The following is a 50,602-nucleotide window of genomic DNA, read 5'->3' as shown; positions in this document are numbered from 1 at the left end:
GGTTTACAGTATTTATTGCCTCAGAATATTTAATTGCCTGTATGTATTGCACTTATATTTATGCCTTCATTATTTATGACCACCCCTATTTATTGAATCATTAAGACAGTATTTATTTGACCTGCACTATTTAAAAAGCTTTGTATATTGTGATTGTGTATTTATTTATCTAATCAGCAACTAAGAGAAAAAGAAGATAAAGAAAGATATTTTCATAATTTTTACGGTGTAGAGTCGTTTTTGGAACGGATGCACGCATGGTTATTGTATGGGTATGACGTATGCTTAGCACGGTGCCTGATTCCTGACCACTCGAGCCAAGCTACCACTGTATGTCCTGGAAAGACCCCGTTACCACCAACCTCTTCCGGTGTGGGAGTGGAGAATTTCCAACACAGATAATTTACTGTTCCATTGGGAATTGTTGGGAGAGCAAGATTGTTATAATGCAAATAATTGATTCATTTTGCCTGGGAGACCAGACAAGGTCAGTACTTTAGCAAGTGAAAGTCGGCTAAATAGTGCTCAAACTAAGACAGGTCCAATAAAAGGCAGAAAGATGCAGGCAAAATCAGAGTCCATTAACAGATCCTTGGAGCACTAGAAGAAAAAGCCCCCTGCAAAAACAGTTGTGGAACAGAGGCAACAGCTTTGCAAAGCCAAAAAGTGACACGAGCCAAAATCAGGAAAAATATGCAGCACCACAGAAAGCCATGACAGAATGAGAAGATCAGTGACCATGCCCTGACTACACAAAATGCACAATTGACTGCCCGATTTCTCTTCCAAAAATTCGAAAAAAGAAGTGATGATCTATTTTTTTTAAAGTTACAAAACACGTTGGCTAGCCTCTGAAGGGGGGAAAAAAAACAATATTTATGCATTATTTTCTTGACCTCATCTAGTCTTATCTGTTGTATCAATTTGCATCATAAAGGGTCAGACACTGCCCATAAGGTGAACTTTCGGCCAGTCGGTCAACAATGTTTTCGTTAATTTATTCTAACCAATTTTCTGGTTTCTTTATTCATGCCTTCTATTTACTTTTATTTAGTTTTTACTGAACGATTTTTTTTGGGACGGGAGGGTTGGAGGGGCAGTTAGTAAACTGAAACATGAGCCATGGTTCATATTTGTGACGGAGCCCCGATTCTTAAAATAAAACCAATTAGTGAATGTGTGAACCAAGCAGAGACAGTTCTAGGAAAGATGAGAAGGGACATTTTCCACTACATAACGAACCATATAAGTAAATAAACAAAGTTACACCAAACTCTGCCGTTGGAGTCAAGGCTATTAAAATTTAATAGTCAGTTCATACAATACAAACAACGCATAAAATGGCACCATGTTTTTTTTTTTTATACAATGATTTCATTAACATAAGCCAGTCTTTAAAAGCAAACCTGCTATCTATCCTTGATAAAACCGCCTACCACAAGTAGCTACTTATTACGATAATCAATCCATACTCTGATGCATGCACCAATCTACCTACTCTCTCTAGCTACTAGTGCGGCTGTACTCACTTACCAGAGTCCTCCTGGAGAAGCCATACATACCCAATCCAACAATTTGTTTTGGTCTTCATTGCACAGCAATTTACTTTTCTATGCCAAGGAGGTGCCCTAGGCAATCAGAATGTGTGTTCTTGATGAAGAAACAAGTAAAGAAAGGTTCTGATCCAAAATGGCCAGGCTCCTTTCACGGTATAGTTACCCAGCAGACCATAGGACCTGTGATTTGTCTCCATTCCCACCTGCATAACACTGATTACCAATAAACAGGCCAAACTACATAAAACAAATCCTCAGTCCATAAGAGCAGGCCACATTATCCAAGGTAAAGCGGAAAGTGAACCAGGGGACTAGTCAGCATGTAGACTGATGGGGTTAGTTTAGTCACAGGCCGAGCAGCATGGTTACCACAGGAACACGTAATACAAGGCCCTGATGAAGGAGTAGCAAACCATATCATGTAGATATGGGTCACTCTGCAGGTCTACCTAAAGTGAGTGTAAGCTAACCAAGTAATACCAGGAAGAAGAATCTTTGGGAAGTAGTTCTCTGGGCTGAATCCCATGCAGAATAAAAACATTCAAATTACAAGTTTAAAACAGGTTTCCAACCTGAGTAGTAAGGCAACAAAACATTCTTGATCCCAGATTACATGATATAAATAAACTTATGATCCTTCTAGATCATTTGCCAACATTTACTTAAATATGTACAGCTAAAATAAGGAAAGTTGAATCCTTGCAATCAAGGAACCTTACCAAAAGGAAAAAAAAGAAAAAATACACCGCCTCTAAAAGGTTTGTGCTTTTCTCAAAATAAATATTTTCTTATCAAATGTGAAATGGAGTCGTGCTGAAATATTGAACAACCATACCCTGTTACCAACAGTAATGTGTTAATCCATTCAATTCAAATGCCCTAAAGTGTAAAAATATATTTTAACTAAGCAGCTTAGAAGGGTAGACCAGTCAAAACACTCATCTGATATTGCTGCTATATGTGGCTACAAAAGAAAAAAAAAATTATATAAAAAAAACTGAAAATAATTAAAAAAAACTCCAAAATTGGCATCTAGAGGCATTACTACAGTCTAACCTAAAATATTTAATTATAAACCCTCTGATGAGGGCATCAATCGTGAAACCCTTTCAGCGTCACTGGTGCCTGGAACCAAACATAGTCGTCATCAGATGATCGGGAGGTCTGATGTGGGGACAGAGTAATGTCAGATACCTTCTCCATGCAGGAAAGATTGACCAGCAGCTTCAGCCCACGGTTTGGTACTTTAAAATTGAGTTTGGGCCTGAACCACTCTGTGCCACAGTCTCGGTGCCCTTGCACCATGAGCACAGCCCCCATTATAGGCGAAGACTTGAAGTCACTAAAGGCATCCGTGACAAAGAGTGAATGAAAGAGCTTCCGAAGGCAAGGTCTCGTTTTCAGACTCTGTTCAGCACTTCCTGCCAAGACACCCTCCATATTTATCTCATACATCTCCTTAGGGCATGTGGTGCTGCCCCCCAGCAAGATTAGCACACGAGGCACAATGGTCAAGGTAAAAAGGTTTTCCAGGTTGCAAATTATCTCGTCCAGATCAGCCAGCACTCGCTGGCATTTTTTCCTGTCAGCTAGGTCTTTACTCCTGGACTTCTTGCACACTTCATCCTGCTTGGGGGAAAAAGATGACAATTAGAGCAGAACTCAAAAGGGAACAGTAGCAGAAGAAATGCTCACCACATAGAAATTAATGAACTGCATGACACTAGCAATGTCTCTAAAACAGAAAACTTTGAACAGTTCCTAATAGCCATTCTACTATAAACCTATTGCTTTATAGTGGAGTTGGTGCTGTTAAATCCAATGGTTATTCAGAGGAAGAGTTAAGTGGATTGTAACTTGCTTGTATACTTCCTAAATAGTTTGTCTGACAAATGACAAACACATTCTTCAGCTCATGTTTTTCAAAAGTATAATTAAACTTATTTGCCCCCCCCCCCACCACCTGAAAAAATAAGCAAGTAAACACAACAGAAATAGCTCCGTCACATGTGAAATAAAATCACACACCGGATTTTAGGACCCATTGCTGGAGAAGAAAACTTGTGGTATGGTGGTAATAAGAACGCAATTCGAAATAGTCAATAGGCATAAATATACTGAATATTCAAGTATCACGTCAGCTCTGAGCCCATCACCGGTCAAGAACAACGCAACGGATACAGTGCTATTATAGAAGTACATGTGTACACTGCTTGCATCTGGTTTAGATACAAGAAAATGGCTGGTTCAAACTTGGTTCCAATTTAAGAGAAACATTTGGTTAAATGTATCAAAAGTGCGTCTGTTCAATCAGGGGTAGGGTGTGCGCGCGCTTGTAACTGTGTCCCATGATCTCATCAGCATGAATGCTGAGAGCAGTGATAAGAGCATGGAGACGACCTGACACGCTCTCCCACTACCTCCTAAGCAAGCCATTATTCAGCTATTTTGCCACCTTCAAAATTACAACTGTAAAGACACCTCGTAAAATACAATGTCCACTAAATGCATAGCAAATGTAGACTGGAACCGGAAAGGTTAAACAATTATCGCATGCTGCTAAACTGACCAAGTACCTGAGCCTGAAGGCAGAATCCATGGACACCTCCTGAATTCACTCCTGTTACTTAGTGGCTGATTCAACAAAAGCAGACAAACAGTCAAGCCACCTTCAAGGTGATGCAACTGAGTCAGGACGCAAAGTGTGAGACTGCAGAACTGCCCGGATCCCCACAGAGCATTTGCAGGATTCAAGAAAATTCTATTAAAGGACACTTCCCATAACCAGCAAATATTTCTATGATAGATGGCCACATATATACTATCAAAAAAAATGTCAGCTCATCAGGCGTAGATCACCCTTGAAAGAATCGAACAGTGTGCATTCTGCCCAAATGTGAATAATGCTGGGTAACCATTCAAACACAAAGTCCTACTTGGTTTACACCGACGTCCCGGTCTATGGGCAAGTAGATGGAAGGCTGTATGCTGGCCCAATACACCAGACTTCAATCAAACAGGACCTGTGAAGGGCAGCTAATCGCCCATGAGGGTATTTAGGCAACAAGAACCCTGCTGTTAGGGAGCAAACAGCCAGGTCTAGAGTCCTTTTTAGGTCTCGGCTAGCGAAGGCTGCGCTTGCACAGTCTCACTCGCGAGATTTAATGACTTGGAGAAGAGGGGCTTGAACCCCCACCTCTTCTCTCCTCTTCTCCATTGGCTGGCCTCTTAAATGCAGGCCAGCCATTGGAGAAGAGGTTCGTCTCGCAAAACAGGCCCCGTCCTTTTCGGATTCGGGGGCGTGTTTTTTCGCTACTTTTCGCTGGGCCAATGGCAAGAGGAGAGAAAAAGAAAAACACGCCCCCGAATCCGAAACCGCCGCTGCGTTTCTCTGAGGCATTTCTGCTTCACCTCAGAGAAAGGCGGCGGCGCAGGGACTGATTTCTTTAGGTTTTAATTTTTTTCTTCAAACAGGTGTCCCCTCTCCTCGCTGCTTCCGTCCCTGGCCGGTCTCTGCCTCCTGGCCGCCCTCTCTGCCTCGGAGCCAGTCAGCCCGCAGAGGAGCCTGGTGTGGGGACATCGTCATGCCCGTCAGGTACTGCTTCATCCAGGCCGTGAGCCCCGAGGGACGGAACCTGCCGAGCTCGCCCTCAGGTACCGATGCACGCGCATGCCCCTTTGTGACGCTGCTTGTCTTATAGCGCTGGTGGGACGCTGCTTGTTTGGTCATTCCAGCTGGTTAACTTTAAATTGAGCGCGGCGGTGTTTCACTGACACCGCGCTCAGATTATTTATAAATTTCTTAACTTTAGCACTGAGCGCAGTGCCTGCTTCACGGTCACCGAGCTCAGTGTGAAAGTTAGAAATATAAAGAAAGAGCACGGTGTCTGTGAAGCGGCGCCGCGCTCAGTTCTAAACTTAAGCATTTGCAATGCAATCGGACCGATAACATTGCAAATGCTTGTTCCTTCTCTTTCCAAATGGCTTGCGGGCGCTTTCTCTCTCCTCTCCTCCCCCGGTTTCTCGCCCATGGCCACATTGCAAATGGTTGTTCCTTCTCTTTACCAAATGGCTTGTGCGTGCTCTCTCCCCCTCCCCTCCTCACGAGTTTCTCGCCCATGGCCACGCACCATTTTCAGAGAAGGCGGAGGCATTCTATTTTTGGCACGCTGGGTCAGTCAAGTGATGGGGAGTGACGTCACCGAATGTTCTTGTCGGTACAGGGTGCGGGGGGTACAGTGGGAGTTGAGGCGATTGAGGAGCGGCGGCGGCCCGGGCAGCGCTGAAAGCAGGGAGGCATGGCCAGGAGAACGGTCCCCGGAGCTCGCTACAGCAGGTGAAGAAGGGACGACAACCCGCCTTGGGAGGATGTTGGAAGGTTAGGGTAGAGTACGGAAGGAATTTAGAGCTTGGAAGGTGCAAAGGTACAGGGTATGTATGGGGAAGGCTAATTGTTCTCCTCTGGGGTAGAGGAGGAAGGTAGTGGGGACGGCTGTAAGAGGAGAGGGGCTGGTCGGAGTGGCTGGGAGAGGACAGGTAGTGGGGAGGAAAGCGGAGGTAGAAGTGAGGGCTGTTCAGGACATAGGCATGGACCAGGTGGGACGATGGAGAGCTGGTGTCAGGGTGTGTGTACAGCTACAAAGATGGGGCGAGGAAGCTTATGAGGAGTGGTAATGGACCAGAGATGCACTGAGTCGGGCAGAGAGTGGCAGGATTACTTAGGACAGTGAATATGAAGAGAACAGTGTGAGAGAGGGTCATGGGGAGGAGTGCGAGAGTTATTTGGAAAGGGCAGAGAGCAATATGGGTGCAAGTGGAGGGTCTGACAAACGGGAAGGCAGGTATCTGGGAAAGAGACAGTGACTGATAAGGAGCGCGACTTGGACCAGAGAGAGAGCAACAAAGTAACAGTGATAGGAAGAAACTGGAGCGCCGATTTGTGGAGGAGAGTGACTAGGGCAAGACCTACAAGGGTGGCGTCTGAATAGAGTGACGGGACAAACGACGAGAGAGGGGCAAACGTGCTGCAGGGGCTGTGAATGGTGAAGAAAATATTGAAGGCCAGAGGGTGAACGAGGAACCATGTTACGCGAGATGGGCAAATGATGGGACATGGCACTTAAGAAGGACCATAGCACTTAGTGATCGGGAGAGTCAGGTTGGTCAGAGACTGAGGAAAGAATGGGAAAGTGACGGACATTAGAAATGACTGGTAGGGACCACAGAGGAGAACCTAGATGAGAAGAGTGGCTCAGTAATTGTCAGGCCATGGAAGGATCAGCGGAGTTAGGAGGATGGAGAGTAACCAATATAATATTGCAAATAAATAGTGTACACCACAAATAGAATTGTCTCTTGGTACCTAAATGATACATGTAAATGGACAGTGGAGTGCATGGAAGGAAATACTAGCGTGGCATGCATTGAAAAGAGGTAAAGGTGCCACTCGGAGACTGATCAGGGCAAGAACATGAAGTAGAACAAGGGGTTGGAGCTTGTCTAATCGGGAATTGTAGAGACCATGATGAAGACAGATAAATGTAGGACTACTGCCGAGTTTGTTCGACAGACGCATCTCTCCCAAATACTTTCATCAATAGCTAATCACTATCATTTTACTTAATCACCAAAACACATCTGCTTTGTAAAGGGTTATTATGTCTTCTACTTTATTGACATATCATTACGCCTTTGGTTTTAAAGCACATGCAATTAAAAAAATAAATGTTATTTCGATTTACACAGTTTTATCAGAAGAGCATGTACTACAAATGAACATGTCTTTTCCCCCATACTTGTCGATCGTAAAACAGTTCTTAAAGATTCTCCCATATTCTTTTCACGCGGTTCCTTGACTTACTGATACTATATGATCATTACAGTTTTCAGGTGGCTTCTTCTGTTTATTTCGGTTTGTAGGTGCTTTGGGGTATTTACATTTTATATGGTGCAACACTGCAAACTTAATTTGAGTTCAGGTAAGGCTCCCCCATCAAAAAGAGAACTTTTAAGTGACATGGCAGTTGGTGAAAGAGATGGCAATTGATGAAAAACGGCCAATGACATACAAATGCCTGGTTGATGAGAAAAATAGCATATAAGGGAGGGAAGGAACCATTGACCTAGGAGAAATAGGACAGGGCCTGGAAAGTTATGTTGGAAGTGGAGATGGATGGAAGGTTGCATAAAATGGAAAAATGAGCTAATGTCTTTTTTTGTCTCAGGGATCATTCTCTGTCTTGTTAAATTCAGATCGGGAAGAAATGGTATGTGTGTCACTTTTCAGATTTGGTCCCAAATTGTGCGGGATCCTGGGGAGTGTCCCTGCCCGAAGTCCTTCACACATTAATTGAAGGACTTTTTTTTTTTTTTGTTGTAAGACATTTATTATGAACAAATGAAATAGATGATGCACACTGCGTCACGCCAACAACCCGGAGGCCGGCCGCTATCAGGTAGGTTATACAAAGATTACATAAAAATATCTCAGAGGCCATCATCCGGCCGGGTTGATCATTCAGAGGTAAACTTAAGATACAATAAAATCTTCAGTGTTTACAGTGCATCTCTAGCGAGTAAACGGTCTTACTTTTCTTTCAGTGCTGCTGACAATTGAAAGATAGCGAAAATCAATGAAGCCGCCCCCGAGTAAGCAGCAGTCAACCACCCGCTGCAGCAGCCTATAAAAAGGATGTGTCTGTCAGCACCATGTTTCTCCCAACAGGACCCCCCAACAAGCTAAACCAGAAACGTCAAACATAGGTGCAAGTACTTGGAAACAGCATCCATACCACACTCCAGTTCACAAAGGGGTCGCGCGGGCCCGCCACAGGTTGTCCAGATAGAGGGCCAGCCATGTTCAGGGCGGGCACGGAAAGGCATCTTGGCTGTGTACGAATTAGCGAAGGACGTATGGGGTGGGGGTGGGGGGTGGGGGGTGGGGGGGGGGGGGGGGGGGCAGTGAATTGTCCACAGGAGGACCAGTAGGACGGGGGGGGGGCAGGGGACTCCATCCGGGTCAGTGGAGGCAGTAAACGCAAAACTTACGTCTGGGCAGTTCCTGTCAGTGTAAGCGCGTGACAGCGGGACCCCTATCATTAACCTACGCAGCGCGTACCTTTAGCCCATGTCGTCTGAAATACTCGTAGCACGTGAGGTACCGGTGGAGTCAGGGGCCGTGCGTTCTGTAGTCCACTGTACAAACGGGCCCCATATGTCAGTGGGTCTGGAAGCGGTGGGCATGGTCTCCCAATAGTGCGTCAGTTGTGTGTGGCCGTAAGTCACATCCCTGATCCAGCTCTCAAGCGTGGGGAGGGCCGGCCTGCCCCAGTGTATAGCGATCTGTCGTTTGGCATATAACAGGAGTAATGCATGTAGTTTCCTGTCGCAGGGCTCAGTGTGCTTAACATACCCCAGCAATCCCAGCAGTGGAGACGGTGAGTCACACATTTGTGTGATTTGATTGATGGCATTGAAGATCCCTGACCAGTATGCCCTCAGCTTGGGGCAGCTCCAAGCCACATGAATAAAGGTGGCATCGTCACCCCCACATTTCCAGCAAGAGGCATCCTCACGGATACCCATACGGCGTAGTAGTGTCGGAGTGCGGTAGTATCTGTGTAGGAATTTGAAGTGGATAAGCCGCAGTCGGTAACTAGGGGATAGAGCTGTGAGTTGCGCGCAGCAATACTCCCATGCGTCATCCGGCAGCTGGTCCCCCAGGTCCTCAGCCCAAGCGGTCTCGGCCGTGGCTACTGTCACCGGGGCTTGTTCCTGCATGCAGTTATATAATCTGGACACCAGCTTCTTAGGGGAAGGTCGTGAGAGCAAGTTTTGGAGGGCGGCTAGTGCGCAAGGCTCTTCCGGGAAGCACGGTCCTATCTTCTTGCAAGATTCCCTAAGGGAATGATATAGTAATTTGTTAGCAAACGTGCAGGGCTGGTCATCCCCATCCGCAGGCATCTCGAAAAATGAGCCATCTGGATATAGGTCAGCGAAGGTGAGAAGTCGATTCCCACGGATAGTGAGGACGTCACCTCTTGCCGTCAAACAAGGCAGCATCGGGTTGCCCCTCAGAGGAACCGCCAGCGCATAAAGCAGGGAGAGACCAGCTCGTTTCCGAAGTTCACGCCAGGACCAGCGGACCATTTCCACTGTGTCTACACCACGCGACGGGCACGTAACCTCTCCATATAGTGCCACTCGTAATGGCAAGGGGGCGACCACTGCCAGTTCCACCGCCACATGCGGCTGGTAGGGGGTGGGGTAGGCCCAGAAATGCAGGAACTGAGCTTGTGCACAGAGTGAATAGAGCTTCAAGTCCGGGGCCCCCAGGCCTCCCTGTCGGAGCGGAAGCGTGAGTAGGTCCCAGGAGACTCTGGCTTGGCCGCCGGCCCACACCAGTTTCAGCAGTAGTGAGCGGACCCGGGTGTGGAAGTGCGTTGTCATAGGTAGTGGTACGTTGACGAACAAGTACAAGAATTTGGGAAGGACCACCATTTTGGCCAGTGCAATTCTAGCGAATTGAAGGACTTTTATTGTGAAATCTATGTCGGAAAAGAGGATAACGTTTTGCTTACTTTAAAATTCAAAACTACACGGTATTTCCTAATATCTCTGGCTATGCGATGATGTTATTTTTTCCCTTTGCTTTTTTTATTTAACCTTAGAATGTTTATCAGTTTACAGCGAGGGTGCTCAGGGCTCCATTCAGACCAACGCTGTAATTGTAGACTCTGGTGCTGACTGGGCTCTGAGGAAAAATTCTCAGAACAGATATTAAAAGTGACCCTCCCTAGCTCACAGCCAGGGTCGGCTCCCCCCTCCCTCTCAGCGGCAGCAGGTTTAGTTAAATTGGTATGTTGACATCGGGGGTTTACATTGGCTCAACATCCTGTGATTCTGGGCAAATCACTTAATCTCCCAGTTCCTACAAAAAAAACAAGCATTAACAATGCAATAGGTCTCACCTTTCATTAAGTTAAAGCCATTTGCTTTGCTATACAATACCATTAGCAAAGCAAATGGCTTTAACTTAATCAAAGGCGAGACCTATTGCATTTTCAATGCATGTTTGAATTCCAACAGAGATGATGTCTGGAGGTTAAAGTGTGTGCGGGGTCGTTCCAGACCAACGCAGTGAGGTAGGAGGAGTGTCCTCCACTGTTGCTTCGGTGGATGCGTAGTGTGAGCTAGAAGGTGGAGTGCTGACATAGGGTTGGTGGAAGTTCAGGCGGTGGTTGATATATGCTGGTCATTGGTTGTGTGGGGCTTGGTAGGTGTGGATCAACTAGGGTGACCAACCGTCCGTAAATTTCATGGACAGTCCGTAATTTCGACCATCTGTCCGCTGTCCGTGAAGGATTCTTTAACGGACACAATTTGTCCGTAATTTTAACCGGCACCGGTCGCACCACCCTAAAGCTGACAGCTTCCACCCACCTCCGTTCTTGACTCCGATGCTGTTGAGGTCGGGTGTAACAGACTCGGATGCAGTACCAAAACTCAGATACCCAGCAGCATTGGAGAGGCACAGCGGGTTGGCAACCCTCACCTTCCGCCCTTGATGAGCTGTTAAGAGGTTCTTGAAGGTGACTGACAGGGAGGGGCTGCAGCTTCAGCAGCAGGGGCATCTATTCAGATGCAAACAGCCCTGAATGCGTCATGTCTCTGCAATTTAGAAGGGCCTCACACATTCCCTTTCTGCCCAGTGTCCAAAACATCCTAGAACCGGCCCTGATTACCCCGAGGCAGCATGTGGTTCTCTTCACAGAGCTTAATTACTGTCACTAAATTGTAAGCAAACCTCGGTTCTGCAAACATGCAGTCTATAATATAATAAAATAAAGAAATGGCACAATCGCACCCACACTGATTAACAAAGTATGGAGGACAATCCGTTCTCTTGGAGTATATGCTTTAAGTACTGGACATCACAGTGGGGATGGCAAAACTAACATCTTCTCGTTGTCTTGTCCAGGAGGGGGTGAGGAGCCCTACCCCACCCTGGAGGGGCCATAACGATACTTGAATACTGCATGCCCACCCTGGTGGATGCGGTTCCCCCTCTTGTGATGGCTCCTGCCCCCTCCCAGTGATGGCTCCTGTCCCCCCCATATGTGGTGGCTCCTGTCCCGTCCCCCCCCCCCCCCATGTGGTGGCTCCTGTCCCCCCAAGTGGTGGATCCTGTCTCTGCCCTGGGTGGCTTCTGTCCCAGTCCTGGAATGGCTCCTGCAGCAAGGGTGAAGTTCTTGATGGGCCTCTCCTCAAAAAGGCTCAGCTCAAAATTAATATGAAAAGGTGGGCGAGTGAGTAAGTGAAGGGATGGGTGGATGGCTGGGTGAAAGGGTGACTGGATGAATGAAAGATTGAATAGATGGATATACTGGCAAGTGACCTTGAACACCGTCCCTTCAATTTTCAGGTCCTCTCCATCTTCAATCCACCTTCGGATTCCAGCGGGCACCTCACCAGTCGTCACAAGCAGCAAGTCTTCATTGGTCTCCATTGAAAACAGCATCGCGACCCGACACCAAAAGACACCTATGCACCCGGCTTCCCTGGGTGAGGTAACTCGTGCACTCCGGTGCCCAAGTGTGTGTTGGCCCTCGACATACTTACCTTGTAAGTGGCTTGCTTGTTGACTTCTTCGAAGTGCCCTAAAACTTTAAAATACAAGCCGCGACTTGCTCCATTGTAGCCAATAGGAAACCCGCTGCTGTGTTTAGACACTGCACGCGTCTCACGTGGGCTTGTTACTTACCTGCTAACACTGCAGTAGTGAAGCCCCAGCGATTCCCAAGGCCCTAGGCTGTCATATTGCAAGTCGACTTTGTTAACCCATTTGTTTAGTATATGGTCTGGTACGCCCCTAGGGCTCCAGCCATATTTGTGCTCAATTTATTGAGAACTGTTGACATTTGAATGTGTATCTGGGTTCTAATCTCATAAAGAGATTAGTAGAGTGTGTCTAGAAATAAATACACATATATATACATACACATATATACATATACATACACATATATACATATACACATACACATACATATACACATACATACATATACACATACATATACATATATACACACACATATATACACACACACATATATACACACACACACACACACATATATATACACATATACATGTATACATATACACATACATATATATATATATATATATATATATATTACCTACTGGCGGTCGCCAGTAGGTAGTTATAGTTAGGACCACGTTTCCATAGGAAATCCGCAACATTCTATTTTGAATAACTTTGGCGCCGGTCGACGAATCCTCGCGTATTTTTCAAAATAGGTGGGGCGCTACGCTCCGCTCCTACCCTGAAAGTCTCGGGGGGATTCGTCAAGCGGGGGCTGAGATAAAAGGGGGGTCCCAAAACGCGTTTTTCCCATGCATTTTTCCATAGGACCTTTAGACAGGGCTACAGCCCGAACGGCTGAACAGAATTACTTGAAATTTGGCAGAGAGGTAGTCCCTAGGTCAAGGAAGTGCCTTTTGTAGGTTTGGTGTAAATCTGTTCAGTAGAATCTGAGAAAATAGCCTTTTAATCAATATATATATATCTGTGGCAGCTTACCGTGCGCTTACGGTACGCGTACGGTGGCGTGCGCGAGCACGATTCTGATTGGCTCTTAGATCTTAGTAAACATTCGAATCGGTGATTGAAAAGGGGGCAAGGTGGAGAGTTACAGATCCCCCAACATTTGTAAGGGGGTCAAAGAAGGACAGAAAAGTTCAAAGAAAACATTTATTATTTTTTTTTAAAAATCGCGGGGTACGCGTACGGTAAGCTTACCGTACACGTACGGTAGAAAAAATAAATAAAAAGAGAAATAAAATTCAGATTTAAGTGTTTAGATATTAGGGGGCTCTAAAAAGAGCCGTTGTGTTTATGAAGTGATTTTTTAGTGGTACCTACAAGTAAGTACCGATGCAGAGTCTAAGGTTCAAGAGGAAGACTCTGTTCCCTTCATCATTGAAGTGCACACCATCTCCTCTATAAATGTCTTGCATGTCGTAACGCAAGTTGTTGTGGTAAATGGAACCCATACCATAGTCACGGAGGAAAGCAGAAACAGATTTGTTGACGTGCTTTCTTGCTTTGTCAATCTGCGGACATAAATGATTGGACCAGTTCCATTTTTGCCTTTGGCATATGTTAGAAAACACAAAGGCAGTTTTAGGGAAAAGTGAAAACAGTTGTGCAAAGGTGTCCTTCATAAGCATTTCCAGACCTACCCCAGTCAAAGTGCCTAGGTCATTGCCACCACAGTGCACTATTATGAGGTCAGGGTGTTGGATTTGCATGAAGGATTTCACCAATGGCATCAATTGGTGCCACTTTAACCCTCTGACCAATCCATTTAATGTCTACATTTGGCAAAGCAAGGTCTCTCACCATACCTGTTTTCTCTGCAAACTTTTCACTCCAGAAAACATAGCTGTGCCCTACAATCCACACTGTGAACATCTTCCAAGGAGATCTGGATGCACTCAGGAGGTGTAATTCAGTAGAATGGGAAAATGAAATGAGAGTTTGGAAATGGAGGCATACATATTTTTTTCATAAAAAAAAGAACTGATTGGCTGTTTCATACCATACTAGAATAAAAACTAGGCTGCATGTGTAAATTAATAGAAGCATGTTTTGTATTGGTACAGAAAAATGTGTTACCAAAGAACAGTACTTTGGATTTGCTGTTAGGTTTGAAAAGTCAAGCACTCTTGCTCTGTGGAATTGAAACATTGTTTGGCGAACTTCTGACCTAACTCCACACAGCAGTGTTCCATGAGCTGTTGCTATGGTAGCAGGCAGAAGTCAAGTTGGGGGAAGGGTACTAGGCAGAAGTCAAGTTGGGGGAAGGGTACTTTTGGAAAAGGGTTGGTTTTCAACCAATAGAAAGAGAATAGGAGAGAGGTGTAAAGAAAAGAGATCCTGGCTCTGATAATCTGCTGTTTGAGTGCCACATTTCTTTCACAGCTAACTAATTTTAAAGGTGAGTTTAGAGTTTGAGAGGGGATGTATATGGTAAATTAAGAAATGAATAATAGAAATGGAATTCCTTTTGTTGAAGTTGTGTTTATCATTTTCTGTTTTGGGAGAAATTTAAATGTGAGGAACATGTAAAATAATATGGACTATGTTTTCACGATAAATTAAGGTGTACTGGTATAAAAAAAAATAATAGTTTAAGGGTTTGAGGTTGGACTCAGTAATGCAAATACATTCAGCATCACTAAGGCTGGTTGCCCTTGCTGGAATGTAGGCAGTCACCCAGGTTACACATGGTGGTGGTCTGAAAAAGCAGTTTGGACATGTGCTTTTAAAAAAATCTGAAAAGTGGATTCATAATGTGTCAGTCTGTAAAAGTGATACAATTACATTTTAATTATAAATTAAATTGTTGGGTGGGACAGGTAAGTGAGAAATTAGAAGGTCTCTTTCTTCCACTTTATCTCAAAAAGATTTTTAAAAATTAGTTAATTTCTCAAGGATCTTGAGATGTGGTAATTGATTTTTAGTGTTTAAAAAAAAAAAAAAAAAAAAATACGCTTACCGTGCGCGTACGGTAAAAAAAAAAAAAAAAAAAGTTTCAAAGAAAAAAGAAAAAAAAGTTGAGAGGTAAGGTTGGCTCTTATAAGAGCCGTTGGGTTCATACAGGGATGGAGGAAAGAAAGAATGGGAGTATTATGAGCGTCTACAAACATGCTGGTCTATCTTATTGTTAATAAGGGTAAGACTGATCTCCCCAAAAACAATAAGACCACCACATCTTGTACACCTCATTTCAACCCTCCCAAATCGAGGGTTGATGTCCACAGGAAAAGAAGAAGGTGATGCTCCAACATCAGAGGAAGGGCTCAGCTGAGCTGCCGATGATGTACTCGGTTGAGCATCTGAGGCTGGGCTCTGGTGACTTACTGAAGAGTTTTCTCCAGTAGGTCGAGCAAAGGTCCTTGGGTGTCTGTCCTGGAGGTGTCTCTTCATAGAGTGATTTCAAAAGGAATATTTCTTCCTTGGATTTCCTCTTGATAAAACACAACCACAAAGTATGCAAGTGACCAATTGAGCATTCACCTTTTTCTCCCCCTCTGGAAAAGTGAAATACTCCCATACAAAAGAAGTCTTTTGTTTCCTCCTTCTCTGGATCATGGTGGTGCTGCTAGCCTCACTCTCAGAAGAGGTCTGCTGTTCTGCCATTGTATCCCAATGTCAATCCAGCTCCTGCTCCTAGAGAATCACAAGCAGAAATGAGGGGAATGGGTGTGGTGTGGGAAGAATCTGGAACTGAAAGTAGTTTCAACCAATGAAAAGTGTTCTTTCAAGCAGTAATGAGGGGAATGGGTGTGGTGTGGGAAGTTTCTGGAAGTGAAAGTAATTTCAACCAATAAAAAGTGTTCTTTGTAAGTCACATGACCTGCCGTGCGCGCACGTGACGCTTACGGTGCGCTTCCGAAGAGCGTACGTCACACTCGCGCATGCGCATTACACGCCCCTGCGTAACCGCGACGTTGCTTCCGGGTGTACGCGTACGTCACGCACGTATCGCGCATGCGCATTACACGCCCCTGCGTACCCGCGACGTTGCTTCCGGGTGTACGCGTACGTCACGCACGTATCACGTACGCGCACCGTACTTATGACGTACGAAGCGCGTACCGTCAGCTTACCGTACGCGCACGGAAAAAAATGCATTAAAAAAAAAAAAACCTTTCCATAATGCAGGATATAGTACATATATTATTTTATACAAAGGCTTAGAAAAAATGACAAAAAAAATTTTGCATTTAAAAATCCGTACAAATTCACTGAAAAAACAATAGGTTTCAAACATGTTATAGTTAGGGATTAGCATTTAAAAAACCTTACAAATTCACTGAAAAAACCATAGGTTTCACACACGTTATAGTTAGGAATTAGCATTTAAAAAACCTTAGAAATTCAATGAAAAAACCAAAGGTTTCACACATGTTATAGTTAGCTGGACATTTCACTCGTAAAAAACCAATGAAATTTCCCCGTTATAGTTAGTTCAGCTAACTATAACTCGCGCGCCCGCAATGCACTACTGATGACGTCACATATTACATCACTCATGACATGGTCACTGACATCACTCATGACATCACTGATGACATCTCAAATGACATCACTGATGACATCATCCTTGTGAAAGAGTATCAGACCTCTTCTTCCCCTAATATAACCTTTAATACACACATTCAAAAATAGAAACTAAAATGTACAAAATAATGAACATATCAATATCAGTTACAACAACCTATTCAGTAATTCGAAGAACCACATACACATCCACTCATTCACCAACAGTCCTCTACAGTCACTCATACATGTACTCACTCATCATATGTATTCATACACCTATACATCCTGTTACACAACGCCACTCATCCATAGAGTTACTCACACACATAGTTACTCATGCTAATAAAGAATCAAACATCCATTTACTTGCATATACAGTTATACACACCACCACACCTACTTCTACAGAAACTTACACATACTTAGTCTTTTAAACAATCACTTATAGAAACACATACTTATTCATACAGGAACTCTTTCAATCTCTCACTCTCACATATACTCACTTATATACACCAATAGTCACATATACTAGTTAAAAACATATGTAGTTACTCATGGAGACACTATTGAGACAGTCATTCACTCACTAACACACCCATGCACACACTCATCCACCCATACAGTCCTGCACACATGCGGTCTTCACATACAAACAGTGAGTCACTCATTCATGCACCTATGCACTACGTAATACCCCCCACCGAACCATACAGACACTCAGACACTCATACTGACAAAAAACCAACTAATAACCTATATAGACACTCATGTAGCTACTCACCAACCCATGCAGCCACTTATACACAAAGTAAGAAACTGATACAGATATTTTCATATTTAACCCCTTGCATGCCCGCCCCTTTCCCCGCCCAGTGCCGCGCTTTGCATTAGCGGGCGGAGTTCATGACGAGCTGGACTCGTCATGGGCACAGCACCACCGCAGCCCATGACGAGTCCAGCTCGTCATGGGCACTGAAGGGGTTAAAGATTACTCAGTAAGCCATTTATTCACTAGGATACACTTAATCAGTCAGTTACACTAAAAATACCAATTTATTCTTCCATTGACCTTGAGATATACATAAATGTAAAACCTATTTAATTTTCAGAAAAACACACAATCACAAGGATGATGTCATGAGTGATGTCATGAGTGATGTCATTTGAGATGTCATGAGTGATGTCATGAGTGATGTCAGTGACCATGTCATGAGTGATGTAATATGTGACGTCATCAGTAGTGCATTGCGGGCGCGCGAGTTATAGTTAGCTGAACTAACTATAACGGGGAAATTTCATTGGTTTTTTACGAGTGAAATGTCCAGCTAACTATAACATGTGTGAAACCTTTGGTTTTTTCATTGAATTTCTAAGGTTTTTTTAAATGCTAATTCCTAACTATAACGTGTGTGAAACCTATGGTTTTTTCAGTATATATATATATATATATATATATATATATATATATATATATATATATATATATATATATATATATATATATATATATATATATATATTACCTACTGGCGGTCGCCAGTAGGTAGTTATAGTTAGGATCACGTTTCCATAGGAAATCCGCAACATTCTATTTTGAATAACTTTGGCGCCGGTCGACGAATTCTCGCGAATTTTTCAAAATAGGTGGGGCGCTACGCTCCGCTCCTACCCTGAAAGTCTCGGGGGGATTCGTCAAGCGGGGGCTGAGATAAAAGGGGGGTCCCAAAACGCGTTTTCCCCATGCATTTTTCCATAGGACCTTTAGACAGGGCTACAGCCCGAACGGCTGAACAGAATTACTAGAAATTTGGCAGAGAGGTAGTCCTCAGGTCAAGGAACTGCCTTTTGTATGTTTGGTGTAAATCTGTTCAGTAGATTCTGAGAAAATAGCCTTTAAATCAATATATATATCTGAGCCAGCTTACGGTGCGCTTACGGTACGCTTACCGTACGCGTACGGTGGCGTGCGCGAGCGCGATTCTGATTGGCTCTTAGATCTTAGTAAACATTCGAATCGGCCGAAACCAGGAAGCGGCGGCCACCATTTTCTCTCTCGCACTGAGAGTGATTTCTAAAATATAAAGCCCAAAAACATGTAAAGGGGCTGTTTAGACAGCTCCCACACACAGCCATGTTGAGGGAGTCCCCAAAGATCCCCCCAAGGCCAAAAACGTAATTTTTATTTTTTCGGTAATTTCGCCGATTACGCTTACCGTACGGTCAAATTTTTAAAAAAAAAACAAAAATTATCCACACCCTTTTCAACCCTGTGTGCAATTGGTGCCCGCAGGGCACCAATTGTGCATGGCTTATTAGAGAAGAGATAAACTAAAATATTTAAAAAAAAAATAATCCACACTCTCTCCACCCCGTGTGCAAATGGTGCCCGAAGGGTCCATGAGCACTATGCCTCCCCCTTTATCACAGGGTTTTATGGTCAACTCCGGTGTCAACTCCGGTGTGTTATGAAGTTCCATAAGCGCCTTACTCTCAACAGCTGTCAGATTGGGTTTACTATGATAGTTGTATTTCAAAATTTTATTCATATCATTGAGGACAGATCTCTCAAAAATGGATACTTCTGCACCCACCATTTCCAGAGTGGGTGTAAAGGTAGATTTTAATTTGCATCCTGAGAGGCTGCCTTCTGGCTCACCTTCCTCTCTACCCATGAAAAACTTTTTAAGGCGAATCTTCCTAAAAAAGGAAAAAATGTCTTGCATCAGTTTGAACCTGTTGCAGTTCGTATTGGGTACGAAGGATAGTCCTCTACTTAGGACAGCTGTTTCTTCTGGTTTCAACTTATGTGATGATATGTTAAAAATAGGTATGGTGTCTGTTCCAATTCCACCCTTCAATTCCTCCAGTATTGCTCATTTCTCGTCCTCATATACATCTGAGGAGGTTGAGGGTCCATGGACTCTATCTACTAGAGCACCAAAGAAGATAGATATCAGTCAACCCGGTCACTGTACTATGCGGCTAAAAGAACAAACGGAATAGACCAATACCACGCTGTTCCTTAGAAAACGCCTGTGGAGGTAATCGCAAGAAAACCATAAATTACAAAGCATGCATAATAACAAGATCTAAATTGCTAACTATCCTTATTTAAACCCTATCCAAATTTTCACAGCTCCATGAGCAGCCCCTAGGGGCTAGTGAGCCATCAGCACTACGAGAAAGGCTTGGAAAAAGCAAACCCGAGCATATGAACCAAATAAACACATGAGGAAATGTGCAACTGACTCCTAGGATCGTAATACGGTCTTAAGGTATTTACAAAATAGTTTAAATACTCACAAGTTGAATGGAGAGGGCCTATAGAAGTAGCAGAACATGGAATAATAATCACATAATATCTTCTTGCAGTATTGATTACATTGCAAAAAGGAAAAGAACGTCATCAGCAACATCGCTTGTGGGGAAAACTCTCACTACGTGCGCAATACCAGAATACAGGTAGTTCTAAATCCGCTACTTTTTCATGATTGTGCATAATAGATTATGGAGACCACAGTAAGACTCGTAATAGAGGATACAGATCCACAGAGAGAGATAAATTACTCCTTGTTTAAAATGACGTTTACCTGTAGTATATATCACTCGTACCTAATCTTTCTACTCTTTGATTTCTCAATACATCCTACTTTCAATCTAGTAGGGAGCTATATAGCCACAGGCACGCTAGCAAGCTTGACAGAAGTGGAAATTCTTGGTTTTTAATTGTAGCTTTTGGAGAATGAAGCCAGCATTCTCCTGTGGGACACAAATGTATGAAATTAATCGCTGATATTCTCCAATTGTTTTACAGAACATTAATCCCCTCATCTTTGCCCGCGATAAATTCGCAAATGAAAAGGTCCTGAAGAAGGTGGCAAGAAAAGAAATTAGATCCACCGAAACGTGCGTCGACCAAGACAGAGTGTCACACCCTAGTAATTGGCACCATAATCTAAGGGTTGAGTAATTAGCCCAGCTCTGGCTAGTCCAGCAACATCGATGGTGTACATCTGGGGTGGAGTGTGAATGTGTTGTATGATAGTGAAATGCATGTGGTATGAACAGAGGAGTGATTGCTGTGGGGATTTCTCTCAAAATTACAGGAGAGAGGTTTTTTTATAATGAGTATTAGCTTATATCTTCAAATACATTGTTGAGAATATGAAATAAGCACAGTAATTGAATATATTATTGTACAAGGCGTGTTTAGGAATAAGATGATATTTGTAAATAATGTATGTAAATAAAAAAATGTATATGAGCAAGGAAATATCATAAAAATAATTTATATAAAAAACAAAAAATAAATATATGAGTTGAAATGCTTAAACACAATTGTCTCTTTTTCATGAGAACCCACAAGAAATTAATTGTTAAGTAAAAGAAATAGAGGTCAAGAGGGATACTTATCAGTCTTTGTTCACAGTGTCTTTTTCCCCCTGATCCCTGACCTAAAATAGTACTTTTAGGGGGTACCTTTTCCTAACTGGCACAGGTTTTGGTATCAGTGACTGGCTTGAATGAACTGTGGACATAGAAGAATTGCATTACGATAATCCTTGTTCCGCTTTCTGGGGGTGGGTTTGTTTTGCTTAGACAACTGTAATTTTATATATGTTTGCAATTTTACTGACGGCTGCCTTCTAGTGAAGTTAATGCTCCATAAAGTTGGCCTGCCTCTAGTACATTGATGAGCTAGTGACAAAAGCTATACAACCGATTGGTTCACTGGAAAAAGTTATTTCATATACAATAGGTCTTATCCATCTCTTATGAAAATTTGACATAGGCTGTAGACCCGTTTTATTATGTCTGACCACGTGCACAGCCACCTGAAAATGAGCGCATTTCAGTGCCAAGGCTGGTGGGCTAGTCTTAGTTCTCTAGGCACTAGTTACAACTCCCTTTATTTCCTTCTTTTTAATTCCAGGATTAAAGCCTGTAACTCCTCCAAAGACAGTTCTAACTCACTGCTTGCCACTCACTCCATCTGCAATGTACTACAACATGTACAGCCACTGCATCTCCCCAATTACACATCACCCTACCATAAATACGTCTGAACTACTTTATTCATACACCCTACCTTATACTGGATTCTACTTTTATATACTACTAGGTATTATATACTTCCCTTGTAACTCCTGTAATTGCTGCTGTGATCTGTTAAGCGGTCCAATACCCTTGCGTCATGTTCGCACTATACAAAACTCGAAATCAATAAGTAAACCACCTGACCACCATGGAAGATTGTCCATAGGGTTTCATTGTTTTAACATTTGCAAATGACCAACATGTTGGTTCTAAATGTTGTAATCCAATGCAACTATAAATAAATACTCCTATTTGTTGAGCGCGTCGAATCACACGGGAGGGTCTCTTCACGCTGTTCTTAGGTACGGGGAGATTCGGCGATTTGCCCAGAATCATAGGATGTCAAGCAGACGCCGAGACATGAACCTCGATCCAACCTCCAAAGTCAGCAACTATAACACAAAACACTATGTAAAGAACAATTGCAAGACAGCCACCTGCTGCTTCGTTTAATTTTGTTATTGCAAGCATGTCTAATGTTTACACGATAGCAAGTTTTATTTTTTCAGTTTTTATCCCTTCAATTTCTTACATACGTTGCTGAGTTTGAACATGCATTTTGTGTTTGTGTAAATGGGTGAATAAGAGTTACTCAGTAAAGAATATATAGCTTCATGAGTGCAAGGAAGAGTAACAGAATGCATGCATGATGACTTATTCTGTCCCTAGACAGAATGACAAGGGTACTTTTATATACAAGCTAGACCTACTGACATTGCCAAAGCGTGTTCAACTTTAAGTGGTAGCTATTAGATCTTCCTAGTTGCACATCTCATCACTTGATTCCGCACACAAGCTCGAAACGTGTGCATGCAAACATTCTGTTGCACACAAGGACTAGCATTGGCATAGCCAATAGGTCTCGCTTTTGGGACCTTATAAGTGTTTAGCCATGCAACAGTTACATAACTAAATACTTATAAGGTCCCAAAAGCGAGACCTATTGGCTATGCCAATGCTGGTCTGTTTATTACTGCTCTGTAGTAATGGCGGCGCACGGGTGCCACCATTACTATATAGAAGTAATAAACAGGAAAAAAAAAAAAACGAAGAGAACATCAGAGCGGCCGCGAAAGTGATCGCGATCAAACAGCAAAGCGGCCGCGAAAGTGAGGCGCCCGCGCACATGCACTGTAGCTCTAGGCTACAGTGGTAGCACTTTAAGCCCTCGCAAAATGTCTCGCCAGACCAGCGTATGCGCTGGGTCAGGCGAGACCTAAAAAATTATTATAGGGAACACTGCAAGAGAGACAGCTAAAAAAGAACATGCACTCAGAGTGCTTAAAGGAAAAAAGTGGTGCTTGAAAAGCACGCAGAGCAAGCATATAAGCCAGCTAATCAAATGCAATAGTAATAAAGCAATGCTACGAGGGAGGGAGAAACACGACTAACCACCTGGGACAAGGATAAGAAGCAGGCAAATGAGTGACAGGAAAATCAACCAATGGAAAGAAGTGGGTGGGCTTAGAGGTCCTGTATTTTCTGGGGAAAATCAATTTCTACCACAGCAGATGAGCTAGCTTAGCCTAAAAAAAAAAAAAAAAAAAAAAAAAAAAAAAAAAAAAAAGGAGAAGAGTGCGAGAATGGTAGGGGGTGGGCTGAGACTGTGGCAGCAGCACACCAACCAAATGAGCAACACTGGTGTTGAGGACAGAAGCACACAATGGGGAGAAAAGGAGGGGGTGCTGGGGGTTCACAGGAGAAAGAGGGAGCAGGCGGGGGCACAGCCAAAGTGTCAGTTACCCATTTCTTTCTCCTGGGACCTATAATATATCCATGGTAAACAGGGAATATGCTACACAAAGTGTGATCAAATGTTTAGCAGATACATGAAAGGAAAAGGGATTGATTGGTCAGGCTGCGAGCATCCCAGTAAATGATCAGAGAGGATGGAATGTGGTACTTGTGCCCCAGAAACTATTTTCCTTAGCCCTGGATTTCCATATATCATATACAGCACCTACTACCCCCGACGACGCATTGCAATGCTGCGCAAGTAGCATGCTACTCTGGAGACAAAGTTATTGATTATTTTTTTTATGTATTGCATACCAAACCTCACAAGCTGTCTGCTGTAAAATCAGACCCACTGTCAGCTTAGAGTGGGCTCAGAACCCGCTCACTGCTAACCATTGGTTGGCTTAACTGACTCATTTGCTTGCTTTCCATTCGTTAGCTTGTGTTGGCTTTCATTCCAGTTTTTCTGTTTCTCCCTCTATGGTGCATTACTTGTGTCCTTCCACTACTTCACACCGCCATCACCCCCTCAGTGTTGCTTTCCACCTGCCACATTATTTGTGATACTCCCCCAGTGCCCCACGTATGTCATCTGTGTTGCTTCCAACACTCATGCACTTAAATGTAAAAAAATCATTCCATGCTTTAACCATGCACCAACAAAGTGTTGCGGCTACTATCATATTACCTTTTATTTTTTTAGCCATGCTTCAAAGCATCAGGGATGTGTACTGCATGGCTAAAACCAACAGCAAAGCCAATCGGTTCCAGAGAGAGTTTTTCTTTAGGATCCCATGCAATTTCTCCAGTTTTGTGATAGACGTTGATAGAGTTGGGTGTGAGTCTTAATGGAATATGATCGCAGGCATTGTGCCACTGTTAGTTGGGCGATTGGACAACTCAAAAAGCTTGAAAGCTAGTTATGAAAGCCCATGGAAGGATGGGAGTATTATGGACCTGTAGAACAGGAGCGTAACCTGCACTATGCCTTTTGTGAAACTGACTGCCTGTAGGCAGAAGAGAAATGACAGCGGTCTACCTTACCTGTTCCTGCTTCCTGTAGAAGAGCTCCAGCTGTTCATATGGGAGGGGTAGCTGTTGCCGCTGGTAAAGGATGTGTTTTATAATTTCACTGGTGAAAACGTAACAACCCTCTCGAGTGACAAGTCCAGGAAAAACCACAGATACGAAGAATCCATCTTGTGATGCTCGCTCCGAATGGGACTGCTGAATACCAATCACACCACGGGAGACTAAACGCTTGGCTTCGCAACTGTTATTGTTACACATGTCTGAAGACTGGATGCACACAATTGTTTGCTCTGGCACAAGGTCCGGTTCCAGCAAGTGGTCTGTCCTGATAGCTGTAAGGCAGGAATTGAGAAATTAGTGTTAAAAATGTAAAGAACAAACAGAGAGATCCAATAAAAATTATATTTTAGCTAGGTCATCCACTGGCTTGAAGGACACCCTTCACACTCTTATGCCACAATCTATTTAAGCTTTTAGTCTAATCTAAGCATCGAAAATGGTGAGTTTCATGATGTCAACCCAACTAGGAACCAGTTGGGTCACTGATGCAGCACTGTATAATTACAAGATGAAAAGAAAAGGGGAAAAAAAAAAACAGAATATTTTGTGCTGGACCTACAATAATATGCCATCTGTGCTTGTATCTGCTCTCTAGTTAGCGACTCTCGTCCTCCAACAGTCTTCTCACACAAACTCAGCACACTTTTCTGATGAAAACACTACCTGTTTGATGAGGTTTATAACCACAATTCTGCCATGTGATCTAATTTTCATAATGTTAAGGATATTGCATGGTGAGAAGTCATAGGGAGTTTGCAGTACCCCCAGTTTAGCAAAGGTCACAAAAGGAGGCTCACCATCTTATGGCAGTTCTTGAGATTCACAGTAGGCCTCTGATGTTACTTACATGCATAAACTGAAATAAAATCACAGCTGGGTATTTTGTGGTCTGGAAAACAGAAATAGTGTGCATTGATACAACAATGCTTTGTGAAACAAGTCAATGCCCATCAGAGGACTTCATTCTGTTGGAGTTGGTGCCCACAAAAGAGTAAACACGGACTACTGCCTTTCCTCGTTCTTGGCCATTGAAAGATGTTTGTAGCATGGTACTAAAACGTAAGACCTCCCGCTGTAAACACTTTAGTGAGAGGTTTCTGATCACAACGTATGGAAATGAGTCTTCACCATCCACATTACCTTAAGTGATGCAAAACCCATGCACACACTAAAGCATCTCCCCAAAGGCAGAAAAATTATCTTCAGCTGGTGTGAGAGCAGAAGCTAAAACAATCACTACTCCCTTACCAGATGCTTCGATTTGTGTAAAAATGGTCCCAATGCCTTTACTACATCCATCAACAAGGATGTAACTTTTACTGCCAGATCATTCCCCTTTTGGAAAAGGAGCAGTACAATTATGGTCTTAACCTCTAAAAGGAACCTTGGCATTTGTCAGACCATACACATTTTGATAGGGTATGTCAACTCGACAAAGTTTAAAAGTCTTGTGTAGTACCCTGTGAGACCTAGAAATGATTTGACATCATGCAATTCCAAAAAAAGAGCAGTATTGGCTCTGACCGCACACTTTTTTTTTATTAATATGTATGCAATAGCACTCAACCTTCTATTGGTCCTACTGCTCAAACCATAAACCAAAGCGAAAAACAATATACAAAAGAGTGTGCTTAAGAAGTCAATGTTTATACTAAAAGTGCACTTAAATCGCAAGTGTAAGCCACACAGAAGAGGAAAGAAGCAGAATGACGCAGCATCCCATCCATGAGATGGCTTCAAGTGGATTGAATGCTGCATCTTTCTGCCTAACCGGTCAGGTCCCGCTAGAGATACTGATATTCAGCCTTCTCTGGTTTACACTTATCCAGGAACAAATAATGAGGAATTTTTTTTAATGATCTTTGGGTGATACCACTATTCAGACCCCTCTTCTTCTGTGTGGCTTACACTTGCCCAAAAGGAAATACTAAGGAAATCTCTAAACCCTGAGGAAGTCACTTGTCGGGACGAAATGCATTGGGTTGTTGTTGTGTTGTGAAGAATAAAGAAAATTGTATTTGGAGTATTATATCATGGCTCATGCGTTATATTTGACCTATTAGAATAATTCATATGGTTGAATAATTCGGATTAGTATGTGATTAAGTGAACTTTTACTATGAACATTGGGCTTCCTAAGCACTCCCTTATGTATGCGGATTTCACATCATTGCCCTTTTCTGGTCGAAGTGCATACTTTACAGCTTCCACAAGTCCCATTTCTGGTTGCAAACCATGCATACCTACTTACTTAATGTAGGAAATTTGCCTGTTCTGATTAAATGTACATTTTTGTATTTCGCAGTCAGATTCCTTTGTTTTTAAGAATATTGAAAACCATCAATTTTGCATCATGTTCTTTTATATTTTTACCCATATGCCACCCTGAAATAAAGAAATTTCCTTGAATTTTATGTACAAGTCGTTGAAACATTGCAGCTGCTGAAGCAAGCAAACTCTTGAATTGATATCACCCAATGGGAGTCAGACGTAAATCACCTTTTAGTCATACAAGCCAACCCTCATAATTCAGGCGGGAGACCACCGATTTCAAGGCTATTCTCCCCCTTCCGTTTCCTACATGAAAAACCGGATACCTCGGCGGGGTTCTGACAGCAGGCACTGGTCTTGTGCACAGCCAGTAAACCTGCTACTGCAGGCTAGCGCAACCCCTTTTTTTATTATGCTCTTTGCCTGCCATAGAGCTTTCTCCGTGGTCCCAACAGGCAAGGAAAAAAACATTTGCATTTCTCAGATCCTATCCAGTAGCAGCACACTTGCAAACCCCATAGAAGTCAATTGAACCTATGCAGGCCGCATCAGAAGTCAATGGGAGAAATACATGCTCCAGATTATTATTATAATATTTTTTTTAATCAAATACTTTCCTCTACCAAAATGTTAGCATGTATGTTTATTTGCTGAGTGTAATGCAACCTGATGGCATGCTGCAGGTCAAACTGTAGAGAATTTTACACCTTTGGTAGCAGCAAGTGGTTCAGTAGGGGAAACAGCTAGGAAAATTCTCTTTGAGGTTTCTATGGCCTATACAAAGTCTTACCTTACCATGTGTCTGTCTTACAACCACCAAAGCTAGCCACAATTATGTACTTTCTACTGGCTCAATTAGATCAGCTTCTTTAGCGACTCTTAATTCTTGTACATTTTTTGTTATTTAATTATTTTTATAACGAATACAATCACAACCGCTGTTACAGGGTTAGCCAAGAATGAGTAGTAGTCGTTTTCACAGTGGTGATTATATAGCTAGCCCCTTCTGTCTGTACTTTGAGAGCGAAAGAAAAGCAAGAAGGAAAGGACAAACAGTGGTGAAAACAAGAGGTATAGGACACGCACGGAGAGAGGAACAATCGCTGTACATTACATTTGGCATCAGCTGTACACTCTACATTACATCTGACACATTTTCAGGATGTCAGAGTCCGCATGCAGATCCAACCGGGCTATATTAGGGAACACCTCTTGGGGTCGAGGACCAATACGTTGTTTGTGCAAACCAGCTGATTATGGGGGTTCATAAGACTCTAGGTAAGTGTCCAGAGCCTCCCACAACCCTCTCGAGGTCACTTTCCAGGATGAGTACTGTAGGGCAATATGGTCTGCTCCTCAGATGCGTGATCCAGTTGACCCAGCCTTTGTAGCTAGTTTTGCCTGCTTGTTTACAGTTGGTTAGGACCATTTTCACAGCTGCTGTCAGTAAAAGGTCCAATAGATCCTTGTCTTGTTCAGTGTTCAATTTCGTGCGCATAAATGCAGAGGTGAGGGTGGAGAATTCCATTGCTAGTTTGCATTCAAACACATCGTTAATGAAACCGAAGGCTTTCCCCCAGAATACCTTTAGTTTTGGGCATCAGATGATAAGGTGTGCTAGGTCCCCCTTCCCTTTGTTACAATTCCAGCAGAGTGCGTCCTCCCTGAGCCCTAATGAGTTTAGTTGCGCTGGGGTCCAAAAAGTTTGTGCTAGTACTGGGGTATACTTGTTAAGCGAGGCCAAGGACAATAGTGTTGCCCATTCCCATTCGTTGAGTGGCGTTTTAGATTGTTTATCGCAGTAGGCGACTGTTTTTTCATTAAGTTTGGTGGTATTGGGGCGCAAGAGTTTGTAGAGCTGCAAGACTTGGTGTCCTAGTTTGTTAATGTTTGACACACATAGGAGTTCAGTTCAAAAATGCTTTATTCGGCTTGTTTAAACAGCCACATAGCAGACATAAAATCACACACAACATCATACAATAAAGTTTTTTTTTTAAAAAAATAACAGAATACAGGCCAATTACCCCAAGAGTTATTCAAGTTACCATCCCCGTATAAAGTGCAAGTGCATGATGGGATGAGCAATATAAAATAAATAAAATGTTCCAATAGACTTACAATTTATATGGTCAAAGAACAAACATAGCAGCAAGGATACAGCAAAGAAATGCCAAACAAAGTGCAAGTCACAATTCTGGACATGTGCAAAAAGTCGCTTATATTGCTCACTCGGTAAAGTGACAGTGCAACTAATAAAAGCCAAGAAAATTACATGATAATAGATTTCCTGGCACACATACAATTCAGAATATAAGTAGCTGTATAAAAACATATGTCTGCACTCTCCAGATTAAACAATAACTGCATTGCATTCTTTGTAGTCCGAACATTGTATTTTAAAAAGATAGGTTTTAAAAGGTGACGTCTTAAAAATTCATAAAATTTACAAAAAAGCATAAAATGGCAACAACTCTGTTTGGATAAATCATCACATGGGCATAAAATATTACTAGGCTGCCTGGTGATAGGAAAGGACACAAGATGGTGTACTATTCCAAGCCTTAACCGAGTGAGAACAAAACGATGGGATCTTCTTGTGACTTCGGTCAAATATGGCTGGAAACCTTCATTTAAATTATATTCACCATAAAAGGCGTAAGTACGCTGGTTAAGATGGACAGAATCTCTAGATTGTCTCGTATATCGTAAGAAAGACACCTTGAGATCTAATTTAGATATACTGGCAGCTTCCTCTGGAATTAAAAAGGGATCTTGATTAAAAAGGAGCTTGAACCAGTAATAGATATGTCTGAGCCAAGGTATATACAGACAGTGGTCCAGCCTTAGACAGTCTCTTATTACTCTTTGTGTGAATAAAGTTTCGGTTTTAGACCAGATGGAACGCCATAAAATCAGGGGGCGAAGGGCTGCAAGATCTTCAATATAGTCTAGCCCCACCTCTCTGTGAATTAATTCTGTGGAAGCTGATGTGGGGGTACACAGTAGACGTCTCAAAAATGAGTTCTCATCAAGTTGGATATGTTTACCACTAAGGGTATGGTGCCCCCAAACTCCAGCACCATATAAAGCAGAGGAGATACATCTAGCTTTATAAATTGAAATCATGTCGTTAATTCTACTGTTCCCAAGCTTGGAGGCAAATCTAAACACTCCATTAGTGTTCTTTACCATTTTAAGGCGCACATTATCACATTCCTTGTCCCATTTTCCATCTCCAGAAAATGTAATACCAAGGTAACAAAAACTGGTCACGGGTTGAATTTTATTCTCGTCCAGGAAGAACGTCTTTTTAGCACCTTTTTTGCTCCCGCAGGTCATTACATAAGTTTTTTCTTTGTTAATTAACAGTTTCCTATCCTCAATAAACCTACAGAAGCAATTAATTAAACGTTGAAGGCCTATTTGAGTACGTGACAAGAGGACGGCGACACACATAGGAAGATTGAGGGTTGGGGGGTAGATAATTTCGTTTTTGATAAGGCCGCTCTTATTTTCAGAAACGTATAAAGTTCGATGTCATTTAGGTGATGTCTTGATTTGAGGTCTGAGAATGTAATGAGGTATTTCCCATTTTCTAGTTGGTACAGGTAGTAAATACCTTTCTCTATCCAGGTATCGAAGGTAAGGCTTTTCCCTTTGTACTTAACTTTGCTATTAGTCCTAAGTGATTCTATGTTAGATCCTTTGATACCAACCTCCAACTTCTAGTCTACTTTTAGAAGTGCGATGTTTGTGTTTTTAAAGATAGGTTTGGATGAGTGGGGATATGTATTTGCCGTTAGTAGGGCCAGTGGGCTTAGATTGTTCAGGATGGCCTTCTCTACCTGAGGCCATACTGGTATGTAGTCAGTCGGCAGGGAAACCCAGTATGAGCCCTGTTTTGCTAGAAAGGCTAGTTGGAACTACCTAAAGTCTGCTAAGTTTACCCCGCCTTGGGTTTTATTCAATCTTAGTTTCCTAATGCTTATCCTTGCCTTCTTACCATGCCAACGGAATTTAATGAGCATGGTATCGACTTTCCGGTGGAAATAGTCTGCAAGTAGGAGTGGGAGCATACTAATCAGATAGTTGATCATTGGGGGTGATCATCATTTTGATGGTTTCGATTCTTCCCCACTACGTTATGAATTTTGGGGACCAAGAGTCCAGAAGTTTCTTGATTTTTTTCTAGTAGTAACTTCTCATTGTAGTGTGTTTATTAGGTCGCTACCAAAGTATATGCCTAGGTATTTGATATGCCCCGTCTGCCAGGTCAGCCCAGAGTCTCCTAAGCTGGCTTTCGCGCAGTGAATGTTTAGAGGTTTACATTCAGATTTGTCCTGGTTTCGCTTATACCCTGATAGACTGGAGTATTCTGCTATCGTGGTCATCAATACCCTGATTGAGGACTTCAGCTGTTCCGTTACAATCAGTACATAGTCTGCGTAGGCGGCTAATTTTACTCTGACTCCATTGATAGACCCCTTTTATGCTAGTTTTTAGCTTTATATCTTGGATTAGGGGTTCTAGGGCCAGTAAGAATAGCACCGGCGACAGTGGGCATCCCTACCTGGTTCCTTGCTGCAGTGTAAAGGGGTCAGAAAGTGTGCCATTAACTGCGATATGGGCTGAAGGAGCACGATATAGGGGCATAGTCATCCGTATGAATCCCTCTCCCAAGTTGAAGAATTGCATGCAGCGCTCTAGGAAGGCCCAGGAGACTTTGTCGAAGGCCTTCTCGGCATCTAATGCTATAGCTACCGTCGGTTCTGGTTTAGCGGACACTTGTTCCAGTATGTGGCAGAGGAGACGGGTGTTGTCGCTAGGCAATCGGTTGCGCAAGAATCCGAACTGGGAGTTAATTATTTTGGGGAGAACCGTATTTAGACGGACTGCCAAGATCTTGGCATAGATTTTACAGTCCACATTGATGAGGGATATGGGTCTGTCGTTTTTTGGTGACAGGTGATCTTTACCCTCCTTTGGGATGACTATTATATTAGCTTCTGTCATGGATTGAGGTACTTCCCCCTTAGCTGCAGCCTGGTTATAGACCTTTTCATGGTTGGTTTGAGCTGGTTTATGAAGGTCTTGTAGAAATACCAGTTTGGCCCCGGGGCTTTATTTTTTTCCCAGTGATTTAACTGCCATTTCAATGGAGCCAATTTCCTGACCTAACCCGATTGTGTCTTCAATGCTTAGCCCCGGAAGCCCGATTCGGTCAAGGTATTTTGTACAGTCCTCTTGGTTGAGGTTCTGGTCGTTTTTGTAGAGTTCCGAGTAGAACTCTTGGAATGTCTTGAGGAGGTCTGTGTCTTGTGTGGGTTTTGTTGTTTGAGTCTGTGATAGATGAAACCGCAACCTGGTTGCGTTTGTGTTATAGGTAGGAGGCAAGAAGTTGCCCCCGCTTTGTACTTGTTAAACCACAACCCTGCGCTCTTGCTCAGGATTTTGTTATATTCATTTGTTCTGCGTTAGTCTTGCAAGGAGCTTGTTGTCCTGTGTAGCGTTTGCATGAGCCGATTCCAACTTCTTGATCTCCTGCTCGAGTTGGTTTAATCTCAGGTTTGTATTCTAGTTTATTTTTGACTTAATTCCAATTATTGTGCCTCTGACAGTTGTTTTTAAAGGCATCCCAGAGTGTGTTGATGCTAGTCTCCGGGGAGTCGTTATGACTTAGGGAGTCAGTTATGGCCTCCCCAATCTTTTTTGTGTTCTCGGGGGTCTGATAAAACTTCACTGTTGAATCGCCACCTCCGGGGGACAGTTTTACGGCACCCGCTCAGTTTTAGACTGATACATGAGTGGTCCGATACTAATCTTGATGCTATTTCGGAGTGTTCTATTAGGTGTGTGTGCGCGTTCCCGAGACAAGTATATAGTCTATCCTGGTGTAGGAATTGTGTGGGTTAGAATAGAAAGTGTAGTCCGAGTATCGGGGTGTTGTAAACGCCATGCGTCTTTGAGATTGAACTTGGAGCAGTTGTTTTTTAGTGTAGCGTGCGAGTTAGTGGGATGGTATTGACAGGATTGCTGTCCGTTATGTGATCTAGTGGGATGTTAAAAATCCCCCGCCACAACCATGAGTTTGTTTTGGGGGAAGCTGTCTAGCGTACGTGACACCTCCGCCCAAAAGGATGGGTATTCTGCATTGTGGTCGTATATGTTTGCTATGTGGATCCGCTCCTCCCTCCTCAGATGTGCTACTAGAAGTCTACCCACATTTTCGTGGAAATGAGAGTCTATCGTTAGGTTTGATCTTTTGGATGTTAGGGTCAGGACCCCTCGCTTCTTTTTGTCGGCTGGTGAGCAAGCCATCTGCGTAATCCAATTGCCTCCGACTAGTTTGGCATCCTCCATGGATTATTTGGTTTCCTGTAGGAGGCCTACATCGCCTTTAGTGTTAGCTAGGTAGTCTATAATCTTCCGGCGTTTAATAGGGTGATTCCGGCCTTTGACATTGAGGGATACTATGTTGAAGTCCGTTGTCAGGGTGAGTGTGTTAAGAGCCATCAGCTATATAGTGTGGTGTGGCGATTCTGAATGCCCAACACTCAGGTGTACCTTGCCTCTCAGATAATTCTCCATCCAGAAATAATTCCCACCAGTTGTGTCCGGCTGGGTGGTCTCCCCCATGCATTGGCTTTCAGGATTTGGCAGATACAGTTTGTAGTGAAAGACCAAAAAACAAAAAAAAAAGTGTGAAACAAAGAATAGGATGGAAAATACAGAAGACAGAAAGCTGAGAAACCCTAGTGCGGATCCCTCCCCCTCATGGAATTACTCGTATGTCGGAGGTGCAACAGCAGGATTGCCGTTCCGCCTCAGAGAAATGTCGGGTAATTGGCGTGCATACTCCATGCAAGCATTGTTATCTACGATACATACATAGCGTTGTGGGTACAGTCTAATTGTTCAAAAGGATACGATGCTGTGCTTTCAGTGGTTCCTTGAAGTTGGCTTCTTGAGGTTGGTGTTTCATCTTTGCGAACTTGAGGGCTGTTAGCGAGCTTGTTGATTGTTGGCGTCAGCCGAACGAGGTAGGTGTTGCGTCGTTGAGGTAGGTGTCGGTTGTAGGTCTTGGTATCTATGGAGGTAGATATGGTCGCTGTTTCCTTCTTGAAGCCGCTCCCTTAAGGCTTCTCTTAACCCGGTATTCGGCTCTGGCAATGGTCTTCGTTTGGCTGACCCGTGTTGCGAGGTTTCCATGTCCAGAGCTGCTGGACCGGCCAGGAAGTTCGCCAGGTCCTTGGGAATCGGTGAAGTGGTTTTTGCCTTTATCAATTATCTTGAATTTTGCGGGGCCACAAATGAGAATTGGATGTTTTTACTCCCGAGCCTGTCACGTAGGGCAAGGAAACCCTTCCTGGTGTAGACAGTGGGTTTAGATTAATCTTGTGCGAGGATGATCTGGAGTCCTTTCCAGCTGATTTGGTGATTTTTGCGGGCATAATTAAAGATGTCCTCCGTATGCTGTGATCTCAAAGGCTTACAGATGATAGGCCGTGCTGTATGGGTTAAGGATTTGAAAGCGGGAATGCTGTGGGCCCTCTCCAGTTCAGATTGGCAATCGAATTTTAGGTTGGTGAGTTTGTGGATCAGGTCTTCGAGGAAGGCGGAGCAGGACCCTGTTGCATCCTCTGAACCTTCCGGGATCCCTAGTATGCAGATGTTCCCTCTGCGATTTCGGTCCTCCATCTCCGCTGTCTGTTTCTGGAGTGACTCCGTATCTTGATATTATTGTCACCTCCTTGCTTGAGCTATGGGTAGAGTCTTCTACATCGCTGATCCTTTGTTCAGCTGCTGCGAGTCTGATATTCACGGAGTTCAGTTCTGCTCTGACTGCTGCACTCTCTAGTTGGATAGTGTCTGCTTTGTAGTTTTCGCCAAGTCGTGTACCTCAGCTAGTTTTTTAGGATAATTTCTAGGGTGCTGTTGAGGTCTGGCTTTTGTTTGACCGGGGAGTCAGATGTCACCGGTTCCCCTCTGCTCTTTAGTTGTTGTTGCTGTAGTCTCAATTCTTTGTCTGCCATGTTTGCTTGACATCTTGGTGTGTCTCATACCACTGTTTCCTGTGTCTCTATTCTGTCGCCACTCCTCTCTGTACTGCCGCTATCTATGTTGACCGTTTAGTTTCCCCTTTTAACTGTCTGTTGGCCTCTTATGGCTACTTGTGGGGTCTTCTCTCTGGAGACCTGCAGATCTGATAGTTCTGGTACCTTCCCACAACCGTTTGTTTCTTGGTTCCTGTAGACTAGTATGAGCTGAGTGGGGAACAGGCAGTATGTAGTCAAGGCACTGCAAACACACTGTCTCAGCTGCGGACGGCACACTATCTCCCTTGCTCCTCTTGTTGGCTTAGAGCGCTGTCGTTCTCACCTGCTCTCGCTGTCAGCTTAGACTTTTGCAGTGCACATATGGTTGAGGGTGTGGGTAGTATCCTCCCCGCTGGGTGGACCTGGGTTTCACTCGCTGGTATCCCCACAACGAGTTCTGTGCTACCAGGTCTTGCTGTGCCGTTTTAGTTTGGGTCCCGCTCCCTACAGTCTGTGCTGGCGAACAAGCAGTGCCAGGAGGCGCAGTGCCTGTAACTCCCCCCGTAGTCCTTTGTTGGGATGGACGACATTTTGGGGTGTGTGCAGGGCTGAGACCTTATTTTGGTTTCGCTTTGAAGGAGGGGTTTGTTATGGGTCCCCACGTAGCTCTTCTCCAAGTGCTGTACATGTTGCGCTTTTATTACGATTGCCTTAGTTTTGCCTTGTTTAAGTTAGCTAGCTGCACCCCATCTCCTGTTGAGCTAGCGAGTTTGCACTAGCGTTCAGACACACCGGCAGACTCAGAGCCAGACTCAGAGCCTTCCACAGAGGCTCTCTATCACATGTACTGGTGAATGCCCCCGTAAAATCTTGTCTCCTGGCCATCTCCTCCTTATCTCTTACTCTCAGCTCTACTTGCCTGGTAGGTCATCGCGATCTTATTGCGGTTCTGTCTTGGCAGCCGCCATTGCTGGTGTGTTTTGAGCACAGCTCTAGTTTTGGTTTTGAGGGGAGCCCGCTCTTCGTTCACAATCTGTTAATTTAGCTCCTTACTCCCTTATTGACCATTAGCAGGCCATTGGACACCCGCTCTCGTCTCTGATCTTCCGGTCCTCAGCTCGCAGTGCCCGGTTTAATATACATCAGTCTTTGCTATTTTCTGCCGCTGCGGTTATTCTCGCCACCGCTCCCCCTTTGTGCGCTTTATCTCCTGCGCTTGACAGAGGTCCCATTTGCCTTTGTTGGTACCTGCTTTCTGTGGAGGTGGTAGTAGTCCTGTCGCATCTCACACCGACTCTGCACTCGATTCCGTGATTGGTTTTAGTTTTGCTGCGGAATGGGGTGTCACCATCTTCCTTCTCCCGTCCTCGCTCGGAAATTCGGTTATCCTCGTTCCTGAGGAAAGCATCTCTGGGCCAGGTGTTTCCGACGCTCGATTTTTCTATTGCTGGCTCTTTATCCTCATTAGCTGTTGGAGCATTTGAGTTCGCTTTCTCCATTCCAGCAGAGCAGCAGGATCAGGCAGTCATCAGCTCTGCCGTCCAAGCCACGTCTTGTACTACATCTTTTAACGACATTAGAACAGACCTAATCTTATGTACACTGGGAATAGAATTTTAAGTAAAATCCCATGTTTAAATCCACTTATTCACATATTTTCCAGAAAAGACATTTGGAAATGTTCTTAAAACTTTTTCCTCTGCTTTCTCTACTGCCAATACAGGTTCAGGACTATTTGGATCTAGAATTTCTCCCAGATCAATTTATCCCATTGTTCCGTTCAGCTTTCCAGTTCTTTAACATAAATAATAGTTTTCAAAACCTAGGCATCTCAACTGATTCCACTGGGAACCTTTCAAGTCTGATCTTGACAATTAATAAATAATTCCCCAAAACATCTAAAATTTGCATTTCCCAACCTATATATTTATAATTCTGTACGGCAAGCTGCAAATTGACTATATTCATCTTAATTCCATCAGTCAGCATTCACATGCCTTTTTTTTAGCCTCCTTCAACACACAGCACTTCAATGCTTAACGCACGCACACACTACTGGCGGTATCACTATAATTTCAACAATCTTTAACTAGTTTTACCAAACTTCCTTTCCTTCCAAGATGCAGCCTTTAGACATGCACAATCACACTACACACTGAGAATTTAAAATTTACTGCAGGGCATACCTTGTTGTATACTAAGTGTTCTGCACTGCCATATCTCTAACACTTATAATGTACATCATTTGTCAGTGGAAATTACATCGATTTGGTTTAACCCGCCTCTTCACTTTATCTCCGTAGTCCTCTTTAGTTGTAGTAGCAGGAGCAGCATTTAGTATGCTGTACTTCCTAATGGCAATTCTATTGATGGAATCCTTTTGTTCACATCCCTGTAGTAAAGGCAAATGTTTTTCCTTCTAAATGACCCTTATTTAACCTCCGTACATGAAACGGTCCAACTTCTCTCCCAGAGTACATTCTAGTATGGAATTAATCAATGCAGTAAGGTAGCATGGGAAGCTCAATTTTAGCAACCCATCCTAAAACAGCTACATCCGTAACTACAACTCTCCTTTTCTTCTCTATCCAAGGAGCTCCAGTATACAAACACCAATGTGAACACTGCTCCAGCTACCCTCCAAGTCATTCACCTGGGCAGCCATATCTCCCAAATGCATAACAATTAGCAATTTTAATGCATCATCATTTCATCAGTACACAGCTACACCCCGCTCTTATTCTGGCCCCATCCATTCTGAGAACACTGATTCACAACAGCCACTGTGATCCCATCATAGCCACCACCCTTTGCACTGCTACCTAAAGTACACTAATGACCAGACCCTCCAGGATTTTGCACTTTTGTAAACATGCCGCGATTTTTACAGAAGTGCCTGCCAAATTGAAGGAATGCGGAGACAAACTGAAATGGCACTAGATGCAACTACAACAGGCCTCAGACATTCTCCAGAGATGCAGGCGATCAACGTAGCGTAATGCCTGCCCATTTTGTTCTGTTATGGCCACTCACACAGTTGCCTCATCTGAAGACAGTTGCTACAGGTTTACCTTTCAAGCAAAGCCGGCATCACTTCTGGCGCCCAGTGAATTCCAAATCCAAACATGTTTTGACAGGCCAGTAATCATTTAGGGACTTTTGCAGAAGACGCAACGTGTGAGGGCAAATGCATTTTATGATTTTTAAAAAATTGAAATAGGGAAGATGTTTTGTTAATTGCCTTATCTTTATGCACAAGCAGCGCGATAAAGTGAATGATCATTTGCAAGTTCAGTCGTGTGCAGAATTTATTGACAACTGTTTCCGGAAGAGGATCATATATACCTGACGGAATTCTCAAAGATAAAAGATGTTTTACCCAATGATTAAAACTAGGCGTTTCAGCCTTCTCTGCAAAGGTATATTACTTGGGTATGTATATGCATTTTTGCGTATTAGAGTTCACTGGTTGCCAGGGGGAGGTCACTTATATCAACCCCAGATATTCCGGGGAGTCTTGGATAAAGTTATCATTCCAGTGTCATTACTTCATTTTTTTTTTTTTTTTTTTTTTAAAGAGTCAGTGTTATGCAGAATGGGCCATCGCTACTGGCAATACGGTTTTCACCACAGCTTTTAATTTTGGGCCAGACCCACTCAACAGACCACTAACCCCTGAAATAACAATTACGTTTAGTAACTGAATTACGTTCGTGAGCTACACAAATTCAAAACAGTTGAATATTTTTCACCACCCATTCTTTGGTTATCCTTCTACTGGACAGCAGATTTCAAATAAAGAAGGTGTAGAAACTTGGTATTGCAATTTATATTGATTATTTAGAAACTAGACATTGCTAACCATTTTGAGATTGCGTTCCTTTTGCAATAGATCCTAAAAACAAAGGGGCCAATTCACAAAGGTTCCTGTGCTAAAATTTTGCAGTGGCGTAAATATGTCATCTGCTGTAACGGTATAATTTAGGAATTTCACGTAGGAATTGTCATGCAAAATAGCTGACATTATGCAAGATTATGCCTGCATAACGGAAATGTCACCAGCGCATAAGATTCATTTGGGACCGTATTTCATACTGTAGGGTGTGCGATTTGCACCATTTCTAAATGCGCCGATAAGTTCTGTTTTGCAGCAGCCAAATAGCCCAGACTCACAAAGAAAAGTACAAGCAGAGTTCTATGACTCCGTCCGAAAGCATTTTTGACACTTTTTCCCAGTTCACAAAATACGTGACATCTGAAAAGCCATGCCACCTGCATGATTCCATGTGTAGTATTGCATCTCGCATGTCTTTTTGGATGCCTATTTTTCCCTGTGCTGAATTATACAATTTGGCAGTGTTTTTAGGTCTCATCTGAGCCAGCGCATGCACTGCTCTGGCAAGACATTTAGTGAGTGGGCTTTCAAACGTCCCATCGGGTGGCATAGAGCATGCGGTTACGCACACAATGACTAGCAGAGGCGCCATTTGGCTTTCCTCTCGTCAAGGTGCGTGAACCTCGCACACCACTCGCCAGCCCGCTTTCACTTTTCCCGTCACGCACCACTCGCGCTTCAACACTCCTCCCCCACCCTCTCCTGTGTGCTCATCTGTGCTTCATTCCCGTTTCTTGCTCTCTACCACCCTGTCCACACCTTAAATCCACTACTACTTTTTCCCTGCATCCCTCCGTCGCCCGACTGTTCGCCTTCTGCTACTACTTTCCTCTTCCTACATATCTCTTGCCTACGAATTCTTGCATTCACCGAAGACACCTTTTCTACTGCGCTGTCTCATGTTGCTGAGCTCTCGCACGGTCTCTCCATTCATTCCCCTCACTTCTCTTCCCACTTTCCTCTCGCTCCCGAGGTCTCCCTCCTTGTCTGAATTATCCCCCACCCAATGGAGCTCTTAACAGCAGCGTAACTTTTCATGTCTCCTCCGTGGGGTGCTTGTCACAGAAGTGACTCGCCCTTTCAGCAGACTGCAAGTCTCCGATTACAGCGCAGCTCCCTGAATACAAGAGGCTCTGAGCGCTGCAAAACTGCAGGCACTATGTGCGCGCTCACAAATGCCGTGGCGCACCGGCCTTCCCCTTCTTCTGGGCTGTCAGTCTTGCGCTAATCTGCACATTTGCTGGTTTAATACATAGCCTAAGAGACAATGTGGTGGGATAAAACAACGGTATAGGTAAAGCATGCGTGTTTGTCCTTTACCTCAGTACGTCGACATCAACAACAGGTGTTAGAAACAGCAGCACTCACGCACTGGACCTCAAAGAGGACTGAGCATGCATGCTGACTGACCGCCCACTCGTCCTCATTGCATGTTTACTGAGGAGCTCATCGTATAACATGAACATAACTGCCGGCCGCCCCCGCCCCCCCCCCCCATCACCCCACGAGAGGCATTCCATGCAGTGACTGAATGCATTTCTGAAAGGAAAGAGTCACACAGCTTCTCTGGCACTGTCCCTCACTGGACGCCGCATATCACATTGCACAAAAAATGTCAGCTTCATGGTGTGTGTCTTACCATTCCCTACCAAACCTACAAGAGACACCCGTGCCACCATGTTTGTCTTTTACATACATAATTGCCATTAAAGGGATCTGTTCAGCGCACAGAAGCAGCAGCCAGGACCCGCTATATTGCAGACTGCTGAGACAGTAGTCATTAGCTGTTTGATGACACTTGAGATTGACATGGGAGTCATTTTCTCTGGATTCCCTCCTCTTTTTGAAACTCAGGAGCAGCAACGTTGTCGTGGTGTCACCAGGGCTTTAAGTGGAAGCTTTTTCAATATTATATACAAGTTGCTGCTTATTTATCTTATGCAACTAACAACCATTGACAAAGCCAATAGGCCTGACTTCTTGTAGGTATGATGTTGCTTGTATCATATCTGGATGCAATGACAGAAACAGCAAAACACAAGTCGGGCAGCACACAATGCTAAAGCACTGATTTTTAGCTTATGTGTTTTAAGCCACACCTTAAATTACATTTGCCATGCACCCTTGAGAGGCCCGCCGAAGTTTTTTCATCCCACTTAAAGCCCTGGCCATTACCTCATTTATTAGTAGTTTTATAAAGCGTTCTCCACCCCAAAGGGTAAAGGCGCCCTTCACATATTCCACTTGCTAGAGGAACAGTACCCATAAAATATAAACCAAATGAATAGATTTAATGTGTATTCAATGATTGCATTGAACATTTACACTTAGGTGAGGGGGATAATATATATATATATATCTCCTCCAATTGCTTCGGTATGCCCACCGCCTCCAAACCAGACGCGTTGACGAACAGACCTCCAAAGCACGGTCCGAAAATAGTAACGAATACTTCCTTTCAAACAGGAAAGTCGACGCCGTGTCTGTTGCGCAAAATTAGTTTATTTCGTCAGCTAAAGCGTTAGACGCGTTTCGCCTGCCCTGCAGGCTTGTTCACTAACCATTAGCATAAAGTTTTTCAACCATTTTAAACAATCAGTGACTACGTTATACGTGTACAACTACTCAACCATAAAAAGTGAAAACAGACTAGTAGTTCAGTCTAAACAATATGCGCTGCTCGGAGCTAAAGTTTTAAAACAGTCCTACGCATTAAAATCACTTTTAATGCTTCACATAATGGCTGTTCTAAAATTTATAAACATTAAACTTAATCCACATTTTAGTAAAAAATGAATTTAAAGGGTTCGAACCCTGGTCAATGAAGAACATCGATTGCAAGTACAAACACCGCCCCAGTGGGCTAATCAACGGTCACATTAAACCTGACTGATAGCAAAAGCTGTACTGCAGAACCAAGTTTCAAATAATCCAGCCCAAGTGGGCAAAATTGTCACTATTCTAAGCCCTTGAGCAAACTCGCCATGCCTTCAACTGCATTACATTAGTCTTTAAAGTGCTTGTGCTAAAATTAAAATAAGTTCTAAAAACTTTACACAGATTACATGTTAAAATCAGAGTAGGGAGTAGAGCGGTAATTACTTCATAAATGTGTATGAAAGTCTTCCTCAATGTTAATACCTTCAGGGATCTTGGTATTGAGTCGGATGATATAATTCGATTCCAATTTTCTCAATTTTTTGACTCGATCACCTCCCCTTACGCTCATTGGGACTGCATCGATTACGTAATACTCAAGTCCCTTGATGTTTCTGTCATGGTACTGATCAAAGTGTCTTGCCATGGGGTAGGTTTTATCCCCATCTTTAATGGCCCTTAGGTGCTGTAAGATTCGCTTATGTACAGGAAGGATCGTGCTGCCCACGTATCGCAAACCGCACGGGCACTGCAGCACGTACACAGCAAAAAAATAAATAAATAAATAATAATAATAAAAAAAAAAAAAACACGGTCCTGCAGGAGAATTGTCCCTTAATCCTGTTCGCATATGGCGATAGGCCTCCCACAAAAGGTGGAGGTATTTTTACCATGAATACAAGCTTTACATTTTGCACATTTGAAGAACCCTTCTTTTCTTTTAAGACAATTTTTGGACATTTGACCCTGCGTTGCTGGCAGCATATTGCTGACCATTGATTGCTTGAGCGACTTAGCTTTCCTGAAGGTTATTTGTGGTTTGCGCCCCACAAATTTCCTAAGTATAGGGTCATTGGCAATAATATGCCAGTGCTTTTGCAAAATCTTTCGCAGACTACCTTCTTGAGTGTTATAGCTGGTAATTAATCTAAACTGGTCCTCACTGTTATTGGCTTGTATGTCTGATTGCTTTTCACGGCTAAAGAGTATTTCCTCCCTCGATTTTTTTGAGCTTTCCAAATAGCTGTATTTACCCAAGCCTGGGGATAGCCTCTATCTGCAAAGCGGCCCTTCAGACACCTTAGTTCTGCATTTAGGTCTTCAGCATTGCTACAGTTCCTCATAGCCCTAAGGCATTCGCCATAGGGGATACTTCTTGCTAGATTCTTAGGGTGGAAGCTAGTGGCATGCAGCAGGGTATTACCATCTGTAGCCTTAGGGTAGAGTTTGGTTTCCAATTTATCATTTCCGATATATACAGTCACATCCAGGAAATTGACATTGGTCTTGCTGATGTCATGCGTCAGCTTTAAATTAAGGTCATTGACCTGCAATATTGACAAAATCTCTTGCACTCTCCTGAGAGCCCATCCATACGACAGAGATCGTCAATATAGTGACACCAAAACATCACATTATCTTGCTATTCTTTGGGAAACTGCGATTGGACCACCTGCTCCTCCCACCAGCCCATATGCAGATTCGCATAGCTGGGGGCGAAGCAGGTGCCCATCGCAGTCCCACATACATGGTGAAGCAATTCTCCATTGAATAAAAAATAGTTGTTACTAAGGCAGGTAGAAATCATCGTTAGTAGCATCTGAGTATGATGCCATAACTTCAAAGGCCTCTCTCCTAGATAGTACTTAATAGCATTAAGACCATCTTCATGCCTAATGCTTGTGTATAAGGTTGTGACATCAATTGTCATCAATAGAATATCTGATTCCCACGGTATATAATAGATTTTACGTAAAAAGTCACCAGTATCTTGAATAAAGGACGGGAGCTTTTGTACCAAGGGTGCCAAAAAATAATCAACATATTTCGAGGTGTTTTCAAGGGCACTAGCAATGGCCGATATAATCGGCCGACCCGGGGTGTTCTCAATGCTGTTTTGGTATTAGATATAAAACAGGTATTGTTGGATTATTGATTTTCAAGAATAACATTTCATCATTACTGATTAGTCCATGCCTATACCAGTCCAACAGTGAATCATTATACTTATGACTTGCAATCATTGTTTCCTTGCTCACTCTCATAGTTTAATTTGTTATTGAGCTGTTTGTATGCTTCTTTGAGGTATTGATCTTTACCCCATAGCACCACATTCCCCCCTTTGTCAGCATCGCGTACAATACATGTATCATTATTTGTCAGTTTATTGACTAAAGCATGGTACTCTTTATCACGTTGGGTATATGATTGCTTCTTCATCTTTAATGTAAGGCATAGATTTTTTACATCATTAACCACTAAAATCGTTGTACACATCTACGGAATCCCTGCTAGTCAGTGGCGTAAATTTGGATTTTAGCTTGAAACTGGTGGGTGCATTTTGTTCTATATTCAAGTTCTCATTATGGGCTAAACTAAGTGCCTGCTGCAGAGTATTAGGCACTTCCTGGGATGCATGTGCACCTTGACTGATACCATTGTCCAAGTCAGCCATTACCATCATTAGATTCATATCATCAAATGCTAATTCAGCAGGTTCATCAACTACTGATTCTCTCCTTGGTCCAGCCGGACGTTTGGGAGCAACTGCACAGAATTTCTTCAATTTCAGCGTTCTAGTGAACTTAAAAATGTCCACTCTAGTTTGTACATAGTCGGTCTGCTTTGGGACAGTAGGATAAGCCCAATTTAAGAATGTTTTGTTCCTTATCAGATAGCACAATGTCCGTTAGATTAATGACTGTGGCAGCCTTGCTCAGTTCTACTTGTTGGTTTTCATTGTCTTGTTGCTGCTGCTTGAATTGCTTTGCCCCTTTGCGCTGCCGCTTCCTCTGCCTCTTCCTCTTGGAGGCCTTGCATTTACCGGGGGCATGGACGTAGGTTGAATCGTCTTTCCTCCCTTAAAAAATCAAATTCATCAATGACTGATGGGATTGATACTCCAGTACTCGGCCCTTCCTCCAAGTCCGTATCAAGTTCAGTAGTCTGCAGAGTTCTGATCTTGTGTTCTTCCACTGGCAACATTGAGCCTTTGTTTCCGCATGTTTCAAACTTTTTTGCAAAGGTATAGATCTGACTCCGGTCATAATCGATTTTGTCGCGCCGGAATTTTTGCGCCTTCCTCTCCTTAATTGTGCTTTCCAACTTGGTCAGGGGTTCCTTACTTTCCGCCATAAATTTGACACACACACACACACACACACTTCCATGTGTCTGTATTTGGGTGGATAAGCTCATGCCTCTGTTTGTGTGTCTTGTTTGTGTGTGCGTACCTATGCAAATATTTCTAGATATTTCGATTTGTGTAGGTTTTTCTGTGGGCGTGTTGTGTGTGTCTGCATTTTTCTATACAAATAGGTGTGTGCTGGCATGAGTGCCTTCCTGTTTTCTTTTTACCGATTGTTGGTGTTAATGCAGTTGATTCATTAATGACAGGCAGTACTGTCTACTGCTGGATACAGCACCACAACGAGCTCTATAAGGGCTCAAGAAATCTATAGAGGACAGAAGGGGGTTTACTGTTCACCCAGACAGTGAACAATTTTTACATGCATACCCAGACCGTGAACAATTTTTACATGCATAATCGTGCATTTTTTTCTTTATCTTGCTGGTGTGTATCACTTCTTACCTCACTGCTATGAACCTTGTACACTTACCCCAGTCCTCGCCTTCTCTTCCCAAGCCTTTCTCAAAGCTTACAACTATTTCCCCAGTACATGTGATAGTGTAAAATGTGACCACAAAAGTTTAAAGTGGTAACAAAAATGGACCATGGACATATACTACATGAATTAACGTATCAGGTAAAGCACCGACAACCGAATTAGATAGCTCACAGGGAGATGATGCGATTTTAAATAAACGCATAGGATGAAAAAAGTCCTCACTAGGGTACATTTCAAAATCAGCATTTCAATATTCAAGCCTAGTCATTTAGGTGTCTACATGTTGCGTGTTGCCTGGGTTCACAGCCCTTCTTTTTTCAAGACACCTCAGTGCTCCCCCCGATCCTCATTTTCTCTCCTCACTTGTTGATTCCCCGTTGTCACTGCTTGTCCTCCCCCTTGCAGTATTGCTTTTCAATTGAAGTTGCTTGTCCTGCCCCTCCTTGCTGCTTGCCTGTTACTGCCCTGTCCCTCACTCCCTGGCTTCACTCCTCCTGAGATAGCTTAGAGGGCACAGCAGCCGGGATTATGTGCTGTATGACTAAACACTTATAAGGTCCCAAAGGCGAGACCTATTGGCTATGCCAATTGGTGTTTTTTCTTCCCGGGTAAAACATTTTTGCTCGTGGAGAAAACCCTTCCACAGACCAGCAAAAAACACACAAAAAGCATGTGGAATCCCTCACAAGTACACAGACTGCTGCAAAATTCAGCTTGCATCAGGGTGGTTTGAGGGTGTTCCAGGTCTGTTCTGACAGCAGCCAATCAGAATGTGCCTAACTCACAAACATATCCTGATTTATTGGAAGACTTGCCTGTTACATTGCTGAAATAGAACAGTGACTGGCCAGCCTTTATACAGACCATGGGTACTCACAAACATCTTCCCAAAGGCCAAAATGTTTGGTCTGTGATGTGACAGAGGGACACATTGATGCCAGCAGGGTGGCAGTCAGGGTAGGAGGGTTGGAAGATCAGTGTTTGAGGTACACAGGTTTAGTGCAAGCGAAGCATATATATCTAGTGACTGAACGGTGTGAAACCAGAAAACTTGGTATTAATCCTGGGTTCCCCTATAACAAAATTGTGAGATCCTCGGCAATGGTTTTCACTTTCCATCCTTTTTCTTCATGATCACATAAGAGGACCTCAAAATATATGATTTCAGGATGTGCGCTTTACAAACTCCTCTGCTATGTTGGATTTGAAAAATGATAATGTTATTCATGTAGAATACAAACCCAGGCCACCTAGAGAATGCACATAACTGATGAACTCTTAGTTCAATATTCGCATTGTTGTCAGGGTGGAGAGACTGAATGTCAACGCACTGATATAATCGGACGTACTAACAGTGCTTCATTTGAGCCGGTGGTTTCCGGTGCTCGGCACCCACACTTAAATGTCAGCACCGGTGAGTGTGACAGGCTGCCGCAAGGCAGTGCTGTCTGGCTAACGTACAGATGACCAGAACAGCAGTGGATTATTAATTCAATATACATTAAAAATGACTATTACCTGCCACCCAAGCCTTTAATGCTCCGGGGGCCTGAAATAATGGGAATTGCCACACTTTTAGGACTGTGGTGGTTAGCAGTTGTGTTGCTAGTGTCCCTGGCAGCATGGCAGGGGCAATGTGTGGTGCAAACTGCAGTGGTCTGATGAGAGCCCTGGAACTTTTTTTTTTTACAAATTAAACATTGCGTACTCAGGAGAAACAAATCAATTTATGCAACGATGGCACAGTACTCAAGCTGAAAGTAATGTGTGCATAAATACTGCATGATACATACACACAGTAGATAAACCTGGCAGCCTAAATACTGTACACAGTGCTTTGGTGTAAACTTCAAGTTGTAAAATACCTCGTAAAAATAAGATCTCGGAGTTTTTGTGGTGGAAAAATTTGCAAAATAAAGTGTCGCAAAATTCCCATATTTGTGACGCTAAATTTGCTATTCCATACCGGAATATCCGGGGGGTCTGAATGACAACTCTTGCACAAATGTAATTTCTCAGCAGGCAGTAAAGAAGGTACAATAGGGTTTCATCGCCTAAACAGCCCCATCTGCTTCTTCTCACGAATCCCACTCACACATTCTAGAATACATGTATTGCATATCAGGGGGTGGGCAATGACGTAATATAACGTAAGCAAACATAGAAATACAACAGATAAAGAGGTAAGTAAATAATGCTTTCATAGGTATAAACTTAATTTACACCCACACTATACACACTTCATCCCAACAGTATACTTAGCTCAAAATTCATCGCTTGTGTTGGTCTATCATACTGCTTCAGTACTACCCCACCCTTTATACCGAGTACGTTCCCGACAACCCTGCACCCTTTCACGACTAGCATGTTCCCAATCTCTTCTACCCTGAACCCATCAACCACTGACGCCCACTTCCTTATCTTACCCAGGCTGGCTGTGCTACATTCTCCCACTCTACTCCTTGTTAGCCGCCATTGACTTTAAACCACCTGCACCACATTAAAACCAGGTCTCCACCCCCGGGCTTTTAGGATAGCTAGACTAGTTGCCCTCACTGCTCCACTGCCCCTACATAGGAACGTCCAACGTGGTCTCCCCGGCTGGCGCTTGCACTCACCCAACGGATGGGGAATGACGGGCTGCTGTTGAGTACGGTCCTGGTGCTGCTGAGTCTCCTCGCCCGCTCTCGTCTCCGCCTCCACTGGCTCACCGCCCGCAAATCGCGCCGCCATTTCCCCCCTCCGCTTTCAAACACCGGAGGTGCCTCTGGCGCGGTGCATCATGGGAGCCAGGGGCACGCCCCTCGGGTGACAGAACGATGGCTTGCGTGACAACCAACACGAGCTACCGGCTGCAGGCCCCGGTACACACCAGTTTAACTCACACTTGTGTCCAAAATATAATATGTGGATAAAACAAACTATATTAGTTATGGCGTCACAGAACTAGTAGGGCCACTAGAGAAAACAGATGTAGACATTGTAAAAGGACAAGAGACGGTGGTGGCAATTCTTCTGGGGAATGCGGCGGCCATCTTGACTGGCTCAGACAACAAGACGTAATCATCTTAAAATGTACAGCGGAAGTTTACCTATTTATGAAAAATACCACGTGCAATGTGATCTTTACGTGTATTTAGAATTAATTCTTATTACGGAATGATGCATGTCGGCGCACGTTAATAATTAAAAACAACGCACTGACTTTTGTTTTAAGGTCCAGGCAACGTTCTTTTCTTGACAAGAATCCCTTCTCGTATCATTTTAATGTCTTCGGAAACGCAGCCCTCGTTGTTATATTTTCCGACCTACCGCCGCGGTACGGCCTCATATTCTAAGATGGCTGCTTCGTTGCATGCCCTTCACCTATAGCCTCAGGTCCCACCCACACTTAAAAGAGTATTTCTGACGCACTAGCAACTGCAAGGGTTGGGCCGGGTGTTGAGCAGTGCCGAAAGAAGTGAGTATTGAATGAAAAATGTCCTAGTTTAGGCGTCTATGAAGGGCAAGGAATATGTCATTTCTTCACTTCCAAATTTCAGCACCCGATCACAATAAAATCAACAAAACGACATTACCCAATGTTTTCATGTACCTTCCATATCAAATGCTCCAATAATATGCTAGCTATTTTATTTATTTAGTGCATTTTTATAAAGCGCGGACATTACCCAAAGGTGTCAGAGCGCTGTATAATAGAGCTAGTTACATTACAAGAGAAAAGTGGTACAAAATAGAACGTTACACAGACAAAAAATTAAGGGTACACAAATACAAAATCCAACACAGCACACAGGGGTGAGTAATGTACAGGAAAAAATATAAATTTACAACGAACAGCGAACTTCCAAGAGGGGCCGGAGAATGAAGGGTACACAAACACAAAATCCAACACAGCACGCAGGGGTGAGGAATGCACAGGAAAAAATACAAATTTACAATGAAGAGTGAACTTCCAAGAGGAGCCTGAGTATGAAAGTATTAGTTCTGAAAGTGTCTTTGGAAGAGAAGAGATTTGAGTTCAGCTTTGAAGATCCGTATAGAGGAGGTGGCACGGAGCCATGGGGGAAGTGAGTTCCATATTCTCACCGCATTGCCTTAGAAGGATTGCGCCATCGATTTTTCCCTTTTGAAGACGGGGGGCTCAAGCAGAAGCTTTTCCGCATTGCGAGAGGGTCGCGAGCCTACGGACAATTTCAATTTATTTGCCAGGTAATGAGGGGAGGACGTGTGCAAGGCTTTGTGTGTGATGCAGGCAGTTTTGTAAATAGATCTTGCCTCGATCTGAAGCCATCGAAGAGAGGACAGGATAGGAGTGATGTGGTCGCTTCGTTTAGACCCTGAGATGAAGCGAGCCGCTGAATGGAGAATGGATTTGAGAGGGGAGAGGTGGGATTTGGGTAGGCCCGTCAGAAGAGAATTGCAATAATCCAGACTTGAGAGAACCAGCGATTGTACCAAGGTTTTTAAGTCATTCTCTGGGAAGAACCGATGGATCCTCCATAGAAGGCGCAACTGGTACCATGCGTTCTTGGCAATAGAGTTGATGTGGGAGATTAAGTTGAGTCTTATGTCAAGAATGACACCTAGGCATTTAGCGCTGTCGACAATGATGGGTTTATTGTTGAGCAAGTTCAGCTGATCCATCCTCGATTGAACAGGAGGAGGTGAGAGAGAGGTCGAAAGGAGGAGGAATTCAGTTTTGGCGGGATTTAGAATGAGTTGGTGAGCTAACATCCAGTTGTGGATGGAGTTGAGAGTAGAGTCGAGTAAAGAGAGATCGTGTGCGGAAGACACCTTGAGGTAGATTTGAGTGTCATCCGCATAAAGATGGTAATGGATCCCAGATTTGCTTAGGCGGTTCCCTAATGGTTCCAGGTAGAGATTAAACAGAGTGGGTGCCAGGATAGATCTTTGAGGGACACCTTGACCTACAGCCAATGGAGATGAAAGACTGTTCGCTATCTTAATCATTTGGGATCTGTCTGAGAGGAAAGAGGCAAACCATTTAAGCACTGTGCCATCCAATCCCATTCTCTGTTGAAGAGTGTTGAGGAGGGTGCTATGATTAACAGTGTCAAAGGCTGCAGAGAGGTCTAGAAGAATCAGAAGACACGATTCCCCGGAGTCGAGTATATGCAACGCATCATCAATCACTTGCAGCAGGGCTGTTTCAGTGCTGCAATTTTGAATGAAGCCCGATTGGAAAACATCGAGGAGATTATTGTCCATAATATGTAGGGAAAGTTGTTTCACAACACATTTTT

General features: G+C 43.4%; 1 protein-coding gene across 2 annotated transcripts; it reads right to left on the bottom strand.

Moving 5' to 3' along the window:
* Nucleotides 1-1,281: 1,281 nt before the first annotated feature.
* Nucleotides 1,282-48,230, bottom strand: MAD2L1BP (MAD2L1 binding protein). 2 transcript variants are annotated; one of them, XM_085610343.1, is made up of 3 exons: nucleotides 47,954-48,230; nucleotides 24,577-24,896; nucleotides 1,282-3,182 (listed from the first exon to the last, which is right to left on the bottom strand). In XM_085610343.1, the coding sequence occupies exons 1-3, from the start codon at nucleotides 48,066-48,068 to the stop codon at nucleotides 2,649-2,651; spliced, it is 969 nt and encodes a 322-aa protein (XP_085466469.1). In that variant the 5' UTR covers nucleotides 48,069-48,230; the 3' UTR covers nucleotides 1,282-2,648. The 2 variants fall into 2 exon arrangements, with proteins under 2 accessions (XP_085466469.1, XP_085466468.1); XM_085610342.1 differs by having other exon boundaries at nucleotides 1,282-3,185; nucleotides 47,954-48,186.
* Nucleotides 48,231-50,602: the final 2,372 nt, after the last annotated feature.

This window comes from Triturus cristatus, chromosome 6 (genome assembly GCF_964204655.1).
Source record: "Triturus cristatus chromosome 6, aTriCri1.1, whole genome shotgun sequence".
Lineage (NCBI taxonomy): Eukaryota > Metazoa > Chordata > Amphibia > Caudata > Salamandridae > Triturus > Triturus cristatus.
This window is presented reverse-complemented; position numbering and strand designations above follow the sequence as displayed.

Bases quoted from the DNA above. Each gene is read 5' to 3' on its own strand.
- MAD2L1BP (XM_085610342.1), bottom strand. From the start codon at position 48,068: ATGGCGGCGCGATTTGCGGGCGGTGAGCCAGTGGAGGCGGAGACGAGA. The intron at 24,897-47,953 runs GTGAGTGCAAGC...CCTGCCTTACAG, and splicing joins CGTCATTCCCCATCCGTTGG to CTATCAGGACAGACCACTTG. The intron at 3,186-24,576 runs GTAAGGTAGACC...TTTTCCCCCAAG, and splicing joins TCTACAGGAAGCAGGAACAG to CAGGATGAAGTGTGCAAGAA.